The sequence below is a fragment of the Danio rerio genome, chromosome 9 (genome assembly GCF_052040795.2).
Source record: "Danio rerio strain M-AB ecotype USA chromosome 9, GRCz13ab, whole genome shotgun sequence".
In the NCBI taxonomy this organism is placed as follows: domain Eukaryota; kingdom Metazoa; phylum Chordata; class Actinopteri; order Cypriniformes; family Danionidae; genus Danio; species Danio rerio.
In genome coordinates this window covers 7,723,028-7,795,116 of record NC_141029.1, presented here as the reverse complement: position 1 = coordinate 7,795,116, position 72,089 = coordinate 7,723,028, and the positions used below count along the sequence as shown (strand labels likewise).

At 36.0% G+C, this 72,089-nt stretch overlaps 2 protein-coding genes and 2 long non-coding RNA genes across 12 annotated transcripts in view; 1 reads left to right on the top strand and 3 right to left on the bottom strand.

Moving 5' to 3' along the window:
- The window catches only part of tmem198aa (transmembrane protein 198aa), a 49,869-nt gene extending 46,390 nt beyond the window's left edge, over positions 1-3,479 (bottom strand). For all 3 annotated transcript variants that reach the window (XR_015499073.1, XR_015499074.1, XM_087267465.1), the window contains exon 1: positions 3,177-3,479. The gene's annotated coding sequence lies outside the window, so the exon portion shown is untranslated. The remainder of the gene's footprint in view (positions 1-3,176) is intronic.
- An 11,654-nt stretch (positions 3,480-15,133) lies between these two features.
- Positions 15,134-65,528, top strand: bin1a (bridging integrator 1a). 7 transcript variants are annotated; one of them, XM_087267433.1, is made up of 20 exons: positions 15,134-15,374; positions 30,329-30,409; positions 30,514-30,568; positions 30,657-30,751; positions 34,239-34,334; positions 37,545-37,652; positions 37,756-37,848; positions 40,172-40,257; positions 40,574-40,649; positions 43,630-43,685; positions 43,860-43,904; positions 47,174-47,246; positions 47,354-47,476; positions 49,405-49,482; positions 49,770-49,787; positions 52,218-52,472; positions 52,781-52,837; positions 56,903-56,965; positions 61,351-61,452; positions 61,530-65,528. In XM_087267433.1, the coding sequence occupies exons 1-20, from the start codon at positions 15,288-15,290 to the stop codon at positions 61,629-61,631; spliced, it is 1,749 nt and encodes a 582-aa protein (XP_087123559.1). In that variant the 5' UTR covers positions 15,134-15,287; the 3' UTR covers positions 61,632-65,528. The 7 variants fall into 7 exon arrangements, 6 of the variants coding, with proteins under 6 accessions (XP_087123559.1, XP_087123560.1, XP_087123561.1 ...); XM_087267434.1 differs by lacking the exon at positions 43,860-43,904; XM_087267435.1 differs by lacking the exon at positions 52,218-52,472.
- On the bottom strand, positions 56,811-60,664 carry LOC147842254 (uncharacterized). Its single transcript, XR_015499154.1, has 3 exons — positions 60,121-60,664; positions 59,130-60,057; positions 56,811-57,828 (listed from the first exon to the last, which is right to left on the bottom strand). It is a non-coding gene; the product is annotated as an uncharacterized LOC147842254 (long non-coding RNA).
- Positions 65,529-69,186: 3,658 nt separating the features above from the next.
- Positions 69,187-72,089, bottom strand: part of LOC147842253 (uncharacterized) — a 3,060-nt gene continuing 157 nt past the window's right edge. Inside the window, exons 1-2 of the long non-coding RNA XR_015499174.1 lie at positions 71,015-72,089; positions 69,187-70,669 (exon numbers count right to left, since the gene is read on the bottom strand). The exon at positions 71,015-72,089 is cut by the window's right edge and continues 157 nt beyond it. This is a non-coding gene — a long non-coding RNA (uncharacterized LOC147842253). The remainder of the gene's footprint in view (positions 70,670-71,014) is intronic.

Genomic DNA, 72,089 nt, shown 5'->3' with positions numbered 1-72,089 from the left:
TAATATATGCATGAAACAAAAGTTATAGAATTTGCTTTTACTTTTTATTCCGAAAATGCTCTGCGGAAAAAGCAATACAAAATCATACAGAATTTGTAGGATCATTATATTGTTTATAATAGGATTTGTATTGGCTCTAGCAACGTGTGGCTCAGTGGTTTGCACTGTCGCCTCACAGCAAGAAGGTAACTGGCTTGAGCCTTGGCTGGATCAGTTGGCTTTGCACGTTCTCCCCGTGTTGGCGTGGGTTTCCTCCGGGTGCTCCGGTTTCCCCTACAGTCCAAAGACATGTGGTATACGTGAATTAGCCTGGGGTGTATGAGATGAATGTGAGAGTGTGCTTCCCTGTACTGGATTGTTATATCGCTGTGTAAAACATATGCTGAATAAGTTGACGGTTCGAATCCGCTGTGGGGACCCATAGGGAATAAACTGATGGAAAATTAATGAATAAATGTTTTGGCTCTAATGGAAACTGTAATGATCTACGTGAGTATCACAGGTAATTGTATGGCTTCATTTGTTGGCATGTCAAATAAAACCAGTAAATGCTAATGGAAACCAAAAAAAAATAATTTAATTAATTTAGTTTTAATTAATGAAAGCTTTAGAATTTAGTGCTGTAACTTTCTAGCGGAAACCATTACAACTTATGTGATGACTTATTTTTTTAGAAGAATGCTAGTAAATTATTCAAATTATTATAAAGAAACAAGTAATATTTCAGTAAACATATTTTAAGGATACTGACAAAAATATTATTTACTAGCTAAACACACAACAATAATGCTATAAATGCTTTAACAATAATGACAGAAAGAAACCTAACCCCAAAACAAAATTCTGTCATAATTTACTCATCCTTGAAAGGGTTTATTTTTATTTTATTTTATTTTTTGCTTTTGCTTTGCTTTTAAAAGCAAAAGAAGACATTTTAATGAACGCTGGAAACCGGTAACTTTGGCTGTGTGATTAATTGAAATCAAATCGCAATCATGATTTGAAATGTTGCGAATATCTAAACACATAAGGTTGAAATACATTTGGATTAGTTAATTAATTTTCCCTGCCCAAAGCAAATGCTTGACTGTCGTCTGTGTGTGATAGTCTTACTAGCCATTTGAGTGAGCACAATAGAGTGATGACTGTCTTGCTAAAAAGTCAACTGAAAGTATTGCCATGACACTCAATCTAGTAGCAAGCAACAGCAAAGTACAATTTCATAGTTGTTTTATCCATGTTAGATTGCTGAGTGTTCTGTATTTTTATAATTATTAGATTATTGTTTATATAATATCTCTGAATATCACACTAACTGTACCAAAAAAAAAAAAAAAATACTAATACTACTAATACTTTCCTTCTTAGACTTTACAGACCTAAAACTTGCCTACAGCACTTATTCATTGTTGCTCTTATAGTTGTGTAAATTGCTTCCTTGTCCTCATTTGTAAGTCGCTTTGGAGAAAAGTGTCTGCGAAATGACTAAATGTAAATGTAAATAATAAGCTACACTATCTACCTAATTGAAGTTGTTTACAGAAAGGTAAGGCCATTTTATTTGTGCTTACTGTTTGCTCTAGAGAAAAATGAGTGCTTTATTTCTGAATTTTTAAAAATAAATTTGAATAAATGTGTAAGTCAATATCTTTTCAGTTGCTTTTTTGTATTAACACTCACTGCATTTTAGCAGTAAAAAGCTATAATACAGATTATTGAGCTGAAGCTTGACTACAAAATTAAATTGCAAATCAAATCAAAATATCTGTCAAAAAATAAAAAAATTAAAATCGCAATTAGATATTTTCTACAAATCAAACCGTCCTACCGGTAACATTCATAGTGTTGTTGATTTTTTTTTTATATGCGGTTGTCAATGGTTGGTTTTCCATAAATTTTCTTTTTAAAAAAATAAACAAAACCTCAAACTGCTTTGGAACAAGTCAAGGTTGAATAAGTCAGAAATTAATTTTTTGTCTGAATTATGCCTTAAATGTAAAAGGTGTCAGACATACATTCTTTCAAAAATGTTTGCCCTAAAAAATGTACTGTATCAGGCAGAAATAGATCAGGTCTGAACTGTGAATGTGGACTGTTTTCAACACCAGTACATAAACCCTGTATTCAGTGAAGTCTCTAAACCAAGAGGGCAATTTCAGAGAGCAGGAGTCCCATAGGCTATAGCTGCTAAAAGTATGGACATATTTAACTCAAAATTCTATGGTAGAAACATTTTCAAATAATATGAATCCTGACTTGAAAATGACTGCAATTAAGTTTAAAACTTTTTTTTATTATTCAAATTATACAAATCAGTAAAAAAAACTAAATTAACCTTGTAAAATTTCATTACAACTTAAAACCACCATGATTATAACTCAGATGACTCAAGTAAAGAAGTAAACAAAAGAAAACGATCCAGAAATATATATAGACACCTTTAAGCACCCCTGTTAAATATAACAATGTTCGCGTCTTTAACCATATTTATCTGCCTATGTGGAAATATTTATTAGATTTTATAAAGGATTACAGTGACATAACAAAACAATAAGCGAGTTCTGTCGTGATGAACACGTGACTTCTTCCAGCTATCGAGCTCGCGATCAATCCCGCTTGTTTTCACGGCGGACAACGACAGAAATGTTGGCAATATTTTTTACACCACCAAGGGATGTAACGGTACATATTGTACTGGCAGCTTGTTGCTGCTGTCGTGACACGGAGCTCAGCTAAAATGCACACCATAGAAGAAAAACAACCCTATACGGCTTAATGTACACAGCGCGAGAAACAAAAGAGCCACACAATGGGCTGAACAATGGCTCAACGACAGCGAATACGCTGCCAAAAAACCATCGTCTTGTGTATATATAAATGAGATTTGAAATTCGAGACAACCTACTTAAAAGCACTTTTCCCCTTCTGAGATAGCCTTACTACAGTATAACATGGTAATTCGTCATGTACGTTGTGAGTAACGTTTACCACACTGGACAAAGGACTGCACAAACCCTCCAACATATAACCGTATAAGGGTTAGTGATACCAAAAATACATGCAGAATATTTTTATGAAATGAAAGGGTTTACAAACTACTTTGGTTAAAACAACAGTTTAAAATCAGACTTATAAAGAACTTAACGTTACATGATGAAAAAAATCACATAACTTACCGCCGTGACAGCTCGACAGCAGAGGGTTTATTTGCTTACAGCAAGCACTGATAATTCAGTTTTAGCATCCTTTTGTGACAATGTTTTCCCTCATTCCGAAGCATTCAGAATCCAGTCTGTGATCTAATAACAAGACAACTAACGTTAGTGTGTCACGATGTTGAGCCTACAGCGTGAAACCGGTTCACTTAAATGGTTAAAACGGGTCCAGATGCTTTCATATTGATTCGATATCATGATAACCCTGGCTTTTTCGCATCCCTCCGGTTTTCCTTTCTTCCTAGTGTGTATCTGATGGCACTCAGTGTTTTCATTTTGATTCACATGCTCCGTGTCTTCGGAGTGAACCATTCGCCGAGAGCGGGGGGGAGGCGCACAAAGGGGCCTCCGTGAATGAAGCGCCCCATTCAGTGTTAGCTTTTTAAACTTGGACATAACATGCATGAAGGCTTGAAAGACATTGGGTTTTAATCTCTTTGTGGTACAGAAATGCATGGTTTAAAGGGATATATGGTTCTCCCAAAAATGAAAATTTCCTCACGATTTACACTCAAGTGGCTCTTAACTTTTATGAAGTTCTGTCGAAGACAAAGTAATACTGAATAATGTTGGAAGCCAGCAACCACAGAAACAAAAAATACTATGGAAGTCAGTGGAAGTTTCCAGCATTGTTTAGTATTTCTTCCTTGTGATTTTTCATGCACCATGACCAGATTTTTGAGATCTTGGGCTTTTTGGCTTTTAAAAGCCTTTTAAATGTTCTTTGTTGTTTTTGTTTTCAATGCACTGGACACATTTTTAAATGTTTCTTTATTAATTTGTGTCTGTAACTTTCAATTGAAATAGGCTTTAATTTTATATTCCAGAACTTCTCCAAAATTGAGGCAACTGTCTGTCAATGGTTATGCTTTCTGTGATAGCAAATGCTCTGACAAAATCATCAAGAACTTCATTTTACAGTCACAATTTCCAAATCTAATTAGAAGAGAATTCCTGTTTAATGATTTTTACAATGTTTTTTTACAAAAATATTTGTCGTTTCCTCTTCCTCCTAAAGTTAAGGAGGTGAGCTTTAAAATATTATATGAGATCTATCCTACCAAAGATTTTTTCAAGATTAAAATTTAATTTTGATGTGAATGATTGTGTTTTTTTTTTTTTTTTTTTTTTTTTGTGAAAAAGAGATGGAGAGTTTGGAACATGTTTTTTATCACTGTGACATGGTGTTTCCCTTTCAGTCAGAGGTACAGACATGTTACATTTCCCTCCACTCACTGTAAAGACTGCTAAGTTTGGTATCTTACTTGAAAACAAAGGCTTTCATTTTGCTGTCAATGTTCTATTATGTTTTGGAAAATTCTTTATTGACAAATGCAGATGGTCCAAATCTACTCCTAACTTTAATCCGTGGATGAATGAGGTAAAACTTCTTTGCAAATCTGTAAAATTGGTGAATGGAAAAAAAGCCCTTAAGCTTATGTATTTTCCGGACTTTTATAATTTAATTAAATTTTCAAAGCCCGTATATTATTTTTATTTTAATATCATTTTTGTTTCATTGCAATTTATTTTAAAACTGTTCTTTTTTATTCTTGAGCTGCATATTATGTTTGCCTATTTCATTACTCAACCTTGAGATGATGGTATGTAATATTGTTTGTACCATTTTGTTTATGTTTAGCTTGATACAAAAAAAATAATAAAAATTGAAAAGCTTCCATATTTTTAGACCATTTTCTTTAAAAAGATTCTGTTTTCGAGCCATAAATCCCTGTTTTAGCAGCACACAGAGACTACAGTTTGAAGTGTTATAAATTGGTGTAGCTTTTAAAATCTTTAATTGATGAAGAAACATTTTAGGATTCATTTTAATGCTGTTTGAGCAATGATTTATGATTGATTTATAACTTTTGGCATAATTTTTTTCAGAGGTGTTTGAATTACAGATTGTACACTGTTGCTAAAAAGAGTTGCACTGTTGCACTGTTCACTATGGGGTGTGTTTCCCAAAACCATCGTTAGCCAACTAAGGTCGCAAGTTCTGTCTTTACAAGCATAGTTTGTTAATTTGCTGTTTCCCAAATCCGTCGATTCAACGAACATTCGCAAACTGCGTCGCAAACTTAAGCACTCGCAACTACAGCTCTGGAGCTGTAGTCAGAAACAGTTCCTAGCTGTGTTCTATTGCCACTTATCCCCCCTATGCCCTATTCATTAAGAACCTTCTAATATTCAAAGTTGGAATTATTAAAAATAAAAAAGCATTAAGGCCATCTTCTTTAGGTGTAATTTGCTTTCAAACTATTTTTACAATTGTGTTCCCTTCGTGCACTTTGAAAACATGGATGTCACTTTGAACACAGCCTCAAGCGAAAGCTATAGGTGACCTATTATTTAAAAGGGCAATATATGTTACGTCTCCAAAGCTTGTGAAAACAAAAAGCATACAGTACGTTAATTCTTTTAACTGATAGTGGGTTATTTATTAAGTATCTGTACTGTATATGATATGGGCCTGCTAGTTTACAAGTGTCAAATTGTAAAAGTAGACTTTTCTAAAAAAATAAATAAATAAACAATACCCTACTTAATCATCATCATCATCGTCATCATCATTAATATTATTATTAAATTATTAATTTAATTAACTAAAAAATTAATTAAACTAACTAATAATTATCATCATCATCATCCTCATGATGATCATTAGTATTATTAATATTATTATTACATTAGGATTTTTTCATTTTCTAATATATAACTAAAATATTAAATTTAATTTTATAATGGCCTCATTACTTATTGATTCATATGATTTATATATGATATTAGAATACGTGTTAGCTTTTGTAAGTGATTTGTTTTAGAATAAGATATGTCATATTCTCAATAATATTTGTAAAGGAAACAAAGGCTCTATATGTGGCATTTACATATGTTTCAGTTAGTATGGAAAGCGAGTGCATGTTTTTACCAAAACTAATATTGGATTTTATTTTAAATGCATGTTTGTGTAAAACAATATAATTTGCACAAAGAAATGATGGGGTTCTTCTCCAAAAAAAGTAGTTCCTCCACCCAGTTTAGAGCGTCATTATGGGCGTTTTACGTTATTACTAATGTGGTTCAAGCGATGGATCTGCGACAGAAAAACTACAGGTTTTAGGAAACAAGTACATTGTTCTTTTCTCAAACGATGCATCATACTATAGTTCAGCCGTGAGTTACATTATTGTAAGGGAAACGCACCCCTGGTTGATATCATGTTACAGGAAAAAATAATGTGCTCATAACATCCGAAAAGCAACATGGTGTTTACGACATCACAAGGTAGCATTTAAAGGCTTCGAAGCACAAACTGTTTTTGGATTTTAAGACTGAATTTGCATAATTGACAAATAGTAGCAGACAAATTAAACAATCCTGCCATTGGGCAGTTCTTATTTTTGAGCCCTGATATTGTATTTCTTAATTGATTGTTTTTTTATACTGTATACAGCTTTACCATTTGCATGTCAATGCAATTTATGATGATTACATTTCATCTTGCTTACATTTGCTCAATAACTTTATCATATTTATTTTTCCCCAAAAATGTTGATTATGGCCCAATAATTCATTGTCATATTTGACATCGCCATACTCTGTAAATATTGTCAGTATATGATAATATCCAGCCTGATCTCACGAGAAAACATAAGTATTTTACGTTTTGCCAGTTTAGTGGCTAATTCATACGAATTCGTATTTCGTACGAGTTCAGTCGTACGAAATGGTACGATTTTAAAAAGGAGGCGTGGCACCTGACCCCACCCCTAATACCCAACCGTCATTGGGGGATAAGCAAATCATACTAAATTGTACGAATTAGATCGTACAAATTCATATGAATTAGCCACTAAATGAAAAAGTTACGAATTGCCGTGAGATTGTGTTGTAATATCATATTATAACTCAGTCCTGTAACTACTATTTAGTTTTCAAGCTGCTACTGTGAACTGTTTGATGAACAGAACAATGATTTATTTCTTTGACATTTGAAATGCTAATGAGTTCTTTATTTTGTTAATATATGTTTAAAGTGGGCGAGGCAGTGGCGCGGTAGCTAGTGTTGTCACCTCACAGCAAGAAGGTCGCTGGTTGGAACCTCGGCTCAGTTGGCGTTTCTGTGTGGAGTTTGCATGTTCTCCCTGCCTTCGCGTGGGTTTCCCCCACAGTCCAAAGACATGCGGTACAGGTGAATTGGGTAAGCTAAATTGACCGTAGTGTATGAGTGTGGGTGTGAATGTGGATGTTTCCCAGAGATGGGTTGCGGCTGGAAGGGCATCCGCTGTGTAAAAAAAACTTGCTGGATAAGTTGGCGGTTCATTCCGCTGTGGTGATTCCAGATTAATAAAGGGACTAAGCCGACAAGAAAATGAATGAATGAATGAATGAATGAATGTTTAAAGTGAAGAGGAATCTGGTCTACGACTGAGTCTCTTTTTTTTTCAGCCACCTGAAGATGAGAAAGACATTTTTAAGATGGGCATCTTGACGGTGAGCCAGGACTTCCCTGACGAGATGTGATTTTGGATCTCAAAGGTTTTTCAGATGCTTTTACCATATATTTTGAACTATTGGCCATAAACTATTACAGAGAACCTTTGATTAAGCATTTTTATGACAGTATACACTCAAAAAAATATTTAAGTTTTGCTCGTTCAAACTACTTATTTAAAATGAGCTGAAACAACACAATTTTTAAGATTTCATTGGGATAACTTAATTTTTTATGTTCAATCCACATAAATTAGTTAAAAGTGTTAAGTTAACTTAACAGATTTGTGTTGGGACAACATGAATGAATTGTGTGGAACCCTGCATTTTTTACAGTGTAGGAAAACTGCATTTCGGAGGTTCATTTTTTTTTCAGGAGTGATGTTTTTGTGATGTGCTAGGTTACTACGGTCATGTAAAACATGGAAAAGTCCTGGAATTTTGACATGCCATTTTTCATGGATGGAAACGTTTTGGAAAAGTAGTGGAAATATGTTTAACAAACATCTGTATACTTGAATATGGGTTGCTTTTTTCCTGTCATATACTCTCACATTATTGGTGCTATAAGCATTATCTAAATTCATTCATTCATTTTCTTTTCAGCTTAGTGCCTTTATCAGTCTGGGGTCAACACAGCGGAATGAATTGCCAACTTATCCAGCATGTGTTTTACGCCGCAGATGCCCTTCCAGATTCAACCCATCACTGTGAAACAACCATACACTCTCATTCACACACATACACCACAGATAATTTAGATTAATCTATTCACCTACATCTGAAGTCAGAGTTATTAGCCCCCCAAACCCCCCCCCCTCCTTTTTTTTTCTCTCTTTTTTAAATATTTCCCAAATGATGTTTAACAGAGTAACGGCATTTTCCCAGTATGTCTGATAATATTTTTTGCAGAAAGTCTTATTTTTGTTTTATTTCAGCTAGAATAAAAGCAGTTTTGATTTTTTTTTAAAAACCATTTCAAGAGTTCACACTTAGCTGATGATTGGTAATAAAGCTAGTTTGGCATGCTATCCCAGGAGAGAGCCCTGAGCTCGTAAGATCCTTGAGCCCGGGGCAATCTCCCGTTTTTAGGGCAAGAGGGGAGTTTGAGCTCAGGTACATCTAGAGACCCCCCTCCTGCTGCTTAAGGATTATGAGGGTGAAGCCTGATTTATACTTCTGCGTCAAACACCGGCGTATGCTACGGCGCTGACGCATAGCCCTTCGCCGTGGCCATCGCCGTCGCTGACGTGCACCTCTCAAAAAATGTAACTACACGTCGCAACGACGCGTTTCGGAAGTGTTAATGCAGACCGACAGAGACAGCGCGCAGAAGTATAAATGCACAGCCACGCGCGTTGCCTGCGCTGTGGGTTACGCCGGTCACCTGACGCAGAAGTATAAATCAGGCTTGAGCTGCTGGTGGAATTGACTAAGGTGTTGATTTACTTTAGTCAATTTACTTATGTCTCATGTTTTGGACTGTGGTAGGAAACTGGAGGACCTGGGGAAAACCCACGCGAGCACGGGGAGAACATGAACTTCACACAGAAATGCCAACAGGCTGGGTAGAGACCCGAACCAGAGGCATTCTTGCTGTAAGGCAACAGTGCTAGCCACTGGGCCGCCGTGCAGCCCCATAGAGGAAAAAGAGGAGGAGAGGGGGTGGAAGGGGGGATTCTTCACGATGAAGATGACTAAGGTAAGATGCTTAGGTTAGTTAGGAATAGTCTGATTGGTGGATCAAACATTAGCTTGACTCGGGGCCAGCCGTGTCAATCATAAGCACGTGATCCTCTCGAATTTAGTTTATAAATAAACTTCATTTTAAGGTCAAAATTATTAGCTCCTTTAAGCTATACTTTTTTGATAGTCTACAGAACAAACCATCATTATACAATAACTTGCCTAATTACCCTAACCTGCCTAGTTACCTAATCAAGCCTTTAAATGTCCTAGTTATGTCTTTCAATGTGTGTATAGATATCTCTGCCAATGTGTGCCAATGCATCTGCGAGGATGAGTATGTGCGAGAACTACGATAAACAAAGGGGAAATGATCATTTAATGTCTTTTTTTATAAGAACAAGCGGTTGTAGTCTCAGCCGCTGTCTAGTGCTGAAACAGGACACAATTCCTTCAACTAAAAAAATTAAGACAGGCCATTGAGATGAAAAGCATGTTTATGACCAAATGTCCTCACAAGTATAGCAATATCAGTACTTTTTGACCTTGTGTGAACATAAATCACACAGAAGGAAGTAAATTTAAAATGTAAAAATGCATATTGTGTCCTGTACCGTGAGGGTTGTTTCAGGGTAGGGTGATATAATATATAGTTTGTACAGTATAAAAAATTATTATGTTTATGGGAGTCAAGTCCCTTTAAAGAAGTACAAGTGTGAGTGTGTTTTGCCAGTTGCTGCTGCGATGAATAACACACAGCTCAGCTCAGGTTTTCAGGCTGGTGCATTTCAATAACATTAAAACAGCGCCATCCTGCGTCACTGCTGCATTAGTACATATAAGCAGACGGGTTATTTCTTACCAATTTGTTTACAGTAGAATGTAAAACAATTGTAAAGACAATGACATATTGTATTTCGAAAGAGTTACAGTTAATTGCAGTCAACTTATATAATAACTATAATACGCTTATATATATATATATATATATATATATATATATATATATATATATATATATATATATATATATATATATATATATATATATATATATATATATATACATACACACACATACATATAAATATATATATATATAAATATATATATATATATATATATATATATATATATATATATATATATATATATATATATATATATATATATATATATATATAAATGCAATTAAGTCCGAATTATCAACTTACTCATAATAATATATAATTTTGTAAATTTTAATGTATTTTATTTTATTTACAAATTTTATTTTTTTATTTTTTTCTATTCAGATGTTTGGCTATAATTTACACATTTTTTGTTTTGGTGTGTTAAAAATAAAAACCGTGAAGAGGGCTCCCGCTGCTTCAGCTAAACTGAAACTGTTTCAGGTATTGTGGTAAAAAAGATAAAGCATAACGCATTTAAAAATATAAACATTTGGAGCATGCATTGTCACATTTATACGCCAAAAGTGGCCCACATATGTTTTAAGATTAATGGGCCACATTTGCCATATCTTCTTCGGGCCACTACAGGCTCAAATCCACATTAGCCATAGCTTACTGTGCTGAATATTCGCCAAAAGTGGCCCACATGTGTTTTAAAACAACTGGGCCACATTTTCCATATCTTCTCTGGGCCACTATAGGCTCAAATCCACATTAGCCAGAGTTTACTTTGCCGAATATTTGCCAAAAGTGGCCCACATATGTCTTAAGATAACTGGGCCACATCTGCAACACACATGTGAGCCACTTTAGGTTTAGACCCAGATTACCCTTAAATGACTGTGCCACTATTTTGCCAACTGTGGCCCACATTTATCCTCTGTCATTTGGGCCTAATGTATTATTTTCCACATGGGCCACCACATTAGGCTCACATTCAGATTACATTTTGCCGTAAGTGCCAAATCTTTGCTTTAAATGGCCCATATATGAATTTGAATCTTTGCATTGTCCCCAATACTCTGCCATTGTACAGGTGGGCCACTATAGGCTCACATTAATTTTGTCTGGGCTGAAGGAAGAACACCAGTGCCGCATAACTGCCTAAAGTTTTCCACATTTGTATGCTGTCTGGGACAAAAGTTTCGCTTTTCTTCAGTGTTTTACTGTTTCATCAGAATATTTTGTCGTCATTGCTGTGCATGCAAATGATGGTTATTGCTTGTGAAAAAGTAATTACACAACTCGCAGCTTCTTGTAGCTTTCCTTGCAGCTGTGCTTTGAGGTCTCACCACAAACTATCAAATGCCCTGGACTGCCTAATTCTGGTGCTCCAATAAATGCTTGATCCATCAACCGCTAAGAGGTCGGCTGCGTACCACAAATAAATCCCAACCATCTGCTGAAATGTGATGGAGATTTTGTGGAGAAGCTCCGGAGTTTATGCCAGTCCGCAAACGAGGCTGACCCATGCACAACCCACAAACATTTATTTCCTTTTTCTTCCTTTTTTAATGTATTTAAAGCACGTCACTGATTTAAATAGACTGCCGAAGCATTTGAGCCGAGTTTTTAAAATTGTTAATGGCATATTTTGAAGTCCATATTAAGTAGTTTTCCGTAGGTGTTCAATACGACCTTCAGGAAGGCATATATTTATTATAGAAGTATTTTCAAAATCTTTGCAAATATATTTGAGGAAATGACAAATATTGCTGCATGCTGCCTCTTTGGTGTGGCATAATGAAATCATAAACAGATAAAATAGTGCTCAGCTTAATTGAGTATATAATGCTCAGCATAATATTTGTATCCATTTCTCATAGGCAATGAATTTTGGTGCATTTAAGCAAAGCAGATTTATTAAACAGATATGTTTATTAAAATAATATTTTTAAAATAATTAAATTCAAGCAAAAAAAAATTGCAAAATAAATTACATCCTACAAAATTTCAACTAAATATTTCAAATATTTTTTTGCTTCTTTTGATTTTTCCTCTTTTTTTTATTTATATTTAAGTTTTTTATGTAACATATAAATGTGGGTGTGTTATATTATCATATATTTGAATATTGGAATATTATCATAAGTTATTTAGTTAGATTAGCACCAGATTTGGCGTTAGTACTGTCTAATCCAGGGGTGGCCAACCCTGTTCCTGGAGAGCCACTTTCCTGCAGATTTCAGTTGCAACCCATATCAAACACACCTGCCTGTAATTATCACATGATGTTCAGGTCCTAATTAATTGGTTCAGGTGTGTTTGAAATGGGTAGCAACTGAAATCTGCAGGAAGGTGGCTCTCCAGGAACAGGGTTGGCCACCCCTGGTCTAATCTAATGTATATTCACAAATATAATATTGTACAGCTTCCTATTAAATATATGAATTTAAAAGAGAATATGAATTTAAGAGATTTGTGAGGGTGTACATGCTGTGCACTTTACATTTTAATTGCTGCATTTTTTCCTTCTTCTCCAAAGTAAATCACTTTTAAACATGCAAAAAAAAAAAAGTAACAATTTTTTTTAAGAATTATTTGTAATGTTTCGAAATATATGTAGAATTTATTACGTATATTTATATATGTCAAATCCAAATGGGAACTTGCATGTTTCACTGTAAACTCTAATGTTGTCTTTACTTAAAGAATTAAGTAAAGTTGATTGAACATAACTTAAACATTTGCAATTTGCTCACATAAAAAATATAAGTTAATTTACTTATGTACCATGAAAATGCATACTTAAGATTTCAAGTGTAGTGAGCTCAAAATCATAATTAACCTTTTGAAAAAATAGGTTGTTTTCACAAATGTGGTCTTGACTGTAAAATTCTAATATGTGCAAACCTTTTAAATGCAAGGTCTTTTTATAAATCAGAAAACAAATGGCTTCAGGTATAAATATTCATCCTAATGTGATTTAATGGCTACTTATTATTATTATTATTATTATTATTATTATTATTATTATTTTTAGTTTGTTTATAGAATATATATATAATATATATATAATATAATATATATATAATTTTGTTACTTTTTTAAATATTTCCCAATTGATGTTTAACAGAGCAAGGACATTTTTCACAGTATGTCTGATAATATTTTTTCTTCTGGAGAAAGTCTGATTTGTTTTATTTCGGCTAGAATAAAAACAGCTTTTATTTATTTATTTTTTTAAAAAGCTATTTTAAGGACAAAATTATTAGCCCCTTTTAAGCTATATTTTTTTCAATAGTCTACAGAACAAACCATCATTATACAATAACTTGCCTAATTACCCTAACCTGCGTAGTTAACCTAATTAACCTAGTTAAGCCTTTAAATGTCCCTTTAAGCTGTATAGAAGTGTCTTAAAAATATCTAGTAAAATATTATGTACGGTCATCATGGCAAAGATACACTAAATCAGTTATTAGAGATGAGTTATTAAAACTGTTTAGAAATTTTGAAAAAATCCGCTCTCTTAAACAGAAATTGGAAAAAAATAAATAGATGGGGGGGTATGGGGGTAATATTTCTGACTTTAAGTGTATACACACACAAACACACACACACACACACACACACACACACACACACACACACACACACACACACACACACACACACACACACACACACACACACAATGAAAGCCAAAATAAACTGACTAAACTAAATTATTTAATTAATTAATTAAACTCGTATCCTCATTTTAGACCATACTTAAATTGTTTAGTTCACCAAACTTAGACTTACTTCTTAAATATGCAAGTTTTGGGAGACTCCATTACTCAATTAAATTGAGGCAACGAGTTTACTCAATTAATTTAGTTCAGTCAACTTATTAGGTTAGGCGACGCAGTGGTGCAGTGGGTAGTGCTGTCGCCTCACAGCAAGAAGGTCGCTGGTTCGAGCCTCGGCTGGGTCAGTTGCATTTCTGTATGGAATTTGCATGTTCTCCCTGCCTCTGCGTGGGTTTCTTCCAGGTGCTCCGGTTTCCCCCACAGTCCAAAGACATGCGGTGCAGGTAAATTGAGTAGGCTAAATTGTATGTAGTGTATGAGTGTGTTAGTGTGTGTGTTCCCCAGAGATGGGTGGCGGCTGGAAGGGCATCCGCTGCATAAAAATGTGCTGGATAAGTTGGCGGTTCATTCCGCTGTGGCGACCCCAGAATAATAAAGGGACTTAACTGAAAAGAAAATGAATGAATGAATGAACTTATTAGGGTTTTCAGTGTATATTTCTATTGATCAGATTTCTATATGAGCCTTCTTACACTTGTGTAATAGTAATGTTTTGATATCATGGTGTCATACTTGTGTTCCAACAACACAACAGCTACAGTAATGTTATTTGATTAACGATGTTGTTATAAATAATGATATTTAAAAAATAAATTATATGTCATTTAATAAATAATTGTGCATTAAATCAAAATATGTGTGTTTAAGTGATTCGTTAAATATGTATTAGTTTAGTCAATGCTTTTCTTATTTCCTCAATGAAAACATCAAATGTTTTAATTTGTACACTTCTGTGTGGAGTATTTAAATTAATATCTAATAAAGAAATGTCAATTATTTAAAATGCTAACTGATCTTCTTCTAGTGTCCATTTTTAAGCAGAAAAGCACATTTTTCATCATCATGTTCCGCACCACGGAATGTGGTGAGAAGGATTTGCCATATTATTATACTGCCTCGTTGCTGTGCCATGAGAAATGGTGTCCTGTCCCTTTAAGACTGCGCTTTTGTCATTGGTCAGTGACCATCTGTATCGTGTGCGCTTGTGCAGCTTCATTCTAGTCCAGGGGCGAGTGTTATTATAAGGCCTAGAATATCTAGCTACCTGCATTGAGGAAAATACAACTCTGTTGAATTACATATTTAACACATGTTCATTTGACGCGGTATCCTGCAAGAACCACAATCCGGATAAAAAAATGGCTGAATTACCGATGGGGAAAGGGGTGTCCGCTGGAAAAATAGCAAGCAATGTACAGAAGAAAATTACTAGAGCACAGGAGAAGGTAAGATATTTTAATAATCACGTGTATAATCAAATACATCCTCTGATCTCGGTGTTATCTACATTACAGCACATTAAAGCATTAAAGGCCAATGCATCGTCCTCTAGCGAGCTCTATAAACCTGCAATGTGACAGAAAGGCTCGTCCATAGTTGACTAGGAAATACTACAGTAAATGCATTTGTCTGCTCTATATTGTGCGGATGTTTTAATATATTTATATTACAGTTCTGAAGGCTCAAGCTCTGTTTATTTCATTGCTGTAAAGGCTGCTATGGAAACTACATGAACGCTTAGCCTGTTACACTGGATTTCTATGCTAACATTGAACACCATGAAGATCTCTTCGTGATTTAAGTTTAAATCCACCCATTTATTATGCCTACCCTGCATTAACCTAACCGTACTTATCTATTAGATGAGCGCGGCGATGATGCACGACTCTTGAACGAGTCATTCCTTTGAATAGGATCTTTTCAGTGAATCGGCTCACAAAACAAGTCCAAACGACTCATGGATGAGCCATAAGCTCACTGATAGGACATTTCAAACTTAGGCTATGTCTGTAACAAAAAACGAAAACGCTGTGATCGAAGGTAAAGTTACTTTTTGGTTAAAATTTGAGCTTTTATTAGCTGTTTGAAGGCTGCAGCTACCAAAACTGCATATTAATTCCGCAAAACACTGTTATTGTTCATATAATGCAAACTGAATAGTAAAACACAATATTAATAGGCAGCGATAGTAATAATAAAAAGCAATATGTGCCTGTCTATGGCTTAACTGCATCGTTTTAGAACCCTTTTTAAACATATCACACGCGATGACGCAATTACGTTTTTAACCGGTTCTTCGAACAAACTATTCAGAAGAGCCGATTCGTTAAAACGAGTGACTCTTTTTCTCAGCACAGCTGCATCGCTCCCTGCTGTCATCATCCATTATCGCTTTTTTTATTTTACTACAGCCTGACATTTGACAACTGTGTGTAAAATTAATTAAATAAAAATAAAAATAAATCAAAACCACAGAATATTTTAGATTAGCTGTCTCTATTTTATCTGCAATATCTGGACAGCGCATTATTCATTCATTCATTTATTCATTCATTTTTTTCTAGTCAGTCCCTTTATTAATCTGGGGTTGCCACAGCACAATGAACCGCCAACTTATCCAGCATATGTTTTATGCAACGGATCACATACACACTCAATCACACTCATACACTATGGACAATTTAGCTTACCCAATTCACCTATAGCGCATGTTTTTGATCTAGTGGGGGAAACCTGTGGAAACCCACGCCAACAAGGGGAGAACATGTAAACTCCACACAGAAATGCCAACTGAACCAGCCAAGGCTTGAACTAGCGACCCTCTTGCTGTGACGTAATTGTGCTACCCACTGTGCTGCCCGACAGCACATTAGTTATTTGTTGATGAAATTCTTAGCTAAGTGTCACTAAAGGACACTGTCTTAATATTTTGTTTGGTCATCTGGTGGATATGGTGTAGTTGTTTTCATAAAAAAAGTTGTAGATATTGATATATAGTATAATACAGAGTATAGTATAATCCTGGTTTTGTTTTATTCAATGTAAACTAGACAAATGTAGTGATATAATGGAATATATTTGATACAATAAGCCTCCGTTTGTTAACAATAGTTTATGAAACTAAACTGACGATGAAAGATATTTGTAGAAAGATGCTTGAGATAATAAGTTTAATAACTCATTGAATTAAATGTATTTTGTAAGGGTGGTTAGTTGGCATTTCTGTGTGGAGCTTGCATGTTCTCCCCGAGTTTGTGTGGGTTTACCCCTGCGGTCCAAAGCCATGCGCTATAGGTGAATTGAATTAAATTAGCTATAGTGTATGAGTGTGTGTGTGTGTGTGTGTGTGTTTGAATGAGTGTGTATGAATCAGAAAAAACAAAACAAAAAGCGCTCTGGGGTAAGTTCAAATGTAAGGTCGGTGCTCTTTGGGTAAGGGATTCATCAAATCTGCAACAAGAATCAGTCCAAGGCACTCGAGTAAAGTGAAAAAATTAAAAAGCCTTTATTCACATGGCTAGATCTCTAAAAACCAACGCGTTTCGGCAGAAGTCTGCCTTCATCAGGGTAACAGTGATCAGGTGCGTCTAGAGTCTCTTTTGAGTACTACGGTCACATGACTCATTTAAACATCTCAAATGGCACTCAAATAATTTAACAAGCAAACTCTACTACCATCATAAATTCGGCATAGATACACAAACACCCACTTGCATATGTGGGAAAAGAGAGAGAGAGAGAGAAGAAAAAAGAATATATATATATATATACATACATACACATATACGTATATATACATACACATATACATATACATATATATACATATATATATATACATACATACATACATACATACATACACATACATGTATACAATATATACACATACATGGAAAATACATACATACATATAAACACATACATCAATGTATAATGACGATCTGTAAAGCATCTATAGAAAAACTCATTTAATCATTCATTTTCTTATCGGCTTAGTCCCCTCATTAATCCGGGGTCGCCACAGCGGAACGAACCGCCAACCAGCTACTTTCTACGCAGCGGATACCCATCCAGCCGCAACCCATTTCTGGGAAACTATAGAAAAACTGTTTTACAAAAAAGAAGAGAAATCTAATTCACCATTCAAACCTGGAAATCTGGTTGCTTTTAATGTATATATCCAAAAAGTCTCTCTCTGTTTTAATCTTTTTATCCTGTCTCCTCCTCTTGTAGAATTATAAATATGTTCAATGCCAACTATTTTTAATGAACTTGGATTGCCATGACCTTGATTTTTATAATGTAGAGCCATAGGATATTGTGGATTACAAGTACGTATCGCATATTTATGCTCCGCTAATCTCAACTTTAGTTTTCTCTTAGTCATTCCTACATAAAAACAACCACAAGGACATTCCAGTCGATAAACAACAAAAGTAGTATTGCAATTGATAAATGAATTGATCTTAAATTCACGGCCCGAAGAAGGATCTCTAAACATGTTCGTCTTGAGCATGTTTTCACAATGGTTGCAATTACCACATCTGTAGTTCCCTGTTGTTTGATTTAACCATGTGTTAGTTTTCTTAGAGGAAAGATGGCTTCTCACAAGTTTATCTTGGATAGTTGGAGCTTTTCGAAAGACTACAGAGGGGGATACAGGTAAAATTTCCCTAAGATGGGGGTCACTCATCAAAATATTCCAATTATTTTTTATAATTCTCTTTATTGTATTTGCCTCAGTACTGTATTGTGTCACGAAATAAACAGAACTTTCTGACTGGTTTAATCTGGGTCTTTTTATTAACAATTCATCTCTGTTGCTATCTTTTGCTTTATTATAAGATTTATAAATTACTCTATTTTTATAACCCCGTTGTTTGAATCTGTGAACCATGTCTTGTGATTTGATCTCAAAATCTTCTTCTTTGTCGCAAATTCTTTTCAATCTCTGAAATTGTCCAAAAGGAATATTTTCGATCAGCCATGGAGGATGGAAACTATCTGCTCTCAGGATTGTATTTCTATCTGTTTCTTTTCTAAAAATGGTGGTATGTAATTTTCCTGTAGTGTCTTTAAAAATGTTTAAGTCCAAAAAATGTATTTGAGTGAATGAAAAATCCAAGCTGAATCTCAGATTTGCGTTAGTATTATTTAAAAAAGCATGAAATTGCCTCAAATCTGCCTCCAATCCAGACCATATCAGAATAACATCATCTATATATCTACCCCACCACACAATGCTACTCAAATAAGGATTTGATTCAGAATATACAAATCTCTCTTCCCATAATCCCAAAAATAGATTTGCATAATTTGGGGCAAAACAAGCTCCCATAGCTGTTCCCTTTATCTGTTTATAAAGTTGATCTTGAAACAAGAAAACATTATTCTTCAATGTCCATTCAGCCAACTGTACAATAAAACATGTTGGTGGTTTTTTTGGCGATGGTCTCTTTTCTAGATAGTATAACAATGCTTCTAGACCTTCTCTATGATCTATATTTGTATATAATGATTCAACATCCATAGTTGCCAGTATACAGGTTTTATCACATTGCATATTTTTAATCGTATTTAATACTTGAGTCGTGTCCTGAATGTAAGAGGGCAGATCTTTAACAATAGGTTTTATAAAATAGTCCACAAATTTTGAGGCAGGTTCTGTGATCGATTCATTCCCACTAATTATAGGTCGGCCGGGTGGATTTTCTAAATTCTTATGTATTTTAGGCAGCATATAGAAAGTAGGGATTCTAGGTTCTTTTGACCACAAAAACTCAAACTCATTCTGTGTAATCCATTCTTCGGTTTTAGCAAAAGTCAGTATTTCCATCAGTTCCGTTTTTATCTTTTCTGCCGGATCAAATTTCAAAGGTTGATAATACTCACAGTTCTGTAGTTGTCGTAAGGCTTCTTTGATATAATCATCTCTGCCCCATACCACAACGGCACCACCTTTGTCCGCTCTTTTAATAATAAGATTGTCATTAGTTGATAACCAGTCCAAAGCGTTAACCTCGTCTTTTGAAAGATTAAAATGTTTTTTCTTTTTTGAGGCAAAAATATTATCCATTTCATAGGAGACTTTCTTGTAGAACGAGTTCAACGTCGGGTTGGAGACACATGGAATAAACGTAGATTTGGGCTTAAAGATTGTCTTTTTTTCTTCATAGGTGCGCGCTTCTGCCGTAGAGGTGTGATACCAAACCTTTAATTGTAGATTACGATGAAATTTAAACAAGTCCACTTTGGTCTGAAATTCGTTCGCTGTATTTACCGGGGAGTATGTTAAGCCTTTTGATAGAACTGATGTACAACTTGTCGATAGGGATATATTGGAGATATTTATCACCTCATCTCCTTTGTTCGGCTCCGTGTGTATCTGCCCTGGATCTGGGATCTTGGTCGATCTCTTTCTCCCTCGTCTCGTTTTTCGCTTGCCGGTTTTCCAAACCTTTGGTATGTTCTTGATTTGTTTCCTAAAAAATCTCTTCTAGGTGACTTCTCCAATGTCGACTGATCATCATCACTACTTGGTAGATTAAAGGACACAGATCTCCTTCTCTGATAATGGTTTCTTTCATTTCTCTGAGGCCACAAATACACCTTATTCTCTTTATAATCTGATTCATCTCTTCCAAATTTCAGCAATTTATCCTGTTTAAGTTTTTTCGAGAGTGCCTCCAAATCCACTCTCAATTTCTCCTCAAACTGTAGATATTCTTGTTCTTTTATTGCAATTTCTTCTTTAATTCTTGTAATTTGGTTTTGGGTTTCAATCTTCTGTTTTTTCGCTTCTTCAATCAATAATAGAATCAAATCAAGGGAGCATTTGTTTAAAATTGCTTCCCATTTTTGTTTAAAGTCAGTGTCTTCATATCCAAACGAAGGAAATTTTTTAATCCTTAATCCTCTGGGAATCATATTCTCCCTCCAATAATCAGATAACGTCACCATATGTAGATGTAGTTTGAGTTCTTTCTCCGACTGTTTTTTAAGATCATTATACATTTTTTTGAAGTCTAAATGTTGTGCTACTGACTCTGAATTCAACAAGGTGTCCGCCACAATGATCTTCTCACCTTCCTCTTTGGAATAGGAAAAATATCCAGATGCCATGTTCTCAAAGTAGTCAAATACTTCCCCGATTACGTCTCAAGACGGAGCAGCTTTTAGATGGAACGATCCCTCTGCGTCCTTGTATACTTCAGAAAAAACAAAACAAAAAGCGCTCTGGGGTAAGTTCAAATGTAAGGTCGGTGCTCTTTGGGTAAGGGATTCATCAAATCTGCAACAAGAATCAGTCCAAGGCACTCGAGTAAAGTGAAAAAATTAAAAAGCCTTTATTCACATGGCTAGATCTCTAAAAACCAACGCGTTTCGGCAGAAGTCTGCCTTCATCAGGGTAACAGTGATCAGGTGCGTCTAGAGTCTCTTTTGAGTACTACGGTCACATGACTCATTTAAACATCTCAAATGGCACTCAAATAATTTAACAAGCAAACTCTACTACCATCATAAATTCGGCATAGATACACAAACACCCACTTGCATATGTGGGAAAAGAGAGAGAGAGAGAGAAGAAAAAAGAATATATATATATATATACATACATACACATATACGTATATATACATACACATATACATATACATATATATACATATATATATATACATACATACATACATACATACATACATTGATTAATGAGGGGACTAAGCCGATAAGAAAATGAATGATTAAATGAGTTTTTCTATAGATGCTTTACAGATCGTCATTATACATTGATGTATGTGTTTATATGTATGTATGTATTTTCCATGTATGTGTATATATTGTATACATGTATGTGTATGTATGTATGTATGTATGTATGTATATATATATATGTATATATATGTATATGTATATGTGTATGTATATATACGTATATGTGTATGTATGTATATATATATATATATATTCTTTTTTCTTCTCTCTCTCTCTCTCTTTTCCCACATATGCAAGTGGGTGTTTGTGTATCTATGCCGAATTTATGATGGTAGTAGAGTTTGCTTGTTAAATTATTTGAGTGCCATTTGAGATGTTTAAATGAGTCATGTGACCGTAGTACTCAAAAGAGACTCTAGACGCACCTGATCACTGTTACCCTGATGAAGGCAGACTTCTGCCGAAACGCGTTGGTTTTTAGAGATCTAGCCATGTGAATAAAGGCTTTTTAATTTTTTCACTTTACTCGAGTGCCTTGGACTGATTCTTGTTGCAGATTTGATGAATCCCTTACCCAAAGAGCACCGACCTTACATTTGAACTTACCCCAGAGCGCTTTTTGTTTTGTTTTTTCTGAAGTATACAAGGACGCAGAGGGATCGTTCCATCTAAAAGCTGCTCCGTCTTGAGACGTAATCGGGGAAGTATTTGACTACTTTGAGAACATGGCATCTGGATATTTTTCCTATTCCAAAGAGGAAGGTGAGAAGATCATTGTGGCGGACACCTTGTTGAATTCAGAGTCAGTAGCACAACATTTAGACTTCAAAAAAATGTATAATGATCTTAAAAAACAGTCGGAGAAAGAACTCAAACTACATCTACATATGGTGACGTTATCTGATTATTGGAGGGAGAATATGATTCCCAGAGGATTAAGGATTAAAAAATTTCCTTCGTTTGGATATGAAGACACTGACTTTAAACAAAAATGGGAAGCAATTTTAAACAAATGCTCCCTTGATTTGATTCTATTATTGATTGAAGAAGCGAAAAAACAGAAGATTGAAACCCAAAACCAAATTACAAGAATTAAAGAAGAAATTGCAATAAAAGAACAAGAATATCTACAGTTTGAGGAGAAATTGAGAGTGGATTTGGAGGCACTCTCGAAAAAACTTAAACAGGATAAATTGCTGAAATTTGGAAGAGATGAATCAGATTATAAAGAGAATAAGGTGTATTTGTGGCCTCAGAGAAATGAAAGAAACCATTATCAGAGAAGGAGATCTGTGTCCTTTAATCTACCAAGTAGTGATGATGATCAGTCGACATTGGAGAAGTCACCTAGAAGAGATTTTTTAGGAAACAAATCAAGAACATACCAAAGGTTTGGAAAACCGGCAAGCGAAAAACGAGACGAGGGAGAAAGAGATCGACCAAGATCCCAGATCCAGGGCAGATACACACGGAGCCGAACAAAGGAGATGAGGTGATAAATATCTCCAATATATCCCTATCGACAAGTTGTACATCAGTTCTATCAAAAGGCTTAACATACTCCCCGGTAAATACAGCGAACGAATTTCAGACCAAAGTGGACTTGTTTAAATTTCATCGTAATCTACAATTAAAGGTTTGGTATCACACCTCTACGGCAGAAGCGCGCACCTATGAAGAAAAAAAGACAATCTTTAAGCCCAAATCTACGTTTATTCCATGTGTCTCCAACCCGACGTTGAACTCGTTCTACAAGAAAGTCTCCTATGAAATGGATAATATTTTTGCCTCAAAAAAGAAAAAACATTTTAATCTTTCAAAAGACGAGGTTAACGCTTTGGACTGGTTATCAACTAATGACAATCTTATTATTAAAAGAGCGGACAAAGGTGGTGCCGTTGTGGTATGGGGCAGAGATGATTATATCAAAGAAGCCTTACGACAACTACAGAACTGTGAGTATTATCAACCTTTGAAATTTGATCCGGCAGAAAAGATAAAAACGGAACTGATGGAAATACTGACTTTTGCTAAAACCGAAGAATGGATTACACAGAATGAGTTTGAGTTTTTGTGGTCAAAAGAACCTAGAATCCCTACTTTCTATATGCTGCCTAAAATACATAAGAATTTAGAAAATCCACCCGGCCGACCTATAATTAGTGGGAATGAATCGATCACAGAACCTGCCTCAAAATTTGTGGACTATTTTATAAAACCTATTGTTAAAGATCTGCCCTCTTACATTCAGGACACGACTCAAGTATTAAATACGATTAAAAATATGCAATGTGATAAAACCTGTATACTGGCAACTATGGATGTTGAATCATTATATACAAATATAGATCATAGAGAAGGTCTAGAAGCATTGTTATACTATCTAGAAAAGAGACCATCGCCAAAAAAACCACCAACATGTTTTATTGTACAGTTGGCTGAATGGACATTGAAGAATAATGTTTTCTTGTTTCAAGATCAACTTTATAAACAGATAAAGGGAACAGCTATGGGAGCTTGTTTTGCCCCAAATTATGCAAATCTATTTTTGGGATTATGGGAAGAGAGATTTGTATATTCTGAATCAAATCCTTATTTGAGTAGCATTGTGTGGTGGGGTAGATATATAGATGATGTTATTCTGATATGGTCTGGATTGGAGGCAGATTTGAGGCAATTTCATGCTTTTTTAAATAATACTAACGCAAATCTGAGATTCAGCTTGGATTTTTCATTCACTCAAATACATTTTTTGGACTTAAACATTTTTAAAGACACTACAGGAAAATTACATACCACCATTTTTAGAAAAGAAACAGATAGAAATACAATCCTGAGAGCAGATAGTTTCCATCCTCCATGGCTGATCGAAAATATTCCTTTTGGACAATTTCAGAGATTGAAAAGAATTTGCGACAAAGAAGAAGATTTTGAGATCAAATCACAAGACATGGTTCACAGATTCAAACAACGGGGTTATAAAAATAGAGTAATTTATAAATCTTATAATAAAGCAAAAGATAGCAACAGAGATGAATTGTTAATAAAAAGACCCAGATTAAACCAGTCAGAAAGTTCTGTTTATTTCGTGACACAATACAGTACTGAGGCAAATACAATAAAGAGAATTATAAAAAATAATTGGAATATTTTGATGAGTGACCCCCATCTTAGGGAAATTTTACCTGTATCCCCCTCTGTAGTCTTTCGAAAAGCTCCAACTATCCAAGATAAACTTGTGAGAAGCCATCTTTCCTCTAAGAAAACTAACACATGGTTAAATCAAACAACAGGGAACTACAGATGTGGTAATTGCAACCATTGTGAAAACATGCTCAAGACGAACATGTTTAGAGATCCTTCTTCGGGCCGTGAATTTAAGATCAATTCATTTATCAATTGCAATACTACTTTTGTTGTTTATCGACTGGAATGTCCTTGTGGTTGTTTTTATGTAGGAATGACTAAGAGAAAACTAAAGTTGAGATTAGCGGAGCATAAATATGCGATACGTACTTGTAATCCACAATATCCTATGGCTCTACATTATAAAAATCAAGGTCATGGCAATCCAAGTTCATTAAAAATAGTTGGCATTGAACATATTTATAATTCTACAAGAGGAGGAGACAGGATAAAAAGATTAAAACAGAGAGAGACTTTTTGGATATATACATTAAAAGCAACCAGATTTCCAGGTTTGAATGGTGAATTAGATTTCTCTTCTTTTTTGTAAAACAGTTTTTCTATAGTTTCCCAGAAATGGGTTGCGGCTGGATGGGTATCCGCTGCGTAGAAAGTAGCTGGTTGGCGGTTCGTTCCGCTGTGGCGACCCCGGATTAATGAGGGGACTAAGCCGATAAGAAAATGAATGATTAAATGAGTTTTTCTATAGATGCTTTACAGATCGTCATTATACATTGATGTATGTGTTTATATGTATGTATGTATTTTCCATGTATGTGTATATATTGTATACATGTATGTGTATGTATGTATGTATGTATGTATGTATATATATATATGTATATATATGTATATGTATATGTGTATGTATATATACGTATATGTGTATGTATGTATATATATATATATATATTCTTTTTTCTTCTCTCTCTCTCTCTCTTTTCCCACATATGCAAGTGGGTGTTTGTGTATCTATGCCGAATTTATGATGGTAGTAGAGTTTGCTTGTTAAATTATTTGAGTGCCATTTGAGATGTTTAAATGAGTCATGTGACCGTAGTACTCAAAAGAGACTCTAGACGCACCTGATCACTGTTACCCTGATGAAGGCAGACTTCTGCCGAAACGCGTTGGTTTTTAGAGATCTAGCCATGTGAATAAAGGCTTTTTAATTTTTTCACTTTACTCGAGTGCCTTGGACTGATTCTTGTTGCAGATTTGATGAATCCCTTACCCAAAGAGCACCGACCTTACATTTGAACTTACCCCAGAGCGCTTTTTGTTTTGTTTTTTCTGAAGTATACAAGGACGCAGAGGGATCGTTCCATCTAAAAGCTGCTCCGTCTTGAGACGTAATCGGGGAAGTATTTGACTACTTTGAGAACATGGCATCTGGATATTTTTCCTATTCCAAAGAGGAAGGTGAGAAGATCATTGTGGCGGACACCTTGTTGAATTCAGAGTCAGTAGCACAACATTTAGACTTCAAAAAAATGTATAATGATCTTAAAAAACAGTCGGAGAAAGAACTCAAACTACATCTACATATGGTGACGTTATCTGATTATTGGAGGGAGAATATGATTCCCAGAGGATTAAGGATTAAAAAATTTCCTTCGTTTGGATATGAAGACACTGACTTTAAACAAAAATGGGAAGCAATTTTAAACAAATGCTCCCTTGATTTGATTCTATTATTGATTGAAGAAGCGAAAAAACAGAAGATTGAAACCCAAAACCAAATTACAAGAATTAAAGAAGAAATTGCAATAAAAGAACAAGAATATCTACAGTTTGAGGAGAAATTGAGAGTGGATTTGGAGGCACTCTCGAAAAAACTTAAACAGGATAAATTGCTGAAATTTGGAAGAGATGAATCAGATTATAAAGAGAATAAGGTGTATTTGTGGCCTCAGAGAAATGAAAGAAACCATTATCAGAGAAGGAGATCTGTGTCCTTTAATCTACCAAGTAGTGATGATGATCAGTCGACATTGGAGAAGTCACCTAGAAGAGATTTTTTAGGAAACAAATCAAGAACATACCAAAGGTTTGGAAAACCGGCAAGCGAAAAACGAGACGAGGGAGAAAGAGATCGACCAAGATCCCAGATCCAGGGCAGATACACACGGAGCCGAACAAAGGAGATGAGGTGATAAATATCTCCAATATATCCCTATCGACAAGTTGTACATCAGTTCTATCAAAAGGCTTAACATACTCCCCGGTAAATACAGCGAACGAATTTCAGACCAAAGTGGACTTGTTTAAATTTCATCGTAATCTACAATTAAAGGTTTGGTATCACACCTCTACGGCAGAAGCGCGCACCTATGAAGAAAAAAAGACAATCTTTAAGCCCAAATCTACGTTTATTCCATGTGTCTCCAACCCGACGTTGAACTCGTTCTACAAGAAAGTCTCCTATGAAATGGATAATATTTTTGCCTCAAAAAAGAAAAAACATTTTAATCTTTCAAAAGACGAGGTTAACGCTTTGGACTGGTTATCAACTAATGACAATCTTATTATTAAAAGAGCGGACAAAGGTGGTGCCGTTGTGGTATGGGGCAGAGATGATTATATCAAAGAAGCCTTACGACAACTACAGAACTGTGAGTATTATCAACCTTTGAAATTTGATCCGGCAGAAAAGATAAAAACGGAACTGATGGAAATACTGACTTTTGCTAAAACCGAAGAATGGATTACACAGAATGAGTTTGAGTTTTTGTGGTCAAAAGAACCTAGAATCCCTACTTTCTATATGCTGCCTAAAATACATAAGAATTTAGAAAATCCACCCGGCCGACCTATAATTAGTGGGAATGAATCGATCACAGAACCTGCCTCAAAATTTGTGGACTATTTTATAAAACCTATTGTTAAAGATCTGCCCTCTTACATTCAGGACACGACTCAAGTATTAAATACGATTAAAAATATGCAATGTGATAAAACCTGTATACTGGCAACTATGGATGTTGAATCATTATATACAAATATAGATCATAGAGAAGGTCTAGAAGCATTGTTATACTATCTAGAAAAGAGACCATCGCCAAAAAAACCACCAACATGTTTTATTGTACAGTTGGCTGAATGGACATTGAAGAATAATGTTTTCTTGTTTCAAGATCAACTTTATAAACAGATAAAGGGAACAGCTATGGGAGCTTGTTTTGCCCCAAATTATGCAAATCTATTTTTGGGATTATGGGAAGAGAGATTTGTATATTCTGAATCAAATCCTTATTTGAGTAGCATTGTGTGGTGGGGTAGATATATAGATGATGTTATTCTGATATGGTCTGGATTGGAGGCAGATTTGAGGCAATTTCATGCTTTTTTAAATAATACTAACGCAAATCTGAGATTCAGCTTGGATTTTTCATTCACTCAAATACATTTTTTGGACTTAAACATTTTTAAAGACACTACAGGAAAATTACATACCACCATTTTTAGAAAAGAAACAGATAGAAATACAATCCTGAGAGCAGATAGTTTCCATCCTCCATGGCTGATCGAAAATATTCCTTTTGGACAATTTCAGAGATTGAAAAGAATTTGCGACAAAGAAGAAGATTTTGAGATCAAATCACAAGACATGGTTCACAGATTCAAACAACGGGGTTATAAAAATAGAGTAATTTATAAATCTTATAATAAAGCAAAAGATAGCAACAGAGATGAATTGTTAATAAAAAGACCCAGATTAAACCAGTCAGAAAGTTCTGTTTATTTCGTGACACAATACAGTACTGAGGCAAATACAATAAAGAGAATTATAAAAAATAATTGGAATATTTTGATGAGTGACCCCCATCTTAGGGAAATTTTACCTGTATCCCCCTCTGTAGTCTTTCGAAAAGCTCCAACTATCCAAGATAAACTTGTGAGAAGCCATCTTTCCTCTAAGAAAACTAACACATGGTTAAATCAAACAACAGGGAACTACAGATGTGGTAATTGCAACCATTGTGAAAACATGCTCAAGACGAACATGTTTAGAGATCCTTCTTCGGGCCGTGAATTTAAGATCAATTCATTTATCAATTGCAATACTACTTTTGTTGTTTATCGACTGGAATGTCCTTGTGGTTGTTTTTATGTAGGAATGACTAAGAGAAAACTAAAGTTGAGATTAGCGGAGCATAAATATGCGATACGTACTTGTAATCCACAATATCCTATGGCTCTACATTATAAAAATCAAGGTCATGGCAATCCAAGTTCATTAAAAATAGTTGGCATTGAACATATTTATAATTCTACAAGAGGAGGAGACAGGATAAAAAGATTAAAACAGAGAGAGACTTTTTGGATATATACATTAAAAGCAACCAGATTTCCAGGTTTGAATGGTGAATTAGATTTCTCTTCTTTTTTGTAAAACAGTTTTTCTATAGTTTCCCAGAAATGGGTTGCGGCTGGATGGGTATCCGCTGCGTAGAAAGTAGCTGGTTGGCGGTTCGTTCCGCTGTGGCGACCCCGGATTAATGAGGGGACTAAGCCGATAAGAAAATGAATGATTAAATGAGTTTTTCTATAGATGCTTTACAGATCGTCATTATACATTGATGTATGTGTTTATATGTATGTATGTATTTTCCATGTATGTGTATATATTGTATACATGTATGTGTATGTATGTATGTATGTATGTATGTATATATATATATGTATATATATGTATATGTATATGTGTATGTATATATACGTATATGTGTATGTATGTATATATATATATATATTCTTTTTTCTTCTCTCTCTCTCTCTCTTTTCCCACATATGCAAGTGGGTGTTTGTGTATCTATGCCGAATTTATGATGGTAGTAGAGTTTGCTTGTTAAATTATTTGAGTGCCATTTGAGATGTTTAAATGAGTCATGTGACCGTAGTACTCAAAAGAGACTCTAGACGCACCTGATCACTGTTACCCTGATGAAGGCAGACTTCTGCCGAAACGCGTTGGTTTTTAGAGATCTAGCCATGTGAATAAAGGCTTTTTAATTTTTTCACTTTACTCGAGTGCCTTGGACTGATTCTTGTTGCAGAGTGTGTATGAATGTTCCCCAGTACTGGGCATCCGCTGTGTAAAACATATGTTGTAAAATGTGGCGGTTCCTTCCACTGTGGTGACCCCTGATGAATAAAGGGACTATGAGTGGAGAAATGAGTGCATAAATGTAATATTTAATAAAGCAAATAACCAGTTTAGTTGTATTTTTAAATATTTATTTTAAACATTTTTATATTATAAAGCAAAACGTTGAGTTCTTTTTTTGTTATTATATCATAGCCTTATTATTTTAGCTTAGGTCAGTATCGTGATAATATTGTATCACAATTAAAGCTTCAGCAGTTATTGCATGAAAATGGGATATCATTGGAAAACATTAATCATGCTAATTAATGATTAAACAAATTAAAATAACTACGACCAGAGGATTGCGTTGTCAATAATATCACCATCATCATCTTCTGGCAGGTTATGCAAAAGCTTGGAAAGGCAGATGAGACTAAAGATCTGGCGTTTGAAGAGGGCGTGATCAACTTTAATAAACAGTTGGTGAGTGGCTTTCTGACTGTACACGGTATTTCTTCAAACGTCCATCAGGTATTGTGGCTTTGGCCTGTGTATCTCTGTCTTAGTTTTGTCCTGTGCTCAAATAGGTGGAAGGTACCAAACTGCAGAAAGACCTTCGGGCCTATTTGACTGCTGTGAAAGGTACGATTATGATGAAATTACACACCTGCGACATGAAATGAAATGTGTTGATTTCTTAGTCTTGCTGATGCTTTTGGCTTCCCCTCAGCCATGCACGAGTCTTCTAGACGTCTGTACGAGTGCCTGGATGACATGTATGAGACAGAGTGGTACGGCAGAAAGAAAATGGACGCAGTTGTAGAGGTTATTGTTTTATTTTAATATCATTGTCAATAAAATGTCTTTCATTGTATATATATAGGACATCAGGAAAGTATTCATAGCGCTTCACTTTTTCTACATTTTTTATGTTACAGCCTTATTCCAAAATGAATTAAATTCATTTATTTCCTCAAAATTGTACACACAATACCCCAAAATGACAATGTGAAAAAAGAGTTTTTGAAATTGTTGGAAATTTATTAAAAATAAATGCAGGTATATTCTATTTCCATTGATCATTCTTGAGATGTTTCAGCAGCTTAACAGGAGTTCAGCTGTGGTCAATTCAGTTGATTGGGCATGATTTGAAAAGGCATACACCTGTCTATATAAGGTCCCAGGGTTGACAGTGCATGTCAAAGCACAAACCAAGCATGAAGACACAGGGCCCTATCATACACCCGGCGCAGTGTGGCGCAAGGCGCGGCGCAATAGTCTTTTGGTAGTTTCAGCTTGCTGCAAGAGTCGTTTTGAGGCGTTGCGCTACACTGTTTAAATAGCAAATGCATTAGCGCTCATTTGTGCGCCCATAGGCGTTCTGGTCTAAAAAGGAAGGCGTTCTGAGGCGGACCGCTGGCGCGTTGCTATTTTGAGAAGCTATAATTGATTTTTCATTAGACCAAAACTAACCCGGTCTAAACTCCGGCGCAGAGTTGCGCCTCGCTTACGCACTGCTTAATACGCACAAGAGAGCAATAGGCAAATATCTTTACATATGAAAAAATTTAAATATTTAGGATATATATATAGGATATAATAAGAATAGATATAGAATATAAATATAAAGGATTAAAATATTACAAAACATATTATTTTCTAGCCTACATAAATATGAAAAATCACTGCTTTTATGTCTTCTTCATCTCGGGAGGCTTTTTCAGTTCATTCATAACAGTTTGCTTTTGTACAATGTTATTATTATTAGCAGTATTATTTATTATATCATATATATTTTTGTTTTATTAAAAACAAGCTTAGATTTGTCCACCTGTCAGGTTTTAGACCATATGGGGCACAGCATGTGTTTTAGGATATAACTCAGGATTTTGAGCACATTTTGTTGTTATTATTCATTTATTCGTTTGCTGGAAATTAGAACTGAATTTAGAAATAGCTTTGAAACAAGTATTTGCACTTAACAAACAATAGTATTAATTTATAGACTAATTGATGTCTGTGCGTAAAGGTTTCCCTATCCAAGAGCGAATGTGAAAGTAGATCCATTATCTCTCATTCTCACGCAGTAGATGCTCTGTTTAACAGTTTTCTGTTAAAAAACTGTCAACTGTTAACTGTTTGCTTGTGAAATGCAAATTTTTTCCACTTAGACTTACTTTACGTCCTGTAAATAGCGAATGCGTTTATGGCGCGATGCAGATGACTCTTAAAGGGAATGGGAGATGAGACTTTAATTGGTTTATTCTCAAAACACACCTATAACTCATTAAGAAAATAAACTCAACCCTTTTAGACCATGCACCACGGCGCAAGGCAGATTTCCCATCCTTAAATTAGCAAAAACGCGTCCTGAAAGCGCTTGTGCCCTGCGTTTTGCGCTCTGCGCATGGACCGTCAAAATAGAGGCCAAAGGAATTGTCTGTAGACCTCCGAGGCAGGATTGTCTTGAGGCACAAGGCTGAGGAAGTTTACAGATAAATTTCTGCTGCTCTAAAACTTCCAGTGAGCACAGTGGCTTCCATCATCTGTAAGTTGTTTGGAACCACAAGGACTCTTCCTAGAGCTGGCCGGCCATCTAAGCTGAGTAATCGGGGGGAGAGGAGCCTCAATCAGGGAGGTGATAAGTAACCCGATGGTCACTCTGTCAGAGCTCCAACGTTCCATTTTGGAATAAGGCTGTAACATAAAAAAATGTGGAAAAAGTGAACCGCTATGAATACTTTCCAGATTCACTGTGTATATAATATACACACACACACATATATATATATATATATATACAAATACATTAATAGCTCCTCTTGTGAATTTAATATTACTCTAATTTATATTACATACTTACATAATATTTCTCTATTTATTTTGTAAAACACTAGTATTCAGCCCAAAGCGAAAATTGTTTCCCAGAGATGGGTTGCAGCTGGAAGGGCATCCGCTGCGTAAAACGTGTCCTGGGTAAGTTGGTGGTTCATTCCGCTGCGGTGACCCTGGATTAATAAAGGGACTAAGCTGAAAAGAAACTAAATGAATTATTATTATTATTTATTATTATTATTATTATTAATATTATTATTATTATTATTATCATCAATATTAAAAACACTTGAATTTAACATGTCCTTGCTGTATTTATTTATTTTTTTTGTTTACTTCATACCTTTATAAGATAGTGTCCGCTTGTTAAGTGTGATATCATGCAAAAACGGCTTCCGGGTCCAAGTGCTCTATCAAACCGTAATGGGTTGACTCAACAAATGCGAATAATAAACGTTTACACGGGGATGTAATATTGAAAATCATGATCACATTTTATATAACCATGCCTATTATCAGATGGCCAGAAAGTGATTATTTCTTGAAATAAATTGTTAAAATATTGACGTCTGTGATGCAGCAAGCCCAGAGATTGTTGTATTCACCATGATTTTATATACAGTTCACTTTTATGTGTGGTCATAAATGAATTTTTTTGCAATTCAAGTGAGTAGCTGCTGAGACCTGAAAACAGTGTTTGATATATCGCGACTTAAGAAGCAGATACAATACAGTTTGGACAAAACATAAAACACTGATTTGATTTAGATCATTGTGTGTAATCGTGTGTGATTGTTGATGCGTTCTGCATGTGCATGTCCAGTTTTTAACTTGATTTCTGCTTTCTTCGAAAGGAATGTTAGGAGTGGGGAAACAGATAGGAGGTAATTCAAGGGGCTATGATTATAATTTAGTTTTAGACACGTACATCTCCATAGATAGAGTATTACACTGCAACAATGTCTTGTTTCTAGTCCAGATATCTAAAAATCCTTAAATCAAGCAGCAATTTCCAGACACATGTAAAGTATTGTTTTGTTTTTTAGAAATAGTGCGTCAAAATTAAATGATTTTTCAACAAAATAAGCAATATTATTAGCCAGTAGGCTAAGCAAAATCATTTTGGTTTTGGTTTGAAATAAGATAACATTGCTTGTTTTAAGGAAAGCTATCACTTTTTAATTGTAATTATTTAATATTATTTTACATAAGTCTTTAAATGCTTCTTGATTTAAGAATTGTAAAGATTTCGACTAAAAAACATTTTTGTTTGTAGTGTAAAGATGTAAATAGAATTAGCATAGTTTCACACAGTGATACTAGAAATACCCCAAATATGCTTTGAACCCCAAGGATCCGGCTTCTCTGTAGTTGCTCAGTATCTGCTTTATAGAAAACAGTATGTGTGTAATGCATTTAAAATAGCTTTGTAAATATATTGTTTGATTATGCCTATATTTTTATGTGTGTATAACAGGATTCAGACCTGCTTTGGACAGACTTCCATCAGAAACTCGTGGATCATGCGCTTATATCCATGGACACTTACCTGGGCCAGTTTCCAGACATCAAAGTACTACTATTTCACAATGATGTTGTTGTTGTTTTTTAGGCTAGTTAGTTATTAGTTTACCTCTGAATATCTGTAATAGGGCTGCACGATACAATGAAAATATGCAGTATTGTTGTTGAGTGTTGCGATAACGATATAACTAACTTGCAAAAATGCAATTTTATCAAAAATGTAACGTAGCGGATACACCTCGCTAGGCAGATATGATTAAGGGTGACCGCTATTAAAAGAGGTCACCAGGAGTCCCCGTTCCTGCTCCCAAAGCACACACACACAGGCTTTTTGACACGTATACTGGGTCAAACATCCTAAGTTTTAAAGTCTTCACAGTGATTTCCATACTTTGCACAGCAACAGGGATACCTCCTAATGGTGTTGAAAGAGTCACATACTGTATTTATAAGGTACAATTCACCCTAAAATATCATTCTGTCTTCATATAATGTTCCCGCCGCAAAATCACACATGACGTGAGCTCACCGTGAGCTGTTACTACAGAGGGCGGACTGATAGACGCGCGCGTATGGCAAGCCGTTTTAGCATTTAAACCTTTGTTCTGACTATCCATAAATATATTTAGAAATATCTCTAATTATATTTTGCCTAGTCATAATTATAATTCGACTAGTCAGAATGACAATTAGAGATATCTGCAATTACAATTGTACTAGTACGAAATCAGATTGGAGATATCTGCAAATATATTATGACTAGTCATATTCCTTCATTGACTTCCATTTAAAAAATATTTGCAGATATCTCTAAATGAGTTTTGACTAGACACAATTGTAATTACAGATATCTCTAAATGAATTTAATTAAATATGAATTAAATACCTGGAAATGTGGATTTTTTTTTTGCACTTACAAAAAAACGCAAGTGACCAAGCAAAGCCTTAAGCTCTTACTGTTAAATTTAATTGAATAGAAAGCTTATTTTTTTTGCACCTTTACTTAAATTGTTCCTTAATTTTGTCTCTGTCATTTCAATAATATTTTTAAGAAGTTTTTTAATTGTTTTATTTTCCAGAGACAGGCCTGTTTAATTTATTTTCTTAAAGAAGGTTCAGTTTAACAAGTTGAAACAAAAGAAATACATAAAAAATAGTTTACTTGGTAAAATTTGCATTTCAGTTTAATTTTCAATTTTTATTCCAAATATCGTGATACATATCGAATCGTGAACATTATATCATGATACACATCGTATCGTGAGCTGAGTGTATCGTTACACCCCTACTACCTAATATTAAAATTCTTTCCTAAACCGAAGTAAAGTTCTGTAAATGAAACAAGCAATTCTACCCTCCATAACTATCCATTAAACATGAGAAAACAGGCATTTCCTTTGATCATTTAGCAGTAGGTAAACATTTAGCCACAGCTAACACAGAATACCGTCGTAGTACCGTATTTAACAGAGAAGCTGCTTCCCAAATGGCAAACTATGCACTCATGCACTATGTACTTATGCACTTACACACTCAACTGTATAGTATATGTATGTAGTGTTGTCGCAAATGGCACACTAATGTTTTTTTACTTGGCGGAAATTTAAACCGTTTCCCTGATGACGTTTGACGGTTGCCAAATCAGTGAAATAAACGACCGAATTATCAAATAATACCTGCTGTGAGTATAGCCGCATTCATCATCGGGAGGCGCTATAATCACTCTCGTAGGAGAATTTTGCTTTCACCATCAAAAATAAAGTTGTCCAATATGTGCGTCCGATAGCTCCGCCCTTTCTGCTACGTAAGCAAACCTGCGGTCGTTAAGTGCGTGAAGTGTCCATCATTACACACTTCATTTGACTGGCTGAATGAGTGCATCATCCGGGTATTTAAAGTGCACTAATTATTTTTAGAGTTTTCAGTGTGAACGCACTACTTACACTATTTATAACACAAAATGGCGTAGAATAGTGCATAAGTATGCGATTTGGGACGCAGCTAGTGTCTCACTTGATGAAACCAGGTTGTAGACAGGAAATAAACGATCATCCACCGCTAATGCAAGTTACCGTCCTATTACCGTATTTAACAGAGTATCTCACCAGATTACTTTGGAAAAAGGTTTACAGTAAGATATCACTGCCACACAGAGAACTTAGAGCGATCTGCTCACACACACACACAACAGCGAGGGGAAACAGGAAGAGAACTCGATGAACAGCGGCAACAGCGTGCTTTTATAACTGGCGCCGCCCCTTTCACTGCTGCACCTGATCTCCGCTCATGTGGAGAGGGAGAAAGAGACAGATAATAGAGGATACAACACACAGAGGAACAATACGCCCTAGCATTGCCAAAATAATGTTACTCAATATGTAACACCATACTAAAATTTTGAATTGGTAATTCACTTTTAATTATCACTGTGAATGATATGTACCATATAAATAAACTTGCCTTGTCTTTTCAAGGAGCAGATGTCTGTATTTAAAGGACACCTATTATGCCCTTTATTACAAGATGTAAAATAAATCTCTGATGTCCCTAGAGTGTGTGTGTGAAGTTTTCACATTTCTTTAAAACTTTCCTTTTTAGGCTTTGATCCTAATTGTGCATTTTTGGCGACTGTCGCTTTAAATTCAAATAAGATTGTGCTCTTTTCAAAAGAGGGCGGAGCCACAAATGCCGATGTGTCAGCATAGTGGCAGATTTAAAAACAAGATTAGTGTGCTATGCTAATGAGGGAGAGATTGTCACAAATGGGCGTGGCTTTCTCGCATGACACGCACAAAGGGAAAATGTCAGTGTTTCTGCAGACAGTGTGTGATTATAAAACATTAATACATTATTACTATTACAAGCTGGATATATTTAAACTGCTGTGATTAAAATCATTATGAAATGATTTTTGCATAATAGGTCCCCTTTAAAACATGAATGGCTGAAAACAGCGGAAATTCTGATTCTTATAGGCTGTTGTCATTTTCGTTTTTTTGTTTATTAGATTTAGTATATATTTTCAGCTCTAGGTTCACTTACTGGAGAGTTGTGGATACTGTAAAGATAGTAAAGTCCCAATCTGATCAGATTTAGATAAACAATCTATGCATGCAGCATACAAATACCTAGCACATAAAATTAACCTAAACTTTTGCACTTCTCTGCAATACGGACATTGCATATGCTGTTATTGGGAACGATAATTTTGCAATATATTGTGCAGCCTAATATTTAATGTCTGTTTACTTCTTTTCAGGCTCGCATTGCGAAACGTGACAGAAAGCTAGTTGACTTTGACAGCGCACGGCACAACTTTGCTGCAGTAAACAAAGGCAAGAAGAAAGAAGGGGTCAAGATCACCAAGGTACAATCCTTAGCCTTTCACGAACAGCACAGAACAGATTCTGCAGTGAGTGGATATGAAGATAGATTTGATTTCTCATGTGCTTTCTCACTTTTGTTTGCAGCCAGCCTCTTTGCTGGAAAGGGCTGCCCCAAGCTGGGCTCAGGGGATCCTGTCCGCCCATAATGTGGCTCAAACCAGCCTATCTAGGAGTCAGGTGAGTGACACGCTCTAACCATGGTGCGAATTACAGGAGGGTTTGGGAGGTTATTGGCCCCTGTAATTAACACTTGATCGCCCCTGAAGGAAGTCAAAACACGATTGCTAGTCAGCTCTTTAATAGTGAAAAATCTATTTCCCTGATCTATATCTTAATAATATTAGTAATTTAAATATTAGATAATATAACTATATGCATTTGTCCACCCCTATAATGATGCATACGATTGTAAATTCATAATCGTTCCAATCAGTCTATAAAACTAAAGCTGCATCCCAAATCGCATACTTGTGCACTATTCTACGCCATTTTGTAGTATAAATAGTGTAAGTAGTGTGTTCACACTGAAAACTCTAAAAATATCAAGTGCACTTTAATTACCCGGATGATGCACTCATTCAGCCGCTAAAATGAAGTGTGTAATGATGGACACTTTACGCACTCAACGACCGCAGGTTTGCTTACGTAGCGGAAGAGGCGGAGCTATCGGACGCACATGTTGAATAACTTCATTTATTTTGGATTGTGAAAGCAAAATTCTCCTACGAGAGTGATTATAGCGCCTCCCGATGGTGAATGCGGCAATACTCGCGGCAGGTATTACTTGATACCTCAGTCATTTATTTCACTGATTTAGCGACCGTCAAACGTCATCAGGGAAACGGTTTGAATTTCCGCTTAGTAAAAAAACATTAGTGTGCCATTTGGGACGCCACTACATACATATACTATCCTGTTGAGTGTGTAAGTGCATAAGTACATAGTGCATGAGTGCATAGTGTATAGTGTGCCATTTGGGACGCAGCTAAAGTCTAAAAGCTCAATGAACAATCTGAAAGCAGCAGATCAAGAGCACCGATAGACATCCTACAGTAAGTGTTCAAAGGACATTTCTCTAGTAAAATACGTGTTTATATCTACATATAGCATAACAATAAATTCAAATTAGATGCATAGTTTGTATAGTTTGACCTACAGTAACCTCAGAAATAGCTAATCCGGGTATGCTGTAGTTCAGAACACAGCAAGCATCCCTTAAACAATTAAAACTTAAATATGTTTCATTAATAAATTAAGTTAGTGTACTTTAAATAAATACATAAATGTGTCTTACTGAAGCATGGATTACACAACCACATTACCGGAAAAATGTAAGGGTAGGTTGTAGGTAAATTTGTTGTCAAGAGTCGTCCTTATTTTTAATTCTTTTAATAATATTGTCTTGAAGCATAAATTGTTACAGGCCATAACAATATGTAATAATATTTTCAGCAAAAAAAGCAATCTTGTCAGATTAAGTCAGTTTATTTACTCCACCGTGTATTATTGGGTAATCGTATTATATTTCATTGATTGTATTTCTAAAAAGCTCTTAACATAAACAGTTTGACGTTATTATTAGTATAGCACATTTAAATACAATTTTGTTGCCTAAAGTTCTTTACAATTGTTTAAAAAAGATAAAATAACAACTATAACAAGTAATACTATAAGGAAATCAGTTTTTATTTTTGTTAAGACAAAATATCTGACTTGCGTCTGGCACTGATGTATTATAATTAAAAACATCTAAATTAAATACTGGAAAGCATTTCCAATTTTTGATTTTGCTAAACTTCTTTCTTCAATTAAATGCATAAAAACACCTAACTATGATCTACTACTAATAACATTGTATTTGTTGTTTTGAGTACTGTATGGCTCACTTTGCCAAAAAAAAAAATGTCTAAAAGCCATGTATGTGTGATGAAGCCTGTTTGAATGACACTGGTATTCAAGTTTTGAATTATCACTGTAGGGAGTTACATATATATATAGTTGAAGTCAGAATTTTTAGCCCCCCCTTTGAATTTTTCTTTTTTTTTTTATATTTCTCAAATTATATTTACCAGAGCAAGGAAATTTTCACAGTATATCTGGTAATATTTTGTCTTCTGGAGAAAGACTTATTTGTTTTATTTCAGCTAGAATAAAAGCAGTTTTAAATTTTTTAAACCCATTTTAAGGTCAAAATTATTAGCCCCTTTAAGCTATATATTTTACGATAGTCAACTGAACAAACTATTATTTTTAGAAATGTGTTGAAAAAATCTTCTCTCCGTTAAACAGAAATTTTAATAATCTAATATTCTGACTTCATCTGTATATAAGCACAAACAGTTGGATTGCTCTTGCTCTGATGAAATTTCAGTCATGTTTGAGCTCACTAAATAATTGAGGAGTGAATGAGTAAGTCCATCATGTTTGATTAGCTGTATTCCCGTACCACAGCTAAAATATTCTTCTCATTATGTTTTAATGTCATTTTTTGTGTTTAAAGGCAGAGGAGGAGCTGGAGAGGGCACAGAAAGTCTTTGAGGAAATTAACATAGATTTGCAGGAGGAACTGCCATCTCTGTGGAACAGGTGTGGGTTTATTTCTGTTTCACTTTCTCAGATCGTTCAACTTTTATTTCAATGTAGATTGTGTCAAAGCAGCTTAACATAGATGATGTTAGATGATAACAGATGATGTTCTTGTTAACTGTTTTAGTGCAGTGTTTGGAGTTAAAGTTCAATTTAGTTCAATTCGTTCAGTTTAGTTCAATTGAATCGTCATTCAGATCATCTCTCGGTGGTCTACATTGCAGCTTATTCTGATTAAGCAGCGGTTTGACCATTGTTAGACTGAGATGTTTTTGTCATCTTTTTGTGGACTGAGGTTATGTTTGTTCTCTTCCAGTCGTGTTGGCTTTTATGTGAATACGTTCCAGAGTGTGGCAGGTCTGGAGGAAAAGTTTCACAGAGAAATGGGAAAAGTAAGGAATCCAGTGCAACATCATTAAATGACTGAGCAATACGGTTATGTTTGGTATAAAAACAGTAAAACATACTGATGTACTATTATATTTTGAAATGATACTGCAATTTAAAATCACTTTTTTTGTTTTTCTTATTTCTGTTATATTTTAAAACGTATTTCTGTGTTGTCGAATTTTTTTGTTTGTTTTGTTTTTGCATTATTTGGCAATTTTGAATAATAAGAATGTCGAAAACAATTGTGCTGTTTTATATTGTTGTAGAATCTAAATATTCACAAGTACAAAAAGCAACCCAAGCTCTTTCTGAAAACGTAGCCCCGCGGACGTGTCTGAAGGCCGCGATTTACGTGGCTGGAGGTACGTATGGCTGCATTTCCATTTTTCAAGCGAACGCTATGGGGCGGTGTGACGCCACTCCTCTTTGCGCTCGCCGGCTGATGGCTCACCTCCTCTGTGTGGAGGGCTTTTCCGCAGCAACTAGCTTGTCCGGTTAGCTCGTCGTGTTACGTTGGCGGAGCAGAGGTCCGGAGGAGGAGGAGCTGTTTGCGGCGAAAACCGGGTTCGAATCCGGGAAAGAGCGGTTAGAGAAATCAGGTAAGACAAAAAACAGAATCCAAAAAATAATGCGAACGAGTTTGTAACGGGGCAAGAATGTGGTGAAATCTGAAAAATTGGATGAGGGCTTTTCTTTGTCTGGACGGCTTTTGTAAATCGTCGCTTGGGTTTAGGGAAGGAGGAGGAGGGTGGCTGGATCGACCGAATGGCCGACTGCCCAGTCAATCGTTCAGTCAGTCGGACAGACGGTCGCTCGACAGCAGCCTCCGGCGGCTTTTTATGCAAGAACAGTGTGGACGCGAACGGCGCGTGATTGCAAGAGGCGTTCGAGACGCGAAAAAGAACGCACAGCGGCTTCTCGCGGATTCGCGAAAACAAAAACTGCACAAATATGTACCTCCCGGGACAAATTTCGCGGTCTCCAGAAACCTCTGCGGGGCTATGTTTCCAGAATGAGCCTGGGTTGCCAAAAAAAGCATGTTTATTATTAATTTATTGAAAGACACATTAAAAGGGCTGGAAAGTGATTTTTACTTCAAATAATGTTGTAAACGCTGCTTTAAAAACTCTTGGAAGTATCACAAAAATTAAGCAGATAAGAAAAAAAGCTAAATAAAAAAACAAACATTGTTATTAAATCTAATAAATAATAATTGATCATAATAAAGTAGCATGTGTGCTTAATATTAGAATAACAGAAATAAATACTAATTTAAAATATATTGAAATAGTCAACAGCAAATAATATACTATTTGATATATCAGTATTACTGATTTTTTTTCTGGTACAGAGTGCTAAAATTTATTTAAAAGGTATTCAATTTTATATAATTTTTGATTATACAACTTATAGTTGTATCCTAAAGTTTGCAGGAATTTAATCTGAGAATATCAGGATGCTGTGTAATTTATGAAATCCTGCTAGATTTGACATCAGGCTGCTTTGTTTACTGCAGTAACCAAGGCAATACTGTTATTCCTTCTTTTAAATAGGCTGTTGGATTAGTTAAGTCACTATTGTGTGTTAGTTTAGGATTAGTTTGTTAAAAACAGTATTTAGTAAATATACTGTAAGTTCAAATGTTGCCAATAGCTATGTTTCTGTGTAACTCATACTTGCCAACATTTGATTAAAAAAATCCGGGAGATGCGGGGGTCGGAAGAGGGATGGTGCGAACTAAAGGTGGGGTTCGGGGGTGTTCGTTGAGTGCGCAAACTGAAGAGCGGGTGGGGGTGTTGCGCATTGGATTTGATGCGCAAACATGCACCAGGTTTTAGATCAGACTGTACCAAAAAGCTGAGGAGTTTTCCGGGGGACAGAACAATACGGGAGATGGGTCTGAAATAATGGAGACTCCTGGGAAAAACGGGCTAACAATTTTTATGTGCATTTTTGAGATGCACTTAAAAAGTGGTAAATGGAAACTCCATGATGCGCATACATTTTGAAGATGCACATAAAAGACATGCGCATAACTGAGTGGGATAAACTTTTCGCATAAACTACAATGGAAACATTTTTACCGAACAAATTCCAGTATGAGCATTAAAAGTTGTGAAAATTTTGTTATACGAGATCATGTGATGATAAAAATTCTAAAAACACCTTAACCATTTCAGTATTAGTGTTATTATATTATTAATAACCTCCAGAACTTTTAAGAGTGTCTCTGCTCTGCATCTAAAATGCCACTTTGTGTTCATTGTGTGTCGGCATTGTCTTCTAAGGCCCAAGTCATTTATTAAATAAAGAAAAGTTTGACGCAGCTTCTCCTACTGCAGCAAATTCCATCTTTACTGTTGATATTTGGGGCCAGTTAATCAACAAGTGACAATTTTGTTCTCTTTGAATCTTTGAATGGAAGCGTTGCTTTATTCGTACATCTTTTATGCAAAAATCCAGGTTTGCGCATAAATTTAATTTGTAACTTTAGATGGAAACATAGCCAATGTTGCTGATTTAAAGTAACTATGAAGTCTTAGAAAGAGTCTTAAAAAGTTATTGAATTTCCCTCTGTAATTCCTGTACACAGTAATCAACACTTGAAATGGATCAAAACATTTTTCCAAAACTGTCCCGAGACAAGAATGGGTGTTGTTCATTGTCTTAAGACAGCTTTGATTAAAGGTTTTGATTTACTTCAAATGTTAATTACTTCTGTGTTTCCCAACCCTATTCCTGAAAACACACCAACACATTATCCACACAGTACACATTATCGTCTTTCAAATTAAACACACACAAATCAACTCATCAGAACATTAGAAGTGACTCAGATGCCTGAAATGAATCGGTCAGATAAGGGAGACATCCAAAATAGGTACTGTTGGGAAACACTGGACTTCTGGGATGCTGAAGGTAAAATATGTGGAGGGGAAAAAAAAACTATGTTGATTTTCAGTTTCATATTTTGTCTTACAGATTAATCAGAATCTTTACGATACACTGGACAAACTGGAAAATCAAGATATGACCAGGTTAGTCAAATTTATATGCATCGTACGAACATACATACATACAGTAAAGTTTCATCAAGAAATATTGTACTTCACACAAACTGTGTCCAAACTGTCCAGTAATTAGCACTGGTATAATAAGACTCTATAAACACTATGCCAACAAATGAACAAACCCCAAAACCACTCTCGTAGCAAAACAGGAAGCCAAGGGGTGAGGAGATCAACAGCCCAGAAGAGGTAACAGCGGTAGCCCTCCAGTGCTGTGTGTTTGAGCGTGTATGTGTGAGTGTGTGTGTGTGTGTCTCTGCATTTTAAGCTTTTCACGTGTCCTAAAGCGATGTCTACCTAATCAAGGGTTTGTCTTGTGCAGTCCATCTGCAGCATTGACCCTTTAGGTGCAATACATGTAATCATTTCCAGCGATAGTTGTGCATTCTGCACAGTGACTTTGACCTCACTGCATGAGCGGAATGATTTTGCACACTAGTTCAGAGTGCACCTTGATGTCAAAACGACATCAAATTGACATTGTCTTCATCTACATGATTTGATAGCAGAACTGTGATATCTATTTTGCATCAGCATTCAGTGCATCCAGAAAGTATTCCGCTGTGGCGACCCCAGATTAATAAAGGGACTAAGCCGACAAGAAAATGAATGAATGAATTTCCACACACAATACCCCTTAATGACAATGTGAAAAAGAGTTTTTGAAATTGTTGCAAAATTATTTAAATTAAAAGCCTTTGCTCAATACTGATGCACCTATTACAGCCTTAAGTCTTTTTAAAAATGATGCTACAAGCTTGGCACACCTGTCTTAGGGATTTTTGCCCATTCCTCTTTGCAGTACCTCTCAAGCTCTATCAGGTTGGGTGGAAAGCGACGGTGTACAGCCAATTTCAGGTCTTTCCAGAGATGTTCAATAGGATTTAGGTCTGAGCTCTGGCTGCACCACTCAAGGACATTCACCGAGTTGTTGTGAAGCCACTCCATTGATATTTTGGCGGTGTGCTTTGGGTCATTGTCTTGCCAGAAGATGAACTGTTGCCCCAGTCTGTGGTCAAGAGCACTCTGAAGCAGGTTTTATTCATCTTACCCTCTATCCTGACTAATCTTGCAGTTCATTATGCTAAAGTACATCCCCACAGCATGGTGCTGCCACCACCATGCTGTACTATGGGGATGGTATTAGCCTGGTGGGAAGCGGTGCCTGGTTTACTTCAAATGTAACACCTGGCATTCACTCCAAAGAGTTAAATTTTAGTCTCATCAGACCAGAGAATTTTGTTTCTTATAGTCTGAGAGTCCTTCAGATGCCTTTTGGCAAATTCCAGGCAGGGAGTGGCTTCTGTCTGGCCACTCTACCATACAGGCCTGATTGGTCTATTGGTGCAGATGGTTTCCTTCTGCAAGGTTCTCTTCTCTCCACAGAAGAACGCTGGAGCTCAGACAGAGCGACCATCGGGTTATTGATCACCTCCCTGACTAAGGCCCTTCTCCCCGATCTCTCAGCTTAGATGGCCGGCCAGCTCTAGGAAGAGTCCTGGTGGTTCCAAACATCTTCCACTTACGAACAATGGAGGCCACTGTGCTCATTTAAACTTTCAGATCAGCAGAAATTTATCTGTAACCTTCTCCAGACTTGTGCCTCGAGACAATCCGGTCTCTGAGGTCTACAGACAATTCCTTTGTCTTCATGCTTGGTTTGTGCTTTGACATGCACTGTCAACCCTGGGACCTTATATAGACAGGTGTGTGCCTTTTCAAATCATGTCCAATCAACTTAATTTAACACAGGTGAACTCCAATTAAGCTGCTGAAACATCTGAAGAATGATCAGTGGAAACTAGTGATGGGTCGTTCTTGAACGATTCGCTCATTTTGAACGAATCTTCAATATGACTCGGGAACTACGAGTCCTCTCGGGAACTACGAATAATTCGTTCATCCGCGCGTGCGCACATTTGTGCAGGTAGTATTGCTAATTTCAAGTCTTCATCACATTGGCAGAAGCCAATCATACAGATTTAGAGCCGGAAAAAGAATTGATGAGTCTGAGTCACTCGTTCCTCACGGGCCAAGTTTAGAACCGGAAAAAGAATTAAACTGTTTATCTCTCGAGTCCTCGGGTTTGAGTCATTCTGTCACGTCATGAACGAACGATCATGGCTCCTATCAGCTTAGACTGTGCATTGATTAAGATTATATGTGACTGTCAGAGTCACGTGAATGAACCCCTGACATTTGAAGACATGAAGAGGTGAGCTGAGCAAAGAGACAACAATGCCTTCATAGACAAAAGAGCAGGTAAACATTGAATTATTATTTTCTCCATCTTATATTCTTTTTATGACTTATTTGTCGTGCAATCAACCTTTTGGGTTAGTTGTAGATGTGTTTGGAAGCAATTCATAACATTTTAATTATATTTTGGCAAATTGAACTAAATTAACTAAATGACTCGAAAAAAGATTCGTTCATCTTGATGAACGAGACTCAAAGATCCGAGTCAGTAAAAGATCCGAACTTCCCATCACTAGTGGAAACAGAAAGTATCTGAGCTCAATTTAGAGCTTCATGCCAAAGGCTGTGAATACTGATGTACATGTGATTTTTCATGTTTTTTTTTCATTAAATTTTCAACAATTTCAAAAAATCTTTTTTCACATTGTCATTATGGGGTATTGTGTGTTGAATTTGGAGGAAATAATCTAATTGAACTTATTTTGAAATAAGGCTTTAACGTGAAAACAAGTGTGGAAAAAGTGAAGTGCTATGAATACTTTCTGGATGCACTATATTGATGCCCGTTTGTATGGAAGCCCATTTGTGCCACTGAATAATAAAATAAAGGTAATTGCAACTTTTTATCTCAGAATTGCATGATACAAACTCGGAGTTCTCAGTTGTAACACAAAATTGCAAGTCAAAATTGCCAGATATATAACCCATTTCACGTTATTCTAAGTCCGAGTTCAGATTAACGAATTCTAAAGAAATAACTCAGAATTCTGACTTTATATCTCGCAGTTCTGAAAAATAAAGTCGCAATTGTTTGATAGGAAGTCAGAATTCGGACATAAACATTTATCTGACATTGGCAAAAAACACATTAAAAATCATCACAGGACTGTCCCGTAATTGATTTTTGATGTGTTTTCTGATGCCATATTTAGATGTCATCTAGACATCAAGTTAGTCAATCGGCATCAAATTGATTAGCATCTTTGACGTTTTTTTAATGTCATTTTGAAATCAAGTGGTGCACTAGGAAGCAACTGCGTCTCAATATGCATGTGTAACTACAATGATACTATGTTTACTACAGTTATGTCCATATTTGCTTGGAAGTATCCCAGATAGACTTCTTTGGTCATACTGGTCATCTAAGACTAGACCTTGCCGTGTGAAGCATTGGTGTGACGCATTGAACAAAGCCTGTCATAAAGGGACTATTCATAGTGAAACTATATTTAGATTAGTATCTATATTTTATGCTTTAGTGAAAGAACACAAGATGCCAATCACACTTTAAGCCCAGGAGGACCACCAGCCATTCCCAAATCGCCGTCTAAGGTACTTAAATGCATCACTGAGATGTTTGTAATTGGTTGTTTCAGTGAATGTTCTTAGTTCTCTCAGGCTTAATATTAAACATATTTCTGAATTATCTACATTTCCAGCTAAGGCCTGCAGTTCCTCCTCCTCCCAAAGTAACTCCGTCAAAGGACCTGAAGCAGGAGAGCATCATCAACCTGTTTGAAGAGGCCGCCACTCCAAACATCAGTGTCACTTCACCAACAGAGGTCAGCAGAAACTTTCTTCTCCTGTAATCCTTGTGTATTCTTGCTGCATGAATGACAGAAATGTTGAATTTGAGCTGGAATAAATTAAATTACTGAATTGAAATTCAGTAAACATTGTTGGTATAAAGAAAATAGGAAACAGTACGTTCCCAGTGGGCAAAAACGTGTCTAAAATGAAAATCTATTTGGTGTCAATTGTCTACCTTGATGTTAAAATGACAGGACAGTCCTGTAATTGATTTTGAATGTATTTTTGTTTATGTTTAATGTGTTTGTCAATGTTGTTGTGACATTAAGTTAGTTTACATGCATTGTTAGCATACAAAATCCAGAGGAAATTTGGAAGCATTTTTCTTGTAGTATAATACTTTTTGTGTTGTTATTTTGGTCAAAAGGGCAGAAATATGTAGATGTTAAAAGGATGCTAAAGTTTTGACATCAAATCGATTAGCATTTTTTATTTGTTTTTAATGTCAATGTCAATTTGAGGTCGTTTTGACATCAAAGTGCAAGTTGGGTCAATTCCATAACTGTCAACATTGGGATGTGAAAATAAGGGATATGCCAACCATAATAAGACACCCCCCTCTCCTCCTCCTCCTCCTTTAAAAAATGCCCAAATTACTAAAAATCTTCATTTGGTGCCGTTTCATTGTAAATAAACAGTTAAATGGTCAGTAATATTATAATTATTATTATTATTATTTACAAAAGAAAAAATAAACAGTATACATTAGCAGCAAATACATTAGCAAACAGTTCAGCTTATTAAAATTAATAGCTGTTATAATAAAATAGAATCAAGGTATCAAACCTCATTAACCGTTTTTTCACTGTATAACAGAAACGAATGAATCTTTTATTTATTTAGATTTTTTCGTTTGATTACATTAAATAACAGAGGTGTCACTTTAAAAATGCACACATCTAACATTATAATAAAGGCATTCCACTGCTTTCCTAACTTTTTATGCTCATTTAGGACAAAATTAGTTGTGTTTGAAAAAAATACATAAGTATAGTGTGTGCACAACTTGGTATCACCTGTGCACAACAAAGTATTATGTGTGCATGACATAGTATTGTTTTCACACAACATAGTATGTCGTGCGCACACTGTACTATGTCATGCGATGTGATACTATGTTGTGCACACATAGTACTATATTGTGTGCATATAATACTATGTCGTGCGCACACAATGCTGTGTTGTTTGTACATAATACTATGTCATTTGCACGTGATATGTTGTGCGATGCGATACTATGTCGTGTGATGCGATACTACAGTATGTCGTGTGCACACAATACTATGTCGTGTGCACACTGTACTATGTCGTGCGTTGTGATACTATGTTGTGCACACATAGTACTATATTGTGTGTATACAATACTATGTCGTGCGCACACAATACTGTGTTGTTTGTACGTAATACTGTCATTTGCAAGTGATATGTCGTGTGATGCGATACTACAGTATGTCATGTGCACACTGTACTATGTCGTGCTATGTGATACCATGTTGTGCACACATAGTACTATTTTGTGTGCATACAATACTATGTTGTGCGCACACAATACTGTGTTGTTTGTACATTATACTATGTCATTTGCACGTGATATGTCGTGTGATGCGATACTACAGTATGTCGTGTGCACACAATACTATGTCGTGCACACACTGTACTATGTCATGCGACATAGTCTTATGCACCTAATACTATGATACGTACGTCAGCTTAGAAGGCTTCATTATTATTATCATTTTGCACGTCACTTTAGGGGCTCCTTAGGGAATTAATTCTTTTCTTTTAAATCATGCCTGGCTAAAATATTAGTCATCTTTTAGTCATTAAAAACAATAATGATTGCATTTGTACCGTTTAAGAGTTTGAAAACAAACATTTGGCTATTGTTTATTTTTCCTAGTATGATGCTCCAGCCACTGGTAATCTTCTGGATATGGATCTGGACTCACTTCAAGCTGCCACCACACCAGCTGCACAGGTCTGTCACAATAAGAAGCACTTCAGCTAACAGATTTTACTGCTTACAGGACTGTAGTATTCAAGTCATTCTTCCATGACTAGAAAAAGAGTACAAAAGTAAAACATGTTCTTTGATTCAGACTAGAAATAGCCCGATTCAGTTTCCAGTACTACAACAGTCTTATAATATGTTGATTTTGTGTATTATAACATATTTAGAGTGTGTTCATATCTGTGTTTTGTGCGTTTTGTCATTCATTCGGCTTTATCTGTTTGTTTTTTGTGTATGTGTGTGCATTTTGTTAGACGTGGGATTCATGGGAGGTGAGTGCTTTGTCTATGTTTAGTTGAAGTTTCGTGTCTAGAAGTTTTGAGTACATAGGCCTAACCATTCCTTTCATTCAAACAGATCCCACTTTTCAGTTATTTAGCTTATTTCTTGGGAAATAGGTCTGCCTTTTTCAAACAGTTGCAAAATGGCTATTCCATTAAGTTTCCTTTCACTGCAAAGCTTTTCCTGCATAACGACTGTAAATGTCTGTCTGTCCTGCTTTAGCACGAGTTACTGATATTAATGTTGCACGTCTCACATCATACTGTACTATTGTGTGTTACGGCTGGGCGATATATCATAAGCAAAAAGTAAAACTTTTTCAAGATCTTACATTTTATTAACCATCTGTTAAAATAAAGTCAGCGTGAACCTGAAGTCGTTAAGTCTTTTATTTCAGTAAGTTGATTTACTTCCGGATGAAATGCAATATTTAGTATTTGCGTATCAGGAAAGCGGCAGAATGAGTAAAAGTATATCAATAGTAGCTTATTATAAACAGCAAAGGTTTAGTGGTAACAAAAGGCAGTTCTGGAATAGTCAAGAATATATTGTGCGATTTCAGCAACACAACAACAGTCTCTTTCGCTATATATGAAAATCTGATTCTGCCTATTTTTTGGGTTTTTTTCAGTTTTGTTTTTGCTCAGATGCCAAACAGGCAAATAACTGCTTCTTAGCACTACTTTACTTGTATTGGGCAGCCAAAACGTCAAGAAATTCATCTCACTCTCCAACTGCTGGTCACATATAATGCATGACTAAGCTGAAATTTGGTCATAATAATAATAATAATAAAAAAAAATAATAAAACAAAAAAAAATATATAATAATAATAATAATAATAAATAATAATAGCAATAATAGTAGTAGCAATAATAATACCAGTAATAATAATAATAATAGTAATAATAATAATAGTAATAATAATAATAATAATAATAATAATAATAATAATAATACCAATAATAGTAATAATAATAATAATAATACCAATAATAATAATAATAATAATAATAATAATAATAATAGTAATAATAATAATAATAATAATAATAAAATTATTATTAATAATAATAATAATAAAAGCAGTAATAAGAGCGATAAATCAGCTTAAAATTTGACATAAATCACACTGTAAGCCGTGTATTACATGACGACAATGTACTAAAAATGGAAAAGTTTCAAAAAACAATATTCCCTGTTCACTGCAGGGATTAAAACACTGTATTATGTATGCTGGGCCAGTAGTTGGCGATGTTGCTTTTTAAAGAAATATTACACACCTGCACAAATATGGTCAATGTTGTTTTGGTTGGCATTAATCACATACACATAGATTTTCAGGAGTATGTATTACCATTTTAAGTAAGTATTTATATTAAGTACATTTCGAGTGTAGTTTAAACAGAAAATAGGCTTTTCATTTTCAAAAACTTACACTTTAAAATCCAGTTTTAAATGTTAGCATATTTCAGGGCCCCAAAATGCCATTGTTGGTTATATAAGTGAAGTTTATTTATAAACTAATTTTGAGAGGATCACATGCTTATGATTGCTTGCAGCTGGCTCCGCATTATTCAGTTCATGATTCACCAATCAGATGGTTCCTAAGCCACTATAAATACCCCAAGTTCAGTATGACAGCCATCTTCGTTTGGAAGGATCCCCCCTTCCACCCCTACTTCTTCTCATTTCCTAGATGGGTGCCACGGTGGCCCAGTGGTTAGCAGTGTTGCCTAACAGCAAGAACGCCACTGGTTTTAGCCCTTACCAAGCTAGCTGACGTTTCTGTGCGGAGTTTACACGTTCTCCCCGTGCTCACGTGTGTTTCCCCTTGGCTTTCCTCCCATCGTCAAAAAACATGCAACTTAAGTTAATTGACTAATCCATATCGGCATCATAGACATGCTTCTAGTAACTGGTTTTCTCTTAAGAGCAATCACTATCTGTTCATTAGTTACTACAGCAGGGGAGTTCTCAAGATCTACCTGAGCTCAAACTCCCCTTTCGCCATGCAAACGGGAGGGAGCCCCGGGCTCGAGGATCTTATAAGCTCAGGGCTCTCTCCAGGGACAGCATGCTAAACAAGCTTTATAAACAATCATCAGCTAAGCGTGAACTCTTGAAAAACCTTTTCGCTTGTCAACACACAAAATAAGTATCTTTTTAAGTAAAGTAAGTTTTTCCGTCGTTTCACAAATAATAAAAACTGCCACAAAATGTAGTCTCAGTTTAATCAACTAAAAATCGCCCAGCCCTCTTGTGTGTTCAGCTGCAGAAATGCTCATCTGTGTTTTACACTCTCTCTGGCTCCTCATTCTTTCTCCACTCTGAATGACCCCTGGTCATGCTTTTTCCGGCTCCCCTCTTCCCATCATCCCCCTCACTGCCCTACTTACCCACCCTCCTGCCACATGTAGCAAGGAGACAAGGAAGCTGAGGTGCCTCAGACATGGGACGATGATGGTACCCAGCCTGTGCGCTCGGGCTGGGAAGATGATGGTACTCAGGCTACCTGGGATGATGATGGTAGCCAGCCTGTGCGTGCCCCGGCCGCATACCCCACCTGGGATGATGCTGATGATGATAAAGAAGATGATGGCTCTCAGCCTGTGCAGGCCAATGACAATGATCCTACCCAGGAGACCCAGGGGTGGGACGATGATGGGGCTCAGGTACAAATGTCATAGAGCTAGCCGACCAAGCCTGAGCTGCTCTATACCGAAAGCATTCTCCTTTAGCCATCACTGGATGGGTGCAGGAATACGCTTAGCATGGCAATTGGGAGAATGCTAGTTATGGCGCTAGTAGAAGTAGTTGTAGCCCTAGTAGAGGCTGAGTTTGATACGTTATGAGAATAACTGTGTAATTTGCATCTTTTTGTTCTCTCTTTCAATTCTCGCCTCTTGATTTTTCTACCTTTTATTCCTCAACACGTCTTTGCCGCTTTCCTTCTTTATCTCCTTGTCTTTCCCTTTTGCAGACTGCAGAAACAACAGCTGTTACAGAAGAGGCAGCAGCAGCTGAACCTGTAAGTGAGGTAAGAGAGAGGTTACTAAAATAAAGCACTTTGGAAGCGAAATATGATAATCAAAGTCAAGGTAATGGCTAAAGGATAAACAAACAATAAATTTCATTTACATAAAAAAGTTGGATTATTTTTAAACCAATGACTGTAAAAAATATGGACGACGCGACAGCCCCTTTTCCCATTGAAGGCCTTGAGGGCAAAACGCCTGCTTGACGGCCACAAACTGTCGCAAAAGACTGCTGAAATTGGAGCCTTGACATGCGCAGAAGGACTGTCTGATGGAGCCAGAGGAGGAGCCGCGAAAATGAGCGGAGTCGAGCTTCCAGCCAAACGCTTTATGTAAAATCAACCACGCCCCCCGAACTTCTCAGCATGCGTTTGCTGTCATATTAACACAAATGGATGTAATAACGTTAACAAATATGAGGGTTTTATATATTCAATCGCGCCAGCTCCGGGTCGCAGCGCATAACCTACTCGCGGCGTCGCGGGCTGATTCCGGCTCGCATGCGGCAGCGCCGGCTCGCTCGGCCGCCGCATCTGGCTCAATTGACTCGGGCTGGAATTGGGCAGTGAGTCCAGGCATCCGGAGTAGGTCCAGCAGAGGTAGTCAGTCTGAGCTCTGAGGGGTAAGTCTCCGGCAGGCGAGAATCTAGCCGGAACTGGCCCGAGTGTGTTTTGCTATCTGGGTGGTTAGGCGTGTCTCAGCAAACTAATAAAGCCCGAAAAAAGCCCTGACCTTAGCGAATAAACAGTGTTCCACCAGGATCATGTATGTCAGAAACTATAGTTTACTGCTGAACTCATTTTGTCATTGTAAAATAACACAGAAATCGAATAATAACACTTCAGTCTTCTGCCGAAGCTCAGACGCGCTGCTTTGAGAAACTGTCAATCACAGCTGTCAATCACGATGACACGCCCAGCATTAAATTACTGCTAAAATCAAACTGTTTACAAAAATGAGGATCTGCACCTATTTCAGCACAATAACCAGTGCCTTAATCGACCAGAACCATCTTTCGGGACATTTTATTGCAAGTGTAATTAATTTTTTTATTTGGGCTCAAGTCTCCTTCATTAACACGGAGGAGGCGGGCTTTATGACTTGTACTGCAGCCAGCCCCCAGGGGGCGATCTAACGGCCGAGACCTTCACTCAAACGCAGGCTTGCGGCACACTTGTTTTAAACCCTATAACTTAGGGTGCTTTCACACCTGTGAAAACAGGGATTATAATTGTTACAATGTTGCTCTTTGTTCTTGGTGCAGTACGCTTTCACACTGCAAAGTTTCTAAACGAACCAAAAGAGCTAAAACAAGTCACGTGTAAGCAGGGCTTTACATTAACACCCGCCAAATGCGGGTAGATTTCAGCTCTGGCGGGTTAGACAGACACCTTCACTAGCCACTTTGGCTGGTTGGAAATCTCCAGGGTTTGACAATAAGCATGGCCCAATATTCGGGCAAATGTGATCTTAGAATTGAGAAGCAGCACGACTGACAAAAATAACTATGTTCACGCGAGCAAAACAGCAAAAAAGAAAGTAAATACTTAACGAGAGGATGATCACTCACGCGCATAGGTGATGTGATGTGATTCCCTTTAAAATAGACTGGACAAAGATCGATGATCGTTCATCCACAGACAGTCCAGCTGCATTCCAGAGCTAGATAAAAAAAAAAAAAAAACATATTGTTTTGTAAGCAGCAGTGGTCACTGCTTTCATTTTAATTATTCTTTGAACAGATTATTAAAGGCCTATATTAACTGTGTGCATGTGAACATCCTTTCATTATCAAACACAGTATGTTTCATCTGCTTTCGCTTACAGTTATTTTTGTTAAAATGGTTTAAATATATTTTATTTTACAATAACATTGCTTTAATGGGGGATTACTCCTCGTTTTTGTGTAGTTAACTGGTGATCTGGGACTTTTAGCCAGGACAAATTACTTTGCATCTTTTTGATACATGACAATAATAATTTTTTAAATGTAATGTTTTTTTAAAGAAAAGTTTTGTCGAATTTTTTTTGTGCACCTATTCAGTTATATTTTCCTTGTTTTGACACATTAAAAATTGAGAAGAAATACGTATTTGGTGTGATCAGAGATACATTTGATAAATCCTTAATTTTGAGCCCAAAAAAGTCATGTGAAATGAAACTGATTGCATTGCGACACAAACCATTTGCTCATGCACACTGAGCAAGCTAATACACAATACACACAAGTTAAACCTAAACCAAGTCATTTTAGCATGCCAAAGTCAAATTCATGCATATAAAATATATTTTCCCAACAAGAAAAGTGCGGCTATTGTTGAAAATTTACTAGCCACAGTGGCTGGTGATCAAAAAAGTTAACGTCAAGCCCTGCGTGTAAGTAAACTCTCCTTACATTGGTCAGAGTTTCATGGTTTATTTTGCAGAGCTCAGCTGTCATGTGTCAGCGACAGCGGCCTCCAGCGGATTTTCACACGAGAACAGCGTGGGCGAGACGCGAAAAAGCGCGCACATTGGCCTCTCGCAGATTTGCGAAAACAAAAACTGCACAAATACATATTTCCCAGGACGTATTTTGCAGTGTCCAGAAACGTCTGCGGGGCTGCGTTTCCAGAATGAGCCTAGGTTGCATTCTGAACACATATCCTCATCTACATATCTGGAGATTGCAAATTGTGTAGCCAGAAGTACGTATGGCTGCATTTCGACTTTAAAACTAAAGCTATGGGGCGATATGAAGCCGTTCTCTTTCGTGCATACCAGTTGACCATATACCTCTGTATGGACGGCTTTCCCACTGTTACCAGTTTGTCCAGTAGCTCACCTTGTTTGTCGTCGGACTTGAAATGCAGAGTTGAGTTGACCACGATAACGGGGTTTGAGTTCAGCAATGAATGCTTCCAGAAAGCAGGTAATACAAAAACAGAAATAAATAAAATAAAGTAAATAACAGGGTGAGAATGTGGTCAAACCTGAAAATGTAGTAAGAATCAGGCAGTTGTGAGAGCTTTTCTTTTTCTGGATTGCTTTTGAAAATACTGACGGTTGGGTTTAGGCAAGGGGGCAATCGGGTCAATCGGTGCTTTTGAAAACACTATCGGTTGAGTTTATGGAAAGAGGAGGGTGGGTCAGTCAGTAATTCAGTCAGTCGACAGCGGGTGGATTTACATGAGAAGAGCAAGTGCGAATGGCACTCGAAAGAGAAATTTGAGATCTCAAAAAGTGTACACAGGGCCCTCTGCTGGATTTGTGAAGAAAAAAAAACATAGCTCCTGAAATGTATTTGGTACTCCAGAAATGTATATAAGGGTTAGTAATCAGAATGAGCCTAGGTTGAACAAAAATTAATATAGAAGTCAACATTCTTCAGTATATCCTTTTTTTTTGTGTTCAATAAGAGAAAGAAACTCGAACAGGGCTGGAAAAAGTGGAGATGGAGTGAATAATGACAGGAAATTAAATTTTGGGTGAACTATCCCTTCAATACCTTTTTCCATGTTATATCTAATCAACAACTTCTGATTAAAAATTAAATATGGGAAATACATTTAAAATAATACCTTGTTTTTACCATAGTCATTAATGAATTGACTGCTTTTTGAATAATTAAAATATTGAGTTTTTTTTTTTACTTGAACGAAACTGATAAAACTATGAAACTTTTGTAGAGTGACAATTCTAAATAATCAGGTCAATCTCCCTCCTGTGGACTGAAGCAGCAGCTGCAGATTCCCTTATTCACAGTTCAGTTAAAAATGGAAATGTTTCTTACGTCTGTTGAACATAAAACAAGATATTTTGAAAATTACTGGTTGGTGGCACCCATCGCCACTCATAGCAGGAAAAAAAAAAAAGACATTTTCTCAGCATTTTTAAAAAAAAAATCTTCTTTTGTGTTAACAGAAAAGAAACAGAGAAGTGAGATTAAGTAAATGGCAGAATGTTTCAGTAAACTAACCCTTTTAAAAGTTATTCATTTTAATGCATTCATATTCACAATACATAAAATGGTATAAATGTATGCTGTATGCTTCTATAGCTGAATTTACATTTATTGCTCCATCCAGACTGCGCAGGAGAGCGCCGAGAGCCCAGAGAGCGTAGAGATGCCAGAATCCTTCCTGTTCAAAGTAAGTGCAGCATTACATGTTATCTTAACTAACGATGAGCAGAATTTGAGGCAGAAACACTGAAAAAAAAATATTTCTTACTAATTATTTTTTGGGTAACACTTCATTACACATTATGAATAATTTATTAAGCATTACCAAATAGTTAATTCAGTATTTGTCAACCATTAACTCTACATTAATAGATATTAGTAAGCAGTTTATAAATACAGATACAGATGCTGTATTCTTGACTTTTAAGTACATGTATAACATGCTTGATGATTATGTTTTCATACTTTGTTAATGATTCATTTTCCATTAATAAATTAAGCATTGCATTATTTACACACCAGTTGTTTAAGATTAGTAGGTGGTTTCTTTTAAGATCATTCAGAATTCGTAAGTAAATGATTATTAAATTATTTAAATTAACGTTTATTCATATTATTATTTAAGCATATAATAATAGTTATTTTGTATGTTAATACAGGGTTTCTGCAGGTTTCATCAAGTCAAATTTAAGACTTTTTCAAACCCTTTTAAGAATATTTTGAATGAAATTTTAGACTTATACAGGGCTAAACACTACGGATTTTTTTGTAATAGCTCGGTTGGGCCAAAAGAAATGGAAAAAAAAATCTAATGTAGTTATTTCTTAACCACATATCTTAATGTGTCTGGCTGTATACACTTCTATTTACATGTTTTTTTTTTTACATGACATGTTTAGAATTGTCAAAAGTATATTTATTATGAAGAAAATTACAAAAAACATTTGTTTGCTTTTTGTCCAAATTAATTGTGCATAACTCCTATTCATTCTAATGCGTTTCTGTTATAAAACCTTCTTTCATGCCTATATAAATATTATGTCCACTCACCTTTACTTCTGCAAACAGTTTTTGTGTTAATGAAAGATCATGAAAAGGAATATATTGCTGTTATTATCAAGAATATTTATCGTTATCATGTTTTTAGTTTTCTTTTCCTGATTATAAGATTTAATTAAGAGAATTAGCTGTAAACATCACAGATGTTGTGAATTGTATCTCTTGGCAATAACCCCCCCTGTTTATTCTTTCCCCGATTTCTGTTTAACAACAAATTTTTTCAGCACATTTCTAAACATAATAGTTTTAATAACTAATTTCTAATAACTGATTTATTTTATCTTTGCCATGATGACAGTAAGTAATATTTGACTAGATGTTTTTCAAGACACTTCTATACAGCTTAAAGTGACATTTAAAGGCTTAACTAGGTTAATTAGGTTAACTAGGCAGGTCAGGGTAATTAGGCAAGTCATCGTATAATGGCGGTTAGTTCTGCAGACTAATAAAAAAGAATTGCTCAAAGGGGCTAATAATTTTGACCTTAAACTGTTTTTTAAAAAAATTAAAAACTGCTTTTATTCTAGCTGTAATAAAACAAATAAGACTTTCTCCAGAAGAAAAAGTATTATCAGACATACTGTGAAAATGTCCTTGCTCTGTTAAACATCATTTAGGAAACATTTAAAAAAGAAGAAAAATAAATCAAAGGGGGGCTAATAATTCTGACCTAAACTGTAAATTAGATTAAATTACTGTAAATTAGATTAAATTGTAAAAAAATAGATGAATATCTTTTAAAACTAAGACCAGTTCTAAATTATTCAAGACCTACAATACAATATTTATGTGAATTTAAGACTTTTTAAAGCCTAAGATTTTTCTTTATTAATACCCTGCAGACACCCTGTAATAAATGCTTTATTAACGCAACTTCATCCAGTTTTGGGACCTAATCTAAAGTGAGGACTATTTATGCTTTGTAAATCCCTTATAAATGACAATTAAGGCTCAGTTATATTCTAAACAGGAAAAAATAAAACGTTATTTACTTATTTTAATTTTATGAATGGAAATGAAACTGGATCAAATCTTTGCAATCTTATCTAAAATAAAAAAAACAGTTTAAACTTTGCTGAATAACATTGAAATGTACTATCCTAATACATTGTTAAATTATTATGTTGTTGTTGTTTTATCCAGTTCTAGGTTATATTTTGACACTCCTGTTGTTCGGCAATGTTTAAACTTGACACCAATTTTATTTTTATATAACACATTTATTGTTTATTTGATTACCAAGCCTTTAATTGTAATTTACAGGGGATTTACAAAGCATAAATAGTCCTCACTTTAGATTAGACATTCTGGTAACACTTTAGTTTTGGTCACAATTAAGTGCATTAACAAACAATTAACTAACACTACTAGCCTAATAAACGACTAATTAGCTGCTTATTAAAAGTTAGTAAGGTGGAAGTTGGGTTTAGGCTGCAACACCTCCTCGATTTGGTATCACTCTGAGGGGGTTCTACAGAATATTGGCTGTACTGAGTAAGCACTCTCATAAAACAAATTAAAAACAAATTAAATCAAGTGTACACTCTTTTTTTGTTTAGCCACGTGTATAGTTCTTATCAAATAAACAACAAAACATGAATCACAACAAAAAATAAAGGCATTTCTAAATCAGAAACTAAATAGTCTTTCTGAAAAAAAAAATGAAAAAAAGTCAGTGATTACTTAACATTTAGAGCACTTGAGAGCGACGCAATAATTTCTAGGGGTGTCACATCGAAATCGATCGAAATTTATGCTCAATTTCGATTATCGAATCAAAAAATAGAATTGTCGATGCTGCCACGCCCACATGTCACGTTAGCTTGGCTTGCCAAGCGGGAAAAAAACAGGCTTGTTGAAGTGCTTGTTAAACTGCAGACGCAGGAGACCCGTCGACAGAGCTTAAATCCTCTCCTCTTTCAATGAAGTCGCCGGTGTGGAAGTATTTTGGATTTCCAGTGAGTTATGTTGACAACGTTCGTGTTGTCGACAAAAAAAACACAGTTTGCAAGCTCTGCTATGTACGTATTACGGTTGGGATGATAGACGATGGGCGCATCGCGATCCTCCGCCCCGCACCCGTTGCAAATCCGCTCGCGAAAAATACACACTCAGGCCCTGTTTACACTAATATGTCTTTGTTTTTAAATGGCATTTTAGAACGACAACGATCCACATCCACAGTGGCGTGTAGCATTTCTGAGCAGCCCTCCTTCCTCACTACCGCTGAAAACGCACATCACGTGACCACACACACTCATTCACTCACAGATACAGACGCACACACATTGTCATGCGCTCGAGACAGCGGGTCAAGGCAGTCAGCGGGTCAGTAGACTGCTTCCATCTTTTACTTTCACACAAGTACTTAGTCATTTTAACGAACACCTCCAAGTCAGGACCATGCAAGTCAGGTAGTTTAAACGGTAGGCTACTAATAATTAATTCGTTATTAATTAATTAATTATTCATAATCGAAAATCGAATCGTGACTTTAGAATCGAAAATGTAATCGAATCGAGGATTTGGAGGATCGTGACACCCTTAATAATTTCTTATGTTGTCCTGTGACTCCTTAGAAGAGAAGTGGTTGTTTGTAGGAAAGCAGTCAAGTTGCCCTGTTAAAGTGAGATTGTGTTGCTCCCCAAGCAATTGGTTAACTTATCTTCTCCCAGTGAGAACAGCAAACCAACTGACGCATAAGGACAGCAACATTTAAACAGACATTTAAGTGAGCGATACCTTCAAAAGTTCCCAAACATTGGACTAAATGTAAAGGCCGGTAGTGAAAGTGATCCATGTGGTGGCCACTCTACCAAACACTCCCTCTCACTCTATGGTAAGTGACTTTGCAGGTGCAAATCAACCTAGTGCCCCCGGAGGTCGGAAGCAGTATTACATTTCCACATACCAAACAATACACAGTGCAAGAAAATAAATAAATTATTAAATAAATCAATTGGCGTTTCTGTGTGGAGTTTGCGTGTTCTCCCTGCCTTCGTGTCTTTTCCAAAGACATGCGGTACAGGTGAATTGGGTAGGCTAAATTGTCCGTAGTGTATGAGTATGTGTGTGGATGATTCCCAGAGATGGGTTGCGGCTGGATAAGTTGCCGGTTCATTCCGCTGTGGCGACCCCGGATTAATAAAGGGACTTAGCCGACAAGAAAATGAATGAATGAATCAGAAAATAATAATAGTAACATTTAACATGTTACAAGTTTTTGTGTAGGATTAGGGAAGCAGAATATGATCTTGCTGTATAGCTACTAACTTAATAATAGGCATGTAATAAGCCAGTAGTTTACAGTGTAAATTGTGACCTAAACTAATGTGTTACCGACATTCTTTTACTTAAGACATTCGTAAAACAAGACGATATGTTTTGCTTGTCTTGAAAATGCTTCTCGATTTAAGAGTTTTTAGAGGTTTTTACTAGAAACAAAAAAATAAAAAGAAATTCGAAGCTGCTTTTTTGCAGTGAGATTTGAGCTGTTCGTTTGTACAAATACAGGTGAAAGCTATGCACGACTACAATGCCACCGACTCTGATGAGCTGGAGTTAAAGGCGGGGGACGTGGTGCTGGTAGTGAATTATGAAAATCCAGACGATCAGGTTAGCATTCATTCATTTGATCATTATATTAGCCATGAGATCTCAGCGGTGCGATTCTTAAGTTTGTGTGTTTACAGGATGACGGCTGGTTGATGGGAGTCAAAGAGGCTGATTGGATCCAGCAGAAAGATCTTGGGAAAAAAGGAGTGTTCCCTGAAAACTTCACCCAGAGAATGTGAGAGCCTGTGATCAGCGTGACACTGCAGTCGTTACCCCATCTATATTACTCCTTATCGCTTTCCTTGAACACAGACTAGAGAAAAAACAAACTGTACTACATCAACAAACGCACAGCCACAGGAAATCTGCTGGTTAGGTTTGTGGAAGTTGTTGACAGGTTAGTCTTTGTATTGTTTTGAGTCTCTCACTGAGACTCGTATTAGTTATGGTGCAAGTATGAGAAGATTCAATCAACTTTTGACAAAAATGAGTGGGATTCTATTAAAGGGATAGTTCACCAAAATATAAAAAATTAATATTTTTAGTTTACTCACTTGCAGGGCATTCCAGATGTACTTGTTTTCTTGAGTCTTTTTAAGCAATGTATCATCACTAGCATTGGCTATCAAAGGCGTAGTTCACTTAAAAATGAAAATTATTTCCTAATTACGTAGTTCCATTTAAGATATTTTTGATGAAATCCAAGAGCTATTTGACCCTGCAAATGTAATAAGTTAAGACAATAAGCCCACAAACCTTGTCAAAGTGGTCCATGTGTCTTCAGCAGTGTTGGGTAAAGTTGCTTTTTAAAAAACCTAGGGTCATTCTGAAAATGTACCCCTATATGCATTTCTGCGTAGCACTAAATATGTCCCTGGAGATATGCTTTTTACAGTTTTTGTTTTCACAAATCCACCAGAGGGCGCTGTGTATACTTTTTGAGATCTCAAATTTGACTCGCTAGTGCTATTAGCGCCTGCTTTTCCACCAGAGGCCGCTGTTTACTGAATGACTGACTGACCCTCCCTCCTCCTTCCCAAAACCCAACCAATAGTGTTTTCAAAAGCACTGATCGACCAGCGCCCACACACTTCCCTAAATTAAACCGACAGTTTTAAAAAGCAAGCCCTCGCGGCAGGGTGATTTTTAACACATTTTCAGATTTTACCACATTCTCACCATTGTTTACTTGTTTATTTTATTTTTTGGATTCTGTTTTTGTCGTACCCGCTTCACCAGACTCAAACCTGTCGTGGTCAACTCCTCCCTGCGTTCTCTCTACATAAATGGCGAGCTACTGGACAAACTGGTAACAGCGGGAAATCTGTCCATATGGAGGTAAATGGTCAGCTGGTAAACGAGAAAAGGAACGGCGTTCTACCGCCTAGTAGCGTTTGTTTAAAGATTAAATGTAGCCATACATACCTCTGGCTACATAATTAGCGATCTCCAGAAATGTACACAGTATAAAGGGACGTTTTCAGAATAAGCCTTTGTTGCTTTAAAAAAATAAAAAAATAAAAAAAAAAATATACATATTCTTAAGTCACTTTTCTAAAAAAGTAAATAAATGTCGTACTTAGTTACTTTTTAAGGAAAGTAATGGGAAAGTATGTGTCATGTTATTTTTGCATATTTATGTGAGGCTTAAGATTGTGATATACATTACTTTAAAAGTTACTCTACACAACTCTGCTCTTCAATGGTTCAACTGTAATTGTAGGAAGTTACAAGAATAATTTGGTTTGCACAAAAATTTACAATAACCAATTCATTCAACTGTGTCCCCCTTTATGGCGCAATATTAAGAGCACTGTGCATTGTATCCAAACCAGGCTCATTCTGGAAACGTAGCCCCGCGGACGTTTCTGAAGAATTTCTACGAGAAATATGTCCCAGGAGGTACGTATTTGTGCAGTTTTTGTTTTCGCGAATCCACGAGAGGCTGCTGTGTGCTCTTTTTCCCATCTCGAACGCCTCTCTTGCCCGCGCTGTTCTCACGTAAAAACCGCTATCGAGCGACCGTCTGTTTGACTGACTGACCAATCGGCCGACCCAGCCACCTTCCTCCTCCTTACGTAAACCCAAGCGTCAATTTACAAAAGCTGTCCAGAAAAAGAAAGGCCCTCGTCCGATTTTGATTGCTTTTTCGAATTTCACCACGTTCTTGCTCTGTTATGAACTCGTTCTCTTTATTTTTTGGATTCTGTTTTTGTCTCACCTGATTTCTGGAACCGCTCTTCCCCGGACTCAAACCCGGTCGTCGCCGCGGCTGCCTCCTGCTCCAGGCCTCCGCCCGCTGACGTAACATGCTGAGCTAACCAGACAAACTGGCTGGGTTGGTAGAGCCCTCCACACGGAGGTGAGCCATCAGCCAGCGAGTGCGAAGAGGAGCGGCGTCACACTGCCCCGTAGCTTTCGCTTGAAAAAATGAAATGCAGCCATATGTACCTCCGGCCACGTAAATCGTGGTCTCCAGAAATGTCCGCGGGGCTACATTTTTCGAATGAGCTTGGGTTGATTGTATCCATGTCATATTTTTGACATTTTTTTATTAGTGTTTTATTTTGTTCAGTATCTCGTAGGTTCATACAATTATTATTGAACTGTTTTGAGGATGTTCTTGGTTTCTTTCTGGGCTTTGACCCTCCAAAGAGGGCAAGGGTCCTAAAATGTTTAAAGAACTCTTGGATTATATCAAAAATATCTTAATTTGTGTTACTAAGGTGAATGAAGGTCATACGGCCATTGAACTATACAAAGGTGAGAAAATGAATGATTTTTTCCCTTTAATTTTGTTTTGCTTCATTTTGTTCGAGTCTTAAAGTGCTGATAGACTTTCAGTTTATGAATCACTAAAGAACACAGTTTCGTTACATCATGGATGATCTACATAAAAGTAAATAAACAGCTTTCGTTTTAGTTTGTAGGTGAACTATTCCTTTAAACAGATTTTCAGCCTTATAGAGTGCATTAGTGCTGCCCGTTTATTCAGCAGCATTTGGTTCTGGAAGTACTTTTCTCTTTTATTTATTTTTTCCATAGGGATTTTAGGAAAGCGTTATGAGCCATGAAGCAGCTACGAGGATAATCACAACATTACAAAAAGATTTGAAGAATGAAAATATTTGAAAGTCAGGCAGAAATACAAGATAGTTTTTATGATAAAAAAGAATTTAATTGAATCTAAGTGGTGGAACTTTCTGTACAGAATCCTGGGTAATGTAGTTTCTCACCATGAATTATGCTGGTAAAACATGACCATTTTTAAATAAGTTGAAATAATGCAAATAGCTCACTACAATATACCATTAGCATATACCATTATTCAACATTCTCATCGCTCATGGAGATCAGATCAAAATCTGATCTCTCAAAATCTGATCTCTCAAAAAAAAATCTCTATGGGTAAAAGAATAGAGCTTTTACTTCTCTAACCTGACTATTGCACTCTATAAAGGAAGATGTCCAAAACCGTTGGTGTAAATGTTTTTAGACGATCCACTCTTAACCATTGTCCTGTTTTGTGTAGAAATGTTTTAAAGTCATATGCCACACTATTCCTGTCGCTTAGAGATGAGCTCACACAGCATTAAGAAACAGCTCTATTCTCTGATACTGAGCACTGTTTAAACTAGATGATTAGAGTTACTATTGGAAATAGACAGTATTTCTTTTTAAATGGTGAACAATTGATACATAATCCTTCAGTATACAGCTCATTTTTCCCAGAAATGAAATTTGGCTTCTCAACATCACTTCTGCTTGGGAAAACCAGGAACTAACTAAAAATAAAACCGATTAATATAGTTAAAGGAGTATTTTGTCCAGCTCATTAACAAACTTAAAAAAAAAATAATGCACTAGTTTCACACTGTATACAGATAATGTTGACACTAATGAGGCTGACGTATTCAACCCACACTGTTGCTCAAGTTAGATGTTAACAAACCCATCTCCGATCGTTAGATTTACCGTATGCACAATATTAATGACTTTTTTATTATTATTATTTTGATAATGCCATTTCTACAACTAACATGTGATTACAGTTATACTTCACTGTGCAAACCCAGTCATGTACGCATAATTTGTCTTGGTCATTAAGTCAAATAAATTCTAAAGCCAGAACCACACTACTGTACATGATCGTCTGGGGTTACGTTTAGTTATAAACACACTAAACACACTATAAAAGCATATGTAAGACTACACAACATATCCGCCTAGTCTAGAAACTGTGTTTCACAACCAAAAACATGAGAGAAGTGATACAGGAGATACTGATATAGTGAGACTGGAGCCCATAAAGAAATCTTATATATTTAAATATATGCAAAATTATATATGCGACATACAAATTTGTTTTGTCATATTCATACATGTAACGTGTTTCAAAATATTGCAAAAATGGCAAATAGTAGAATTACAAACATCAGCATACAGTACAGTGTATGTACAAATGTATATGTTCATATATGACCATGTACACTGTAAAAAAAATGCATAATTTGTGTAGGAACGACATGAAAAAATTGAGTTTACTTATTAGTTTGTACAAATTTAAGTGGATTAACCATAAAAGATTTAAGTTGTCCCCGAAAAACTCAAGAATTGTATTGTTTCAGCTCATTTAAGACGAGTAGTTTGAACAAATAGCAAACATCATTTTTGAGTGTATCAGATCTCTGAATGAGAGTTTTCTTTACATACAAAAGTGGATTTACTGGTGCACCATGATCTTGATTGTTATTTCTGAGAGTCGATTCTTCTCTTACGTTCCATATTTTTGCTTGTTACAATGCACAAAATTAGAAATTGCAAATCTTAAATGTAGTGTATTCGAGATTTTAACACTGTGTGTGTGATCTCTGAGATCAAAACCATGATTGGCGCACAATGATCTACCAGTCAAACTCTACACAAATCCTAAGCTGTTGTGTAGATGAAAGGATACAATACTAACAGCATTGGAAACATTTCAGTAAATGCTCCAGTTGTGACCCTGGATCACAAAACAAACCTTATGGCAATAGTGATTTAGTGATTAGGCAATAGTGATTAGTTTTTAAAGCGAGTACACCAATCGCCTTAAAAGAAACAAGTTGACTCTATAAAAATAATGTAAGTAAACCTATTGTAACTTGGGACTGTTAAGCTGACTTAATTGGTCCCACTTTATATTAAGTGTCCTTAACTACTATGTACTTACATCAAAAAAAATAATTACAATGTACTTACTGTGTTCATAATGTATTTGAGAACACTTGTGGTGCCTTTGAGTTGGGATAGGGGTTGGGTTATGGACAGGTTTGGTGGTATGGGTAGGTTTAAGGGTGGGTTAAGGTGTAAGGGATGGTCAACAGTGTATTTACAAATGTAATTACAAAAGTTAATTACAGATGTAATTACATACATGTATTTAATCAAGCATAAGTACACAGTAAATACATGCATTTACACAATAAGTACATTGTAACAAACTATTAATTCCCATGTAAGTACATATTAGTTAAGGCCGCTAATATAAAGTGGGACCACTTAATTTTTATTATTATACAAATTGTATTCACTTTTTCAAAATAAAAGTAATCTAATCACTATTTCCAATACACATTTATTATATTTGTTTTTTTCCCAGCTTTTCTGTATCTAGCAAAATGACAGTAACTAAAATAAATCTGCTCTTTCAAACTCCAGTGTGTCTTCTGACAGACTGTAATTGCAGATTTTATAGACTTAATGAAGCACCAAATATGGAATAGTGTAACAATTACAGTAATTATTTGAAAAGAGACATGCTAATAAAGAATTAGTTGACTTTAAAAAAGTGAGTACAATAAGAATAATTATAAAAAATTAAGTCAGCTTAACAGTTACTAGTTACAATGGGTTTACTTACATTATTTTTGTAAAGCCAACTTGTTGCTTTTAAGGCAATGGGTTTACTCACTTTAATAACTAATCACTTTTTACAGTGCAAAAATACATTCAATGAGTCGTTGTATACATTTTTATACATTTTTCCTTTTATGCCTTGAATAAAGATCACATTTTATACTGAAAATTTATTTATGGTTAGTAATGTGCATTGATAACTTCATTTGGACAACTTTAAAGTTGATTTTATCAGTATTTAGATTTTTTTTTAACCCTCAGATTTTAGGTATTCAAAATGGTTGTATTTTTTGTCTAATATTATCCTATACTAACACATTTATTTAGCTTTAAGTTGGTTCAGTTCTCAATTTATAAAAGATTGACAACATATTTTGTGGTCAAGGGTCACACATGGTCACATTTCAGTAAAGCAGTGGTTCTCACTTCCGATCCTCACGGTATTTATGCATTCAGAAATTAATGTCCAAACATATCTTGATATAAGCTCACATTGTTGTCGATAAAAATAAACCACAGAAAACATGGTTTAAACATGTTCCAGTTGGCTAGATATTGATTTACAGTCATTCAAACCTTTTAACAGAAACCTGTAGTTTACCCAAACTTGTAGTTCTAAACACATTCACGTCCAACATGCAATGTATTGCGGGCAATATCAGCGGTTAAAGTATGGATGCTCCTACACTTCGAGTTTTTACCAGAAATAGTAAACCATCCGGAAACCTTTGACGTATGCTTTTCAACATACTTTGGTTTAGGACATACTGATTCTATTTTCGAATGCTATTTTGGATGGATAGTATGTGAATTGGGACACAGCACTTGACTTCCTTACTCAACACAACTGATTCAGATCATCAGCTCATTAACAGAGAGATTCATGAATGGTTCCTTGTGTTTCAAATAAGAGAAAATGTGCAGGGCGAGGGGGTCCGAGGACCGGAATTGAGAACCACTGCAGTAAAGTGACAAACAACCTATGGCTACAGTCATACTCTGTGCACTATAAGTTGGAGGACAGGCTGTAAATATTTCATGGCCATTGGTGAAACATGCACGTCTGTCACAAGCAGACTCTGATATCTGATTTGATGCAGTCAGTGTTGTGTACCTGGCATAAGAACAGTTGTGAAGTACGACCCAATGTGCTTTGGTTCTTTCTTCATTTTTGTTTCACGTTTATAATTCCATATCTCCCTTTTTTTTATTTGCTTAAAGTGTACTTTTTATATTCAGTGAATGATAAATTATGTCCTTCTTAACCGGTAATGCAATAAGCTTTACACAGATTTATTTATGAACTATATTCACAATAATGTCGGAGATGTTGTTGTTTTGTTATTGTTATTTAAGAGTGGATATTAACATGGTGCAACCGACAAAAGTGACTCAGAATATGCATTATATGACTTCAGTCCTCTTACACTGTATTTAAAGTTTTATTTTTGTACATCGTGAGACAAATGAGAGTTCAAATGATTCTGTCTATGTGCCATGAACACTGGCTTACAACTGGGGTCTTTCTCAGTGTTGTGCTCCTCTGGTTTTTTGGATCAGAATTTACCATCCGCCCCATAAAGCGTAGAGAGCAGAGCGAGTTTGATGTTATTGACTTTTATAAGTGCTAACTCGAGTTAGAATGGCAGAGAGATTGTACTGCAAAAAAACTAGTTTCCTAATTAGACTTGGTCTCGTTTCTGGTAAAAATATAAAAACAAATCTGTTCTAGACAAGTAAAAAAGTATTCTGTTGTTTTCAAAAATAGGCCAACTAATGGAGGACAGCTACTTCTGACTCAAGGCTGTTTATGCAAATGAGAGAGATATTGTCACTAATGGGCGGGGCTTTCCCTCTCTGATGACATATACAAAGGCAGAATCATATGTCAATCTAAGTGTTTCTGTAGAGTTTTTTTTTTTTTATCAAGTGTGATTAATAAAAAATAATTAATAAATGTTTACCATTAGTTTACCAGCTAAATTCACACACTGTTGCCACACAACTGTGTTTAACCCCATGATAAAATTATTTTTGAATAATAGGTCCCCTTCAAATCAAGCAAAATAAATAGTTTTCAATTGGAAATAATGATATTTCATCTCCCCAACTGGCTGATTATTTAGCTTGTTTTAAGGAAAAACCCAATTAATTTTTAAAAAACAATTTTTTTACTTGTCTAAAAAACACGGTCCCACTTTATATTAAGTGTCCTTAACTACTATGTACTTACATCAAAAATTAAATACCATGTACTTACTGTGTTTATAATGTATTTGAGAACACTTGTGGTGCTTTTGAGTTGGGATAGAGGTTGGGTTATAGACAGGTTTGGTGGTATGGGTAGGTTTAAGGGTGGGTTAAGGTGTAAGGGATGGTCAACAGTGTATTTACAAATGTAATTACAAAAGTCAATTACAGATGTAATTACATACATGTATTTAATCAAGCATAAGTACACAGTAAATACATATATTTACACAATAAGTACATTGTAACAAACTATTAATTCCTGTGTGAGTACATATTAGTTAAGGCCACTTGATATAAAGTGGGACCAAAAACACTTCTTGGTTTAAGATTGTTACAATATTTGGACTAGAAACTAGACCAAAACTCTTTGTTATGAAAAGTATTTTTCTGCAGTGGGATTCTCCTATCATCTGTTGTGCTGAATTTTATTTTAATTTTTTTTAATTAGCTTGTCTAATATTTCTGTCTCCTAAAATTGTGACCCACATTTGGGAGGGTATATTTGCCACGCTTCACCAGTTTCGAAGCAAGTGTGTGTATGTATGAGTGTGTTCGAGTGATTTTGTATCCTATACCAAGAGATCAGTGTGACCTGTATAGAGGGACTGATTACTGAGTTATTTAAGCTGCCAATGCATCTTTAATGACCTCTCGCTTAAGCTCTTAATTCAATCGAAAGTCCTCAAAGTGGATGAACAAACACTTCCTTCTCCTGTATTTTGAGCGTGTTTACGATATTTGCTAGCATTGTTGTTGTTGTTGCATTTGTAGCCATTGTGAACATTGTGAATAGTTTTCGTTGCGTTTCGTCACTGAAGATGCAGATTTCTCTGAGCATATCTATATCTGTAAGTAGCGTGAATGTGAAAACGAGGCATGCTTACGTCCATGAGCAGTGTGTGTGTGTGTCTGTGTGTAGTGACTTGATGTTTTTCTTGCTGAAGTGGCTTTGGGGGAACCAGAGCTTCTTCACGCCACTATAAGCCATGAGTGTATCGATTCTACAGTCCTGTATCCCTGCTGAATCACCAATGACAATAAACATTATTCCTCTGATATTTCATCTCCCGACTCAATAAATTTTCCGATTTCAAATGTGTACACTGCGAAAATAAAAATTTAATCTCTATTTTTTTAGTCACACCCCTGCTGAAAAATCCAGCTTAAACCAGCCTAAGCTGGTTGTCTGGTTTTAGCTAGTTGACCAGCCTGGTTTTAGAGGGGTGTTGGCCATTTCCAGGCTGGTTTCCAGCCATTTCCAGCCTGGTCTTAGCTATTCAGGCTGGAAAATGACCAGCCAAATCCAGCTAAAACCAGCTTGACCAGCCTGGTTTAAGCTGGACATAGCTGGTTTTGGCTGGACTCCCAGCTTGGCTAGGCTGGTCAAACTGGTTTTAGCTGGTCATCTCCCAGCCTGACCAGCTAAGAGCAGGCTGGAATTGGCTGAAACCAGCCTGGAAGTGGCCAAAACCCCTCTAAAACCAGCCTGGTCGACCAGCTAAAGAGACCGCGATTTACGTGGCCGGAGGTACGTAAAGGCCGCGTTTGGTTTTTTTTTCGAGCGAACGCTGCGGGGCGGTTTGGCGCCGCTCCGCCCCTCCTCTTCGCGCTCGCCGGCCGACGGCTCGCCTCCGAGTGAAGGGCTTTCCCAACGCAATCAGTTTGTCCGCCTAGCTCACAGCGTTGCGTCGGCGGAGCGGAGGCCCCGGACGAGGAGGAGGAGGAGCCGGCCGCGGTGGAGGACGACCGGGATCGAGTCCAGGGAACAGCAGGTTCCGGAAATCAGGTAAGATGAAAAACGGAATCCGAAAAATAAGGGCGAGAACGCGGCGGGATCCGAAAACGCGGTCGAAATCAAAGACGGGGGCTTTTGCCTTTTTTTTTTTTTTTTTTTGATCCGGCGGCTTTTCACGCGAGAACGGCGTGGGCACACAGCGGCCTCTCGCGGATCCGCGAAAACAAAAAAAAACGCTCGAATACATACCTCAGGGATGTAAATGGCGGTCCGCAGAAACGTCCGCGGGGCTACGTTTCCACAATGAGCCCGGGTTGGAAAAAACATTGTATCCAAGATGTCGAACTTCAAAATGGTATAAATGGTCACCACCCATCTTGAAAAGTTTGCCCGCTCACATATACTAATGTGCCAGAAACAGGACGTTAATATCACCAACCATTCCCATTTTATTAAGCTGTATCCATATAAACGGCCCACCCTGTAGTTTTAATACTAGTTTTCAACTTAAAGACTTAATAACTGGATAATTAAGTTAACTAGGCAATTAAGGATAATTAGGCAAGCCATTTTATTTAAATAGGCTTATAATATTCATCTTAAAATGTATCATTTTAAAATCATGCTGTTTTTATTTCAGCCAAAATAAAAGAAATATGACTTACTATAACGGGGAAAGAAAATATTATAGAAAAGAAAGAACATAATTGCTCTTTTAAACATCACTTGGCAACTATTTGAAAAGGAAACTCAAATTTCTAATCATATTACCTAAATCTGTAAATACAAACTGATTGTCAGTTAATTGCAA

Bases quoted from the DNA above. Each gene is read 5' to 3' on its own strand.
- bin1a (XM_087267433.1), top strand. From the start codon at position 15,288: ATGGCTGAATTACCGATGGGGAAAGGGGTGTCCGCTGGAAAAATAGCA. The intron at 47,477-49,404 runs GTCAGCAGAAAC...TATTTTTCCTAG, and splicing joins GTGTCACTTCACCAACAGAG to TATGATGCTCCAGCCACTGG. The intron at 56,966-61,350 runs GTAAGTGCAGCA...GTACAAATACAG, and splicing joins CAGAATCCTTCCTGTTCAAA to GTGAAAGCTATGCACGACTA.